Source organism: Gadus macrocephalus, chromosome 2 (assembly GCF_031168955.1).
Source record: "Gadus macrocephalus chromosome 2, ASM3116895v1".
NCBI classification, from domain to species: domain Eukaryota; kingdom Metazoa; phylum Chordata; class Actinopteri; order Gadiformes; family Gadidae; genus Gadus; species Gadus macrocephalus.
In genome coordinates, this window is record NC_082383.1 from 16053923 (window position 1) to 16125235 (window position 71313).

At 46.8% G+C, this 71313-nt stretch overlaps 2 protein-coding genes and 2 long non-coding RNA genes across 9 annotated transcripts; 1 reads left to right on the top strand and 3 right to left on the bottom strand.

Moving 5' to 3' along the window:
• The first annotated feature begins 333 nt into the window (after window positions 1-333).
• LOC132472770 (C-Jun-amino-terminal kinase-interacting protein 4-like) lies at window positions 334-42734 on the top strand. Of its 6 annotated transcripts, none has more exons than XM_060072535.1 (31): window positions 335-904; window positions 2313-2433; window positions 3080-3150; window positions 3251-3339; window positions 4741-4891; window positions 10147-10236; window positions 11880-12006; window positions 18049-18136; window positions 18486-18607; window positions 21882-21893; window positions 22791-22848; window positions 25827-25979; window positions 26420-26474; window positions 27108-27238; window positions 28844-28900; window positions 29678-29851; window positions 30170-30314; window positions 30627-30716; window positions 31349-31453; window positions 31828-32005; window positions 32623-32814; window positions 32952-33198; window positions 34066-34170; window positions 34323-34403; window positions 34697-34764; window positions 35126-35274; window positions 35958-36129; window positions 36390-36503; window positions 36756-37010; window positions 37167-37298; window positions 40764-42734. In XM_060072535.1, exons 1-31 carry the CDS (start codon window positions 590-592, stop codon window positions 40880-40882), a joined length of 3966 nt encoding a protein of 1321 aa, XP_059928518.1. In that variant the 5' UTR covers window positions 335-589; the 3' UTR covers window positions 40883-42734. The 6 variants fall into 6 exon arrangements, with proteins under 6 accessions (XP_059928543.1, XP_059928518.1, XP_059928551.1 ...); XM_060072568.1 differs by having other exon boundaries at window positions 36756-36941; XM_060072552.1 differs by lacking the exon at window positions 21882-21893 and adding an exon at window positions 22306-22320 and having other exon boundaries at window positions 36756-36941.
• On the bottom strand, window positions 6468-8019 carry LOC132473031 (E3 SUMO-protein ligase ZBED1-like). Its single transcript, XM_060072960.1, has 2 exons — window positions 7223-8019; window positions 6468-7004 (listed from the first exon to the last, which is right to left on the bottom strand). The coding sequence occupies exons 1-2, from the start codon at window positions 7916-7918 to the stop codon at window positions 6573-6575; spliced, it is 1128 nt and encodes a 375-aa protein (XP_059928943.1). The 5' UTR covers window positions 7919-8019; the 3' UTR covers window positions 6468-6572.
• LOC132473258 (uncharacterized) lies at window positions 38969-40798 on the bottom strand. Its single transcript, XR_009529298.1, has 2 exons — window positions 40041-40798; window positions 38969-39953 (listed from the first exon to the last, which is right to left on the bottom strand). It is a non-coding gene; the product is annotated as an uncharacterized LOC132473258 (long non-coding RNA).
• A 2887-nt stretch (window positions 42735-45621) lies between the features above and the next one.
• On the bottom strand, window positions 45622-51530 carry LOC132451160 (uncharacterized). Its single transcript, XR_009523983.1, has 2 exons — window positions 50895-51530; window positions 45622-45726 (listed from the first exon to the last, which is right to left on the bottom strand). It is a non-coding gene; the product is annotated as an uncharacterized LOC132451160 (long non-coding RNA).
• Between the last annotated feature and the right edge of the window lie 19783 nt (window positions 51531-71313).

The following is a 71313-nucleotide window of genomic DNA, read 5'->3' on the forward strand; positions in this document are numbered from 1 at the left end:
AAGTGGTATAAATATTGGTGGGACGTTCAGTTATACTATTTAATATATCTTCTCGATTTTCACGGGTGTTAGAGCCTAGAAGTCGTTTAAATTATGCTCACGGCCATCTCGCGGGGGGTCAGACACCAAATGACGTAATCTGACGTAACGAACGAATCAAAACGAACGAATCAAACAAACGAATCGTTAAAGTGAACTGAACTGAAAGAACTAGTTCCCGGAAATGAATCATTTTGCCCATCCCTACACTTTAGAGAACTCCTCCGAAACTGTGGGTTACTGCCCCTTTAAGAGAACTCCACCTGAAACAGTGGGTCGCTGGCCCTTTAAGACAATAGCGCCACGTCGTTGGGTGACGTCATCACGCTGCTCTGGGCGACGGTTCGGCTGCCGAGGAGCTGCTTAGCAGGGCATTATTCATCCGGTTAATGTGGAGCATTTCCCCGACCGCTTCTTCGGGGTCGTGTTCCCGTCTGTAAGCGAGCTGTCCTCGGTGTTCAGGGACCGCGGTGCAGAGCCTCTCTAGTGCGGGGAACGCGGTGCAGAGCCCCGGGCCTGCGGGAGGAATAGGCCATTGGAGCTGGAGACCATGGAGTCGGAGACCATGGACCCGGAGGACGGAGCGGTGTACCAGGACGACCCGGGGAGCTCGGCCGTGATGTCGGAGCGGGTCTCCGGCCTGGCCACCTCCATCTACCGCGAGCTGGAGAGGCTGATCGGGCGGTATGACCGGGACGTGGTGAAGGAACTGATGCCGCTGGTCGTGGCCGTCCTGGAGAACCTGGACTCGGTGTTCGCCGAGAACCAGGAGCAGGAGGTGGAGCTGGAGCTGCTGAAGGAGGACAACGAGCAGCTGGTGACCCAGTACGAGAGGGAGAAGGGGAGGAGGAGAGCGGCCGAGGAGGTGAGGAGGAGGTCACACATACACACAACACAACAACACAACAGTACGACAGGGAGAAGGGAACGAGGAGGGCGGCCGAGGAGGAGGACATACACAGCACACATACACACAACACAACAACACGACAGTACGAGAGGGAGAAGTGGAGGAGGAGGGCGGCCGATGAGATGAGGATGAGGACACACACAGACAAACAACACAACAACACCACACCAGCACCTCTCCCTTAGATCAGCACCTGTCCCTTATCAGCTCCCTGATCAGCACCCCTCTCTCCCTTAGATCAGCACCTGTCCGTCTGAACCTGCTGTCTGGTACGGATGGGTACTGTTTACTACAGTACTATTACTATAGTACTATTACTACAGTCCTATTAGTACTATTACTTTAGTCCTATAGTTCTATTACTACTGTACTACAGTCCTATTACTATAGTCCTATTACTATCATAACAGAGCATGACAATACCATCAAAACAGAGACAATACCATCATAACAGAGACAATACATCATAACAGACGTTACCATCATAACAGACAATAGCATCATATTAAAAAAATCATATAAAACCTATTGGTTACCCAGATGGTCATCTATCGATTGAAGCTCCTCAGGATCTCATAGAGGGGTCATGGCTGTGCCCTATCAGTTGAATCCCTGGTCTATCCATCCTCCAGGGGGTTGGTTTAAACACATCCCCCCAAGGGGTTCACTGAATACAGGCACAGTCCAACATGGCATTTAGAGACACAGAATGGGAGAATAGATATCTCCCATTACAGGTTATATTGTTGTTCTACCTTCAAGGCTTCCTAAAGGTAGCCCAGACTGGACCTTCAAGGGGTAGACCCCAGAACCAGACTGGGGTAGACCCCAGAACCAGACTAGACCTTCAGGGGGTGGACCCCAGTAGACTGGGGTAGAACCCAGAACCAGACTGGGGTAGAACCCACAACCAGCCTGGACCTTTAGGGGTAGAACACAGAACCAGACTGGGGTAGACCCCAGAACCAGACTAGACCTTCAGGGGGTGGACCCCAGTAGACTGGGGTAGAACCCAGAACCAGACTGGGGTAGAACCCACAACCAGCCTGGACCTTTAGGGGTAGAACACAGAACCAGTCTAGGGTAGAACCGAGAACCAGCCTGACTGACTCACTCTGAGCCATAGTGTTCCATCATTGACCCTTTTATCATCGGCAGGAAGTCAGGCAGGAAGTTGAATCACAATAGAGCTTAGCTTCCTTGGACTAAAGGGTTATTAGTAGATGAGTAATTAGTCAATGATTTGGTTGTGTGTGTGTGTGTGTGTGTGTGTGTGTGTGTGTGTGTGTGTGTGTGTGTGTGTGTGTGTGTGTGTGTGTGTGTGTGTGTGTGTGTGTGTGTGTGTGTGTGTGTGTGTGTGTAGCGGTTCATAGAGTTCGAGGACTCCCAGGAGCAGGAGAAAAAGGAGCTCCAGCTCCAGGTCGGCCGCATGGAGTCTGCCTCCCGCCAGCTGGAGCTCAAGATCAAGAACTACGCAGAGCAGAGTGAGAGACACAGACAGACACAGACAGACAGACGGACTGACTGACTGACTAAATCTAGAAAGTTATTTCTTTCAAGATTACTAATTCATATCCTGACATACAATCAATTGTGCTCCTGGTTGTGTAAGATATGTTATTATTATATACATTTTATTAATCTTTGATCTATCCATCTATGATGGTTTTATAATTGCTGTCTTTTGTAAAGTGCTTCAACTTCGATGATTTTCATTGTTTCATACCAAAGATTTTGCTCACCACAACGAACAACGCGCTGTACGCAACGCAGAACACACTGTACGCAACGCACAACACACTCCCTCCCCCAGCCCTCCTCCCCCAGCCCTCCCCCTCTTCCCCAAGCCCTCCTCCCCCTCTTCCCCAAGCCCTCCTCCCCCTTCTCCCCCAGCCCTCCCCCTCCTCCTCCTCCCCCAGCCCTCCTCCCCAAGCCCTCCCCCTCTTCCCCAAGCCCTCCTCCCCAGCCCTCCTCCTCCTCCCCCTCCTCCTCCTCCCCCAGCCCTCCTCCACCTGGTTTCCCCTGGTTTTACCTGTTTTCATCTGGTTTCACCTGGTTTCGCCTGGTTGCACCTGGTTTCATCTGGTTTCATCTGGTTTAACCTCGGTCTGTCTCCCTCTCTTGTCTCAGTTGGCAGGTTGGAGGAACGGGAGTCAGAGCTGAAGAAGGAATTCAGCGCCCTGCACCAGAGACACACGGAGGTAGAGAGAGAGAGAGAGAGAGAGAGAGAGAGAGAGAGAGAGAGAGAGAGAGAGAGAGAGAGAGAGAGAGAGCGCTCTAACAGCTCCTTGGTTCTTCCAGATGATCCATAACTACATGGAGCACGTGGAGAGGATCAAGATTCAGCAGATGAGTGACAGCACCGAGTTGGGACCGCTGGGCCGAGTCAGGTAGGAGGGGGGAGACACGCTTGTGGAGACATGCTGGGGGAGACAGGTAGGAAGAGGGAGAGAGGCTGGGGGAGACGGGTACGAGCGAGGAGACATGCTGGGGGAGACAGGTATGAGGGGGGAGACACGCTGGGGGGAGAAGGTAGGAGGGGGGGAGAGGCTGGTGGGAGACAAGTAGGAGGGGGGAGAGAGGTAGGAGGGGGAGACACGCTGGGGGAGGCAGGTAGGAGGGGGGGAGACACGCTGGGGGAGTCAGGTAGGAGGGTGGGAGACACGCTGGGGGGGATGGGTAGGAGGGGGGAGAGACGCTGGGGGAGATGGGTTGGAGGGGGGAGACACGCTGGGGGGGGACGGGTAGGAGCGGGGAGACACGCTGAGGGAGACAGGTAGGAGGGGGGAGAGAGGCTGGGGAGACAGGTAGGAGGGGGGAGACGAGTACGAGGGGGGAGAAACGCTGGGGCAAACAGGTACGATGGGGGAGAGACAGGTAAGAAGGGGGAGAGACATTGGGGGAGACAGGTAGGAAGGGGGAGAGACTTGGGCTTTGTTTTTTTTCAGACCAAACCCGATCATCCTTTTTAATTTAAAAGAAAATCTATGAATGACAAATTTTCATATTTTTTAAGTTTGGTTAGTTTTAACAATGACAATGATTAACAAAACTAAATAAATAACACACATCTCCCACTCGGCCTTGTGCCTTAGTTTAAGATGTTGGGATTGTGGGGAAGTGTTGTGCTGCTGCTTTTGGCTGCCCTGCCCCAGACCACTTCCACACGACTGAGGAGACCGTGACTTTTCTGGCAACGAAATCCCCACTCTTTTCAGCGCATGCTGCCATGTTGATATTTAAAAAATTCTGAAGAGGAGGAGATGTTACTGGGAGCTACGGGACCTGGGGGGGGAAGGGGTGGCGCTTCCGTTAATACAAGAACTTTTTTATAATCAATTTTCATAAAAAAAAAATCATCCTAAACCATAAATTTGAATTACGATTAAAAATCAATAAATCGCCCAGCTCTAGGAGAGACACTGGGGGATTCGGGTAGGATAGGGGAGAGACGCAGTCTGCAAATCAACTCTGGTTATGCCCCAGAATGCCCATAAGGTTGGAGCCTGGAGGTGTTGGAGCATGGGGGGTGTTGGAGAAGGTTCTCCGGTGGTCTGGAGAGGACTCTCTGGGTGTTGGAGAAGGTTCTCTGGTGGTCTGGAGAGGACCCTCTGGGTGTTGGAGAAGGTTCTCCGGTGGTCTGGAGAGGACCCTCTGGGTGTTGGAGAAGGTTCTCCGGTGGTCTGGAGAGGACTCTCTGGAGGAAACAGAGTTGACGCCATCTGCGTTTTCTATTTCCTCCCCCATCTGAAGCTGTAATTAAGAGGCCTTGTTGTCGTCTCTCCCTGTAGGAAGGAGCGGCCCATGTCTCTCTGCATCTTCCCCTCGGCAGGGGGGGCCTCGGGGGCCCCGACCGACCCTCCAGCTCTGGCAGAGACCCCCAGCACCGCGGGCTGGCCTCTCAAGGACCCTGCGCAGCCCCGCTCCAGCACCAGCCTCAAGGTGTGTGTGTGTGTGTGTGTGTGTGTGTGTGTGTGTGTGTGTGTGTGTGTGTGTGTGTGTGTGTGTGTGTGTGTGTGTGTGTGTGTGTGTGTGTGTGTGTGTGTGTGTGTGTTAAAATTATGTCGTGCGACATCCAACATTCAAAGTAGTGCTGGGAGTGAAGGAGGACCGAGTCAATACAAGGCGACTCTGTCCTCCGCATCTAGGAGTAGGGCTGCTCTTCTCCTGTCTGCTCCCCCCAACCAGCACCCCCTAAACAGGACTTATATTACTGCTAGATTTAGAACGAGTAGCATAATGGCTCCTATAAGCTTTTATTTTTTAACTTCTCTCACACTAAACCTTGGTCAAAATTACAAAGTACAGTTTGACGGATGGTGCGATAATAAGGCAATGTATGCTATATGAAAAGAAGATGAATTGCTGTTGCATTGTGGGTACCAAACCAAGTGATGATCCATTGAAGGATATTTTTGACATGTTTTTGATGTTGGGGGTGAGTTAATATATTCAGCTGCTTCTTCTTTTGGTGGGGGTTGTCAAAACTGGGACATTCCATAAGCATCATGGGATTGATGCCATCACTGCTGCAACTGGCTCTTGGCCAATCACTGAGGGAAGAGGGCCAGCTGGAACGTCATTGGCTCTTACTTAACCTGAGGCACAGAGCAGAGCGGTGTGTCGTCGGGCCGTTGACCGCAGGGTGGATTTATCTGCTGGATGGTCTCCCCTTAATGAGTCCGGGGGCTTCCCGCTCCCCTCCAAAGGCCACGGGGGTCTGGGGGTCCTTGGGGTCTGGGGGTCCTGGGGGTCTGGGGGTCCTGGGGGTCTGGGGGTCTCATGTCCCCGCTCCCTTCCAGAGGCCCAGATGGTTTCTGTCAGGGCTGGGATAGGAAGGATAGATAGGATAGGAAGGATGGGTAGGATGGGATAGTATAGGTGGATAGGTAGGATGCACATCATGGTGCATCCTTCAAAGCCCTTCAAAGTAGTCTGGTTGAGTGACTAAATGATAACGATCATCAGGTATCGGAGCGTAAAGGATTTTTTGGGGGGGGGGTCCTCTTTGTGTGTGTGTGTTAGTGTTTAGATTCTCTGCCCGAGCCCGACCCAACGGTCGGGCCGATATTTCCCACCACTATCCTCTAGGGGTGGGAATTGGCAAAAATTTGACGATTCGATATTATTGCGATATTTGGGCCACAATTCAATATTATTGCGATTCTCAATGTATTGCGATACAGCAAGTATTGCGATTCGATTCTGCGATATATTGCGATTCATGTTCCCCATATTATTCAAAGACATAAAAAAAAAGAGGAAAAAAAGACTGCTCAACTCACTTCAAATGGCACATTTAATTATGTGAACAACAGTGCAAAAACTTAGGAGGGTAGTGCAAAACTTTGTCCTTGAACATTCAGGACACAGGACCGTTGTAATTATTTTTTCGGAATAGGTGACCTCTCACATGAACGCTGAGCTCCCAGCACATGAATTAAAATTATTGAAATACAATAGAGTAACACAAAGCAAACTTAATAGAGTAACTTAAACCTTAGAATACTCATATAAATAAGAGTAACTCAGTGCTTCAATCAACTTGAGAAAAATAAACAAAAATGTGAACTGCTAGAGTCCAGTCTAGTTGGCTGCAAGGTCATGAACCAAAATGTTAAATTCATTTTGGAATGTTGGCATTTTTGCTCAGAAAAAGCAGTTGGTCAACATGCTCAGATGTTAAAGTGCTCCTCTGGGCTGTGACTATATCCCCTGCAGTGGAGAACACCCTTTCAGCAGACACACTTGTGCCTGGAATGCTCAGGTATCTTTTGGCGAGTTTGGCCAGGAAAGGATACATTTTCTCATGAGCTTTCCACCAGTTGAGAGGGTTTTCTTCAAGTGGCAGTGGAGAAGCCTCCTGGTATCTCTTCACTTCCTCTTCAGCTTGGGAAAATGCTGACTTTAGTGGGGCTGTGGTAGAAAATGTTTCTCCCAGTAAATCAGCTAGCCCAGATCTTCTTTTAGGTTGTGGCTCTTCAAGCACCTCAAGATCCTGTCCATCCATTTCTATTCCAGAGGCACTGCTGGTCTCTTCTTGCCTAATAGTGGGCTGTAGAGAAACATTTGATGTTAAAAGAAAAAACATCTCAGGTTTGGAATAGCTGTGGAATGCTCAATGCAATTAAAACAGATGTAAGAAAATAACCCAAAGTAGCCAGATGAACATAGGCTTGGTTTTAATAAATAAATAATAAATCATTTGTAAACTCCTTTATGATATTTTAAAATAATAACTAAATAATAAACTAGTAGTTCATTAAAGCCTACCTGAAGGCTGGCTGCCTCCACAACCAGTTTGGAATATGTGGCACTGATGTCATCTGTGGTCAGGAAAGGCAGTGACTTAAATCGTGGATCCAGGGCCGATGCTGTGTGGAGGGTGTTTTTCTCCTCAACAGTGCTATATCTCTTCTGCAGATCTTGATTTATTGCCTGTTTGATGTCCCTCACAATTGGTTTGTCCCCCATTGCCTGATGTGTGTCATTTAGCAGCTTTGCATGCACTGGAGCAATGATGGACAAAGTGGGATTCTTCTCCTCTGAAACTATTTTCGTGGCTACAAACATCGGTCGAAGTGCCTGCATTATGTCCTCAGCGTCTGTAATGTCATTTTCGTTGAGGGTGCAAATATCACTTCCTGACCGCCTGACGTCAGAGGACAACAGAGCAGCACAGATCGCTGGTTGTTGTTCCAAGAAACGCTGAAGCATTTCGTAGCCACTGTTCCAACGGGTCACAACATCGGTCTTAAGCTTGTGAGTGGGGAGGTCCAGGAGCTTTTGTTTTTGTTCCAACATGGAGTTGGCGATTGTACTGCGGTGGAAAAAAGTGTTTATTTTCCGGACTCTTCCCAGTAACCTAGCGACAGCAGGCAGCTTAAGTGCGCGCTGTGAGGCGAGGTTGAGGGTATGGGCAAAACATTTCACGTGAAGGTAGCCCCCGACCTGCGCAGCCACTACCATGTTGGACGCATTGTCCGTTACCAAAACAATCGGCTTGTTAGAGATGCCCCACTCTTCGGTTGCCGTTTTCAGCACCTCAGCCACATTAGCCCCGGTATAGTCTGGCTGAACGGAAGTGGACAGCGTCGGATTTGGCCGCGACTCCTCCCCTTCCGGTTGCTCCCCCTCAAACTCGGAAACTAGGCAGTATGGCGAGTTTTGAAGAGGACTTTGACGGCGCTGTAAAGTTGGCATGTTTGGCTCTTTCCGTCGAAAATTGCAAAGAACTGCAAAAGATTTGCTTGCAGCATTGGCTGAGGAAGAAAGATGTTCTATTTTGCATGGACACCGTTGCTGCTTCCCGGGCTTAGCCCCGCCCTAGACGATTTTGATTGGTTTAAAGAAATAAAAACAGGCCCGCCCAGTTTCCCCACGGATAGACGGCTCGAGGTAGCGTGGCTCCAGACCATTCTACTTGCTGTAGTTTGGTCTGGCTTTGCGAGACTAGCCCCGGTATGACTCTCATGCATCGCCCTGGTTTGAAGAACATGAGCTAAAAGCTGCCATTCATCCGTGATGTGATGCGCCGTTATGGTCATGTAGGATTCAGTAGCTCTTGATGACCAACCGTCACAAGTTATAGCAACTCCTTCGGCTAAACTTAAAGTTCCATTTACCTCCTCTTTGACTTCGCTGTAGAGTTTGGGGATGGCAGTGTCGGTAAAATATTTACGTGAGGGGATCACATACCTGGGCTCCAGTATGCCTAGCAGATTCTGGAAACCTTCATTCTCCACCACACTGTAAGGCTGTAAGTCTTTGGGGATGAAGTAGGCTATTGCCTCAGTGATTTTCTTTGCCCTTTCGGAGTTTTGAGGTAACTTTATCACTTAGTTTGGTCCAAGGTGCGTTGATTTGCGGGTAGGACAACTTTGGGTCGTTCCTCAGGGGTCGCTATCGCTAACTCTAAATGGTACCTTGTGAGATGCACTCTCAAATTCGTCGTATTCCCACAATACTTAATTTTCATCCGGCACTCTTTGCAGATGGCAAACTGCATGTCAAGGTCTTTACTAGTATTACATTTTCGATAAAAAAAACCCGAAATGTAGCCACACTTTCGACTTAAAAGAAGACGGAGCTTCGTGTACAATCGGTTGAGATGGTGAAGCCATTTTCATTTAAATTTGTTGAATGCAAGGTAACAAAGCACCACCTAATTTGTTGTTTAATGCACGTCATCAAAGCACCGCAACAAGCGCCACCTTGTGGTTGTAATATGGAAATGTAATATTATCAGAGTAAAGTCAGAGAAAACCCGAAAGTAAAACACATAATTATATAATTAAATATCGCAATACTTTGCGCTACTGTATCGATATAATTGCGAACGCAAAATATCGCGATACTGAAGTGAATCGATTTTTCCCCCACCACTACTATCCTCGGGCCGGGCCTTTGATCTAGCGTTTATTTATTTTTTTATCATTGCTTTATTGGCCTAATCTGAGGAGAAATCGATGCCATAAACAGAATTATTATAGGCCTTTATTACACGGGTCTTCTCAATGCTGTGGAACGCTCCGTTCACTTGCATGGGTAGTAGTCGGGTAACTTGTCAACCCCAGCGTCGTTGTGGTGAGCGACAAATTCAGGGCGAAGCAAGGCACCTTCGCTGCGCGTCAGTGTACTGTTCGCCCTGTCGGGGCTTATATTCCCGATAATGACCGGCGTTCTATACATTATCCCTTGCATATATATTTAGCAGAGTAGGCCTAGTAACAAATGTGTACCAAGTTACATATGTGTTTAAAAAATGTCGGGTTGAAATCGGATTCGGGCTCTGGCCAGGCTCGGACAGAACGTGCACGGGGCTCGGGCCAGGTCGGGCGTGATTTTCTGGGCCCGATCTCAGCTCTAGTGTGTGTGTGTGTGTGCGGGGGGCTCCTCTTTGTGGGGGAAGGGGCTCCTCCGTGGTGGGGGGGGTCCTCTTTATGGGTCTCCCATGTGCTCACAGCATGTGGTCCTCAGGCTGAGAGGATGGACATGAGCTCAAAGGCCCCAGATAAAATACTTTAACAGGAAATGAGAAATGAGAAGATGTCCTCATTTCACGTGCAACCAGCCGGTGCACAATCTAGAAGACCTCCCATTGCTCCTCCTTCTACTGCTGATGAAAGCAGTCCAGAGATGTGCATATTGCCCTGTCCCGGACCTCTCTCACCCTCTCCCTCTCCTCCCCCTCTAAGCCCTGTGATTTGGACGAGCCCTCAAAGTCCAGGCAGCTTGAGGGTTCGCAGGACGCTGCTTGGGGAAACTCATTGGCAGACGACTGCAAGGTAGCTGGACTCCGGCCGCTGTGGTAACGCACTGCAGGCCCCCGGCCTGTGTTGTGTGTCTTTGTAGTCCTGTGTTTTGTGTCTTTGTAGTCCTCTGTTGTGTGTCTTCGTAGTCCTGTGTTGTGTGTCTTCGTAGTCCTGTGTTGTGTGTCTTTGAAGTCCTGTGTTGTGTGTGTCTTTGTAGTCCTATGTTGTGTGTCTTTGTAGTCCTGTGTTGTGTGTCTTCGTAGTCCTGTGTAGCGTGTCTTTGTAGTCCTGTGTTGTGTGTCAGCCTTCGTAGTCCTGTGTTGTGTGTTTTTGTAGTCCTGTGTTGTGTCTTTGTAGTCCTGTGTTGTGTGTCTTTGCAGTCCTGTGTAGTGTTTTTCTAGTCCTGTGTTGTGTGTCTTTGTAGTCCCGTGTTGTGTGTCAGCCTTCGTACTCCTGTGTTGGGTGTCTGTGTAGTCCTGTGTTGGGTGTCTTCGTAGTCCTGTGTTATGTGTCTTTGTAGTCCTGTGCTGTTCCACTGTCTGTCCCCCCTCTGGCCTTCAGCCTCTCTCAGCCTATCAGTGTTTACATCTGTTTGTGGCCGATGTCGGTGGAGACGTCGACCGACCGCCGAGCCCCTCGGAGGAGAGGAGCACGGCTCTGTGTGTGTGTGTGTTTCATTTTACTTTAATTTCATTGCATGGTCTGGTGTGTTCCTGGTTTTCTTTCTCTGTGTCGCTGTTTTTTGAACGTTGAAGTTCTAAAGACACCGTTCTAAACCCCCCTTGGACACACAGCCAGTGTGTGCGTTCTGCCAGTGATGTGCACTACCTTCTATTTGGATGTGTTTCGGTGTTTCTCTTGTGTGTGTGTTTCCCAAGTCTTGTGTAGATGTTTGTTGAGCAAAGAATGGTCTTTGTGTTATTGTGTAACTTCTTTAAAGACATGTTTTTCCCTCAGTGTCTGATTGTTGATTGTATTCTCTGCAGGATTTCTCTGTTGTCGTTCTTTCTTAATCTTTTCTTCTTTTCATGACTAGCAGCAAAGCCTTTGCACACCAGATTGTCTTATTGAACATATTCTAACTGAGGGCTGAACCCGTGATGTTCCTGACGAGTCGTTGGAGAGAACTAGAACGTTAAAGAGCCTGAGAGCTACTGAGAGTTGTTGATAATATGGAAAACATCTTGAAGAAATAGATAATGCCTAATCAGATATTATAGAGAATTAATTTTTGATTTCTTTAGTTCAAGAAGGAAAGAAAATGGTACCTACACACACACACATACCGGTACGTACATACATACTGCATACATACATACATGCATGCATACATACATACATACATGCATGCATGCATGCATACATACATACATACATACATACATACATACATACATACATACATACATACATACATACATGCATACATGCATACATGCATACATGCATACATACATGCATAGATCCAGTGTGCAGTGGCTTTATCTTTTTCTGTTTCTCTTGGTGTTTCTCTTTTCACTAGAACCCCCCAATAACCCCTGGCCGAGTTGCCGCCGGTCTGTAAACTATGTGTTTGCGTCTGGCTCTAGCCCTGACGGTCCCATCAGAGCTAGCTCCATGCTAGCTCCATGCAAGCCTCCTGCTGGTTCTGTGCTGATGCTGCGCCTTTGTTTCAGGAGGAGCTGTCCAACCTCAGCGGCTTCAAGCCAGCAGCCCCGAGGACCCCAGCGGACCCAGGCCCCGAGGGGGAGGAGCCGGGGGGCAGGAGGGCCGAGGGGGCAGGGGCAGGGGCCATACCTGAGGGTAGGGGTCCTTAAGTACAGTTCACACAGTGCAGCCACAGGTTAACGTTTCCTCCAACCTGTCCTGTATGAAGAGAAACCATGAGAAAGCAGAGACATTTTAGAAGTGCTGTTCACACAATGCTCCCAAGGACCCTGCTTGAATAGCTTTTGGTTATTTTTTCAAAAACTGAATTTAATGCATTTCCTGAAATGAGATTACGTGCCCACCTCACTTCGGTCCTTGATGACTGAAGTGAGGTGGGCTGTTATGAACTGTAGTGAGCTAGCCTGTAGTGAGCTAGACTGTAGTGAACTGTAGTGAGCTAGCCTGTAGTGTACTGTAGTGAGCTAGACTGTAGTGAACTGTAGTGATCTAGACTGTTGTGAGCTAGCCTGTAGTGAACTGTAGTGATCTATACCAGTGAGCTAGACTGTAGTGAACTTTAGTGAGCTAGACTGTATTGAACTGTAGTGAGCTAGCCTGTAGTGTACTGTAGTGAGCTAGAACGTAGTGAACTGTAGTGATCTAGACTGTAGTGAGCTAGCCTGAAGTGAACTGTAGTGAGCTAGACTGTAGTGATCTAGACTAATGAGCTAGCCTGCAGTGAACTGTAGTGATCTAGACTGAAGTGAGCTAGACTGTAGTGAACTGTAGTGAGCTAGACTGGAGTGAGCTAGACTCATGGATTAAAGTTCTCCGTCGCTACGACGGATTTCCGTCATTTGGAGTTCACAGAGGCCACTTCACATCTCCGATAACGTCGGGACAAATTTACAAACAGGCGTCATTTGGATAAACTAATCGCATATTAAGGATCTAAATAGGTACTTTCTCGCATAAAAAAATATTAAAACTTAAGAAAGTGATGTATTAACAGCACTGAAGCGAGAATTAAAACAGCTTTTAGCAGCTTTACCGCTACCGCTGCCGCGAAATGCATTCTGGGAAACTTGCATACTGTATACTGCGGTGCAGTCGGTCTGCTGTATACTGCATACTGAATCCCACATTCAGTATGCAGTATACAGTACATACTGCGCAGTATGTAGTCGGCAGTACGGTAGTATGCAGTTTCGAACATGGACATAATAGAGGGGACTCTCTAAATCGACGCCACTTCGACCTGGGCGGGACTTTACGTCCTATGTCACTCGCTATGGGTGTGCATGTGTGCGCGTAGCCGTTTGTCTCAGGGATCTGTGCACGAACTCCCTTGCACTACAGGATTACGAGCGTCAGTGTCGTACGCGATGGAGGGTGGGTGACATTCCTACAGTCTGTGATGATAGGCTATATTTCTACAAATGACATGACGAAACAACACAAACTAAGCTAACATTAGACTATAGCCATACCAAATAACACCATACCAGCTAACCCTAACTATTTATATTAAACTCTGAACCACTTTGCACCAGGCAACTGTGTGTTGGTGTGTCTTATTGCTTCCCACGTCTGCGTCTGCATCTTTCCCACTCCTGGCTAATCGTTTCAGCTTTTGTACTGTATATCAGAAATTGTAAAGACAGTGATGTGTGTACATTGTGCGAGTATCCGTCACTCGCGTTGTGTGTGCAGTCCATAATGAAAGAAAAAACCTTGCATCACTAGGGAATCGAACCCCCAATCATCAGTCTTTAAACGTTGGTCGTTGGTAACTAAACACAGAGATCGCATTTTGTTTAACTGCTAACTAACAAACGGGTTTATGCGTTCAATGAACAAAGATTATGGAAATAAAAGACCACTTTTCCATCAGAAAAATCATCAGAACCGTTATTACCAACCCATAGACACTAAAAGCCAAACCCTTTCTCACATGCACACCCATCGCGAGTGACGGCTATGCGCACACATGCACACCCATAGCGAGTGACGTAGGACGTAAAGTCCCGCCCAGGTCGAAGTGGCGTCGATTTAGAGAGTCCCCATAATAGAGTGGCGAAGTCACGCCCCTTCCGGTAGGGCTCATGGGACCTATGAGATCGAAAAATATGAATGGGTGTCAATGGAGAGAAAATAATTATTTTCTGGTCCCGGTCTTTATATGCCCTGGATTACACATATGTTGTTTGTGGATTTAAAGGATAATTTTTCATGCAAAGAGTTCGACCGTTTATTGTGCAATTGTTCAGATAAAGGCTGTAGAGAAAACACAACGAGAAAGACTACACGGCTCGTATGTGACGTCACGCTCCCTGCGACTGGCGTGGAGAAGACCGATAATCTTCCCATCGGCATAACTGAAACTCTGCACGTGCCCCGACTTATAATGGTTTTCACCTCTTTCGATGCTTTTATCCTCCCCTTGGAAAAAGCGGTGAAGTGGGGCAGAGAGATCGCCATCTCTGTGCCGAGTTCCAAGGGCGGGTGTGGTGACGTATATCATATGCGTCGAGAGCAGCGAAGAGCTGTAGTTCACAAAGCGGCCTCACATAAAACCTAAAATTATCAAACTTCTTCACGAACATTTTTAGTTTTCTTTGCATGAGAAATTATCATTTAAATCCACAAACAACATATGTGTAATCCAGGGCATATAAAGACTGGGACCAGAAAATAATTATTTTCTCTCCATTGACACCCATTAATTTTTTTCGATCTCATAGGTCCCATGAGCCCTACCGGGCTATACACGCGTGTATTATGTCGTCATACGTCAACGCCGGTAAAATTGTCAAATTATATAGTGAGTATTTAAAAGGTCTACCGTTAAAATTGACTGAAAACACAAGCATTTTAATGTACATCCCGATTATATATTAAATATATTATATACAAATGTATATATATACACACCATTTTCGCGCCACATCTTACGTCTCTTTGTTGTGTTAGTGTTGAGTGTCAGAGCGAAAGTTAAGCTAGTATGAACTCCCTTATAATGATTGACGGCTCTGATGTATCGGATATTGATAAAACACAAAAAAATAAATGGAGATGGGCATGGCTGACGGAAACGGGGAACGATGGCAAGCCTTACGGTTCATGGTGCAAAAAAATATGAGACAAGCTTTGCAAAAAAAAAATCTTAGAGTCTAATTGAAAAGACAACAAAAAAATTGCAATAGATGCAAAAGAACAGCTGTTTAAAATCCTCCTGTAAAACAGTATTGGTCGAGCATTTAAACGTGATGGCTGCATTTGGTGCTGACGTCTTATACATTTGTATTTCTTAAGCAGGTGTCAAGTAACCTAACCTGGAACATGTTTCACACACTGCACGTGACTTGGCTGTAGCGCGAATACAATTTCAGTCAGAAGATTTTTTTTCACTTTAATCCCTGGCTAGACTGTAATGTACTGTAGTGAGCTAGACTAAAATGATCTAGACTGTACTAAGCTAGACTGTAGTGACTTTAGTGAACAAGACTGTAGTGAGTTAGACTATAGTGAACTGGACTGTATTGAACTAGACTAATGAGCTAGCCTGTAGTGAACTTTAGTGAGCTAGACTGTTTTGAACTGTAGTGAGCTAGCCTGTAGTGTACTGTAGTGAGCTAGAACGTAGTGAACTGTAGTGATCTAGACTGTTGTGAGCTAGCCTGAAGTGAACTGTAGTGAGCTAGACTGTAGTGATCTAGACTAATGAGCTAGCCTGCAGTGAACTGTAGTGATCTAGACTGAAGTGAGCTAGACTGTAGTGAACTGTAGTGAGCTAGACTGGAGTGAGCTAGACTGTAATGTACTGTAGTGAGCTAGACTAAAATGATCTAGACTGTACTGAGCTAGACTGTAGTGACTTTAGTGAACAAGACTGTAGTGAGTTAGACTATAGTGAACTGGACTGTATTGAACTAGACTAATGAGCTAGCCTGTAGTGAACTGTAGTGAGCTAGACTGTAGTGTACTGTATTGAGCTAGACTGAAGTGATCTAGACTGTAGTGAGCTATACTAGTGACTTTAGTGAACTAGACTAGTGAGCTAGACTATATTGAACTGGTCTGTAGTGAACTGTAGTGAGCTAGCCTGTAGTTAGCTAGACTGTAGTGAACTGTAGTGAGCTAGCCTGTAGTGTACTGTAGTGAGCTAGACTGTAGTGAACTGTAGTGGTCTACACTGTTGTGAGCTAGCCTGTAGTGAACTGTAGTGAGTTAGACTGTAGTGATATAGACTAGTGAGCTAGCCTGTAGTGAACTGTAGTGATCCAGACCAGTGAGCTAGACTGTAGTGAACTTTAGTGAGCTAGACTGTAGTAAACTGTAGTGAGCTAGCCTGTAGTGTACTGTAGTGAGCTAGAATGTAGTGAACTGTAGTGATCTAAACTGCAGTGAGCTAGCCTGTAGTGAACTATACTAATGAGCTAGCCTGCAGTGAACTGTAGTGATCTAGACTGTAGTGAGCTATACTAGTGACTTTAGTGAACTAGACTGTAGTGAGCTAGACTATATTGAACTGGTCTGTAGTGAACTGTAGTGAGCTAGCCTGTAGTTAGCTAGCCTGTAGTGAACTGTAGTGAGCTAGCCTGTAGTGAACTGTAGTGAGTTAGACTGTAGTGATATAGACTAGTGAGCTAGCATGTAGTGAGTTGTAGTGATCTAGACCAGTGAGCTAGACTGTAGTGAACTTTAGTGAGCTAGACTGTAGTGAACTTTAGTGAGCTAGACTGTAGTGAACTGTAATGAGCTAGAATGTAGTGAGATAGACTGTAGTGAACTTTAGTGAGCTAGACTGTAGTGTACTGTAGTGAGCTAGCCTGTAGTGAACTGTAGTGAGCTAGACTGTAGTGATCAAGACTAATGAGCTAGCCTGCAGTGAACTGTAGTGAGCTAGACTGTAGTGAGCTAGACTGGAGTGAGCTAGACTGTAATGTACTGTAATGTACTGTAATGAGCTGGACTGAAATTATCTAGACCAGGGATGGGCAACTGGCGGCCCGTGGGCCGCCAGTTGCCTGTATGCGGGCTGTATGCGGCCCCGCGGGCCGCATCCTCACTCAGTGCGGCCCGCATCCTCACTCAGTCAGGCCCGCACATAAAAAAAAAGAAAAGAATAATAATAATTGATCGAGTTACAGAAAACTCGGTCAAGAAAGATGAGAAGAATTCATAGAATTCGAAGGCAAACCCATGCGTCTAGTTTGCTTAGAAGCGATATCAGTCATTAAAGATATCCACTTAAGTCGCCACTACAACTACTACAACTGCTTGTTGGGTTTGAGTTCATTGAGTTGTTGCACTTAATGTTGGGCCACTGTTTTTCAGTTTTTTGACTTCATTGAATGATGATGTATGTGAGCCCTTTGCACTGATAAAAATACTGACCATTCATGTGGCTGTTTGAGCATGGAAAACATGAAATGAATGTATGTTGGTTCAATTAACATACCGTACATAGGTTATGATTCTGGATGATTTTTTAGGTAGTGGCCATCCCCAAAATGGACCAGAATACAGGAAATCATATCTACCAAATTCAAAATTGTGTAGCTTCTCTCAGCTCACGTTTAGTTGAAGTGTGCAGTCATGTGGCCCTCCGATGGTTAAGATGAAAAATGTGGCCCTCTTTATCATGAAAGTTGCCCATCCCTGATCTAGACTGTACTGTGCTAGACTGTAGTGACTTTAGTGAACTACACTGTAGTGAGCTAGACTATAGTGAACTGGACTGTAGTGAACTAGACTAATGAGCTAGCATGCAGTGAACTGTAGTGATCTAAACTGTAGTGAGCTAGACTGTAGTGACCTGTAGTGAGCTAGACTGGAGTGAGCTAGCCTGTAATGTACTGTAGTGAGCTAGACTGAAGTGATCTAGACTGTAGTGAGCTAGACTGTAGTGACTTTAGTGAACTAGACTGTAGTGAGCTAGACTATAGTGAACTGGACTGTAGTGAACTGTAGTGAGCTAGCCTGTAGTGGACTGTAGTGAAGTAAACTATAGTGAGCTAGCCTGTAGTGATCTAGACTGTTATGAACTGGACTGTGGTGAGCTAGACTGTAGTGAACTGTAGTGACTAGACTGAAGTGCAGGTTTGAAGCCCCTCTGCTGTTCTTGTGAATGCTATCCTTGCTGACTCATCACGCCATTGGTTAGTTCTTAGTTCTGTTTCTGGTTTCCAGGGGAGAAAGAAGAGACGTCGGACATGCAGGACCTCATTGAGTCGACCCCCGAGCTGGACATGGACCTCAGCGGCTACAAAGCCTCCAGGTAGGGTTAAAAGATTCACACAGCTAGAGCAATGGACGGGCCACACCCTGAACCTGACCCCTGAACCTAACAGGGTAGGGTTAAAATAACCATACAGCTATAGTGATGGACGGGCCACACCCTGAACCTGACCCCTGAACCTGACCCCCTGAACCTGACAGGGTAGGGTTAAAATATCCATACAGCTAGAGCGATGGACGGGCCACACGCTGAACCTGACCCCGAGCCCTGAAACTGACTCCTGAACCTGACCCCTGAACCTCTGACCCCTGATCCTGACTCCTGATCCTGACTCCTGAACCTGTCCCTAACCCCTGACCCTGACCACCTGTTCTCTTCCTCCTGTCAGCACCCCGACCAAAGGGATTGAGAACATTGCTTTTGACCGCAACACAGAGTCACTGTTTGAGGAGCTGTCCTCCGCAGGCACCGGCATCATCGGAGACGTGGACGAAGGAGCAGACCTCCTGGGTGAGAGATCACTAACCCCCCAAAGTCACATGACCTCCTTGATGAGGATCATTAACCCCTCATAGTCACCTGACCTCCTGGATGAGGATCACTAACCCCTCTGGTCACCTGACCTCCTGGGTGAGGATCACTAACCCCTCATAATCACCTGACCTCCTGGATGAGGATCACTAACCCCTCTGGTCACCCGACCTCCTGGGTGAGGATCACTAACCCCTCATAGTCACCCCCACATGAGCTGACTTACCGGGTGGGAGAGCCTTTAACCCCCTGAGTATTCAGGGTCAGGTAACTAACCCAAGTGAACCCCTAACTAACCCTGACTAACCCTGACCACATGGCCAGACGTCCTGAAATGAGACTGGAAGTCACAGAGACACAGTTCCACAGATCTGTTAGAGCAGGGATGGGCAACTGGCGGCCCACGGGCCGCATGCGGCCCGCATCCTCACTCAGTGCGGCCCGCATCCTCACTCAGTCAGGCCCGCACATAAAAAGAAAAAAAAAAAGAATAATAATAATTGATCGAGTTACAGAAAACTCGGTCAAGAAAGATTAGAATAATTCATAGAATTCGAAGGCAAACCCATGCGTCTAGTTTGCTTAGAAGCGATATCAGTCATTAAAGATATCCACTTAAGTCGCCACTACAACTACTACAATAGTCGGAGGGCCACTCATGTGGCCCACCGATGGTTATGATGAAAAATGTGGCCCTCTTTATCATGAAAGTTGCCCATCCCTGTGTTAGAGCCTCACCTCTGTGATAGAGCCTGACCTCAGTGATAGAGCCTCAGTGATAGAGCCTCAGTGATAGAGCCCTACCTCAGTGATAGTCATAGTGATAGAGCCTCAGTGATAGAGCCTCAGTGATAGAGCCTGACCTCAGCGATAGAGCCTCAGTGATAGAGCCTCACCTCAGTGATAGAGCCTCAGTGATAGGGCCTCAGTGATAGAGCCTCAGTGATAGAGTCTGACCTCAGCGATAGAGCCTCAGTGATAGAGCCTCAGTGATAGAGCCTCACCTCAGTGATAGAGCCTCATTGATAGAGCCTCACCTCAGTGATAGAGCCTCACCTCAGTGATAGGGCCTCAGTGATAGAACCTCAGTCATAGAGCCTAAATGATAGAGCCTCACCTCAGTGATATAGCCTCAGTGGTAGAGCCTCAGTGAGAGACCCTTAGTGGTAGAGCCTCAGTGATAGAGCCTAAGTGATAGAGCCTTAGGGATAGAGCCGCATTAGAGCCTCAGTGGTAGAGCCTCAGGGATAGAGGGGCGGCAGTAGCTCAGGAGGTAGAGCGGGTTTGCTGGTAACCTGAAGGTTGTTGGTTCGATCCCCTGCTCCTCCTAGCTGAGTGTTGAGGTGTCCTTGATCAAGGCACCGAATCCTGACTGTTAGATCCCGACGAGCAGGCTGGCGCCTTGCATGGTTGACTCCGCTGTCAGTGTGTGAATGTGTGCGTGAATGGTGAATGTGAGGCAATATTGTAAAGCGCTTTTGGTGGCCAATGGTTAGAAAAGCGCTATATAAATGCAGTCCATTTACATTTAGAGCCTCAGTGGTAGAACCTCAGTCATAGAGCCTCAGTGATAGAGCCTCAGTGGTAGAACCTCAGTGATAGAGCCTCAGTGATGGAGCCTCAGTGGTAGAGCCTCAGTGGTAGAACCTCAGTGGTAGAGCCTCAGTGATAGAGCATCAGTGATAGAGCCTCAGTGGTAGAGCCTCACCTCAGCGATGGGCGGACCGGTTCTCCTTCCAGCAGATGTTAAACTGCCTGTGGCTGTTTCCCAGTAAAGCTTGTTGTGATGTTTCCTAGTGGAGAAATGTATTTGTATAGAATCGTAGATGAGTATATTTCAAATGTTGCTTCGGAATTTTCATGGATATATATATATATATATATATATATATATATATATATATATATTAGGGCTGTAACGATACACAAATTCACGATTCGGTTTGTATCACGATTTTTGACCCACGGTTCGATACATCCCACGATTCTTTTAAATTTAAAAAGCATTTTATTTAAACAACACTTAAATACCAATTATCTTAATGTAACATTTAATAACAAATAATTTGTAACACTGAACAGATTTGAACCGAAAGAATACTATTAAAGTATAGCTAAATTAATAAAGAAATAACCAAAGATTGCAGTTGGAGGATGCTTTTTGCTGGTAGGCATAATAGGGCCCCTTTAACGGTTTGGTTGGTTTATTCAAATATCCTTATTAGCGCTTCTTATTAGGCTATGTAGCTTAAATAATGACATAATCAGGCCGTATAGAATGCAACATGTTTAATAGCCTAACTTTCAATAGATGAGGAAAAACATGAACGTCGCAATAACGAGGCATAGTGTTACGAGTAGCATATGTGTGTGCGGGAGAATGGCTGTATGCGTGTGTGAGTGACGTCAGCGAGTGAGTGGACGAGCGAGGAGAGCGAGCGGTAGCGCGTGTGTCTAGTGAAGAAGCGAACGAGTCCGGTAGAATAAAGTACCCATCCTGTCAATAATCGGTGGCCGCTTCATTCCGACCTATAAGCAGACAAACTGCCAGTCAAATCACACAAAACAATAGAGACAGGATCACACAGGCAATTTTTTTCGCGCTTGGCCCACTCTGGATAAATGTCGTTCATATCGCATATGAGGACTTCGACGGCTGTGGAGAAATGCAATCCTCCGTAGCCACGGAGAGCTGTGATCACAGAGAGGGCATCTAGTCACATATTTACGGCATCGATAGGAGGGGGCGCTGTCAGCAGACTATTATTTAGACAAATTATTAGCAAATTTCAATCTGACAATTTGACCGAAGAGTTAGAAAGGGCATATCGCGCTTCTGCCTTCTCACACCGCGAGACAGGTTCGTGACTTTGAGTATCGCGATTTTCGGTTTGATACGCGTATCGTTACAGCCTAATATATATATATATATATATGTATATATGTGTATGTGTTATCGTAATATTAACGTTTTCTCAATTCATTCTGTCATATTTTGCCATCTTACATTCTTCAGTTAAAAAAAATCTTCAGTAAATCTGTATTCAAACACATATTTAATTCAATTGAATGACAATCATGTAGCGACACAACCTTTCAGAGAAGACGTTTTGGAGCATCTGACAGCATCCACGTCCAAACGCGCTTCAGTTCCCAGCTGAAGCTTCAGATTGTGTCTGTGATGTAAACTTTGTCCTCATGTTAACCCCACTCTCTCCTGTCCCTCATCCTCCGGCCCTTCCCATAATCCCAGTGGAGTATTCCGGTGTGTACAACCTCAAACCATTCCTCATGTATTTATGTGTATTGTACATATTTCTTCTCCGAAATGTCTCATCTCTCCGCATTTAACATCCAACTGATTATTCTGCTTCTACGTAGTATTCCGCAGTACCACGGTTAGCTAGCTTAATGCTCAGTAGCGTTGCTGACTGCTGTTGGCCTAGCCCCAGGGGGTTATTTACGATTTTTTAATTCCAATGTTCAAACGTGAAGAGTTAGATTAACCTCTGAGAACCTGTCCTCTATATCTCCATCGCTCCTACTCTCTAGAGTTGAATATCTGATCATTTAACATGTATGGCTCCTCCCATCATATCACATCTGTCTCATACTCTCCATCTCTCTGTTTCTCCCGTCTCTCTTTCTGCTTGACTTGGATTGCATGGTTTGCTCAGACCTTAGTTTGCTTGGTAAGATCTTACCGATGTCTCCATCCTCCTCCCCGTGTCATGTGATCCGTGCCCTGTGATCCGTGTCATGTGATCCATGCCCTGTGATCCGTGTCCTGTGATCTGTGTCATGTGATCCGTGTCATGTGATCCGTGTCATGTGATCTTTCATGTGTCATGTAATCTGTCATGTAGCCTGTAGCTGTGTTTAAAGGGCCCTGGTTTTTCTCAGCAGGTGTTAATCAATGGACAGGTGGGCGTGTCCACCCAGTGGACGGTACCAGCTGATAGGCAGGTCCATCCACGCCAACCTGTGATGTTGTAAATGGCAGATTAAAATGGCTAATTGAGGATCACAGCTGTCAGTGAAACGGGGGCCCTTAAAGCGTGGGGTCCTGTCCTCTAGGGTCCTTCTGTGTGTCTTAACAACCCATCATCACATGGAGCTCATGTCCTCCAGCCGGTTCTCAGGTGTTGTGTCTGTGTGGCAGGTATGGGACGCGAGGTGGAGAACCTCATCCTGGAGAACACACAGCTTCTGGAAACCAAGTAAGCCCTCCAGTATGGACCTTATGCTGAAACTGTTACAATCTTACACTGTTACACTGTTACACTGTTACACTGTTACACTATGACACTGTTACACTTGTACACTGCTACACTGTTACACTGTTACACTTGTACACTGTTACACTTGTATATTGTCACACTTTTACACTTTTACCAGGGACTAAAATTAATTTATTTTCACCACCATCCCGGAATGGTCCCGAATCGCCCCAAATTTTTCCCATAAATCTTGTTTACATTTTGAGTTGTTACTTACTGATAATATAATAAAAACGCAATACATTATGTTGATGAAATAATATATTTATTTCCAGATGACAAGCAACACCCTCAGTCGCAGAACTGTGGTCTACATGACCACAGTTTAGGCTCTCGCACTGCTTGCCGCTCGAGACTGCCTAATATGCCATATTCACGCCTTTTTCGCGGCACGGTCCGCGCTTTTACACTGCCCGACGTAAATTGCCTGCTTGAGCTAGAACCCCAATTTAGCCTCCCGGACCACACATTGGTGGTTTATTAGGTTTCATTCTGATGTAAATGCGACGGCTCTGCAACACCTTGGGTAGGCTTGGGTAGAGGTGTTGCGCTGTCTCCAAAGAGACTACGCAGCATATCATAATGAGCAGTTCTAATTTAAAAGAAAGAAATCCGCGAGCTGCTGATCATGTAAGAGAAGGTGATGCAGTCGCATTAAACAAAGACGTTGAAAGATGGTGCGATCTACGAGAGAGAATAGAGGAACTGTCCTTACGAGGCTTTTGTCTGGATAAAAAACAAGTGGGCAGCAAAATAAATAATATGTTGCGTTTTTGCACTTGTAAATATTTAATCGCGCTTGTAGCCTACACTCAGACGTGAACTCATTCTTGCATGCGGGTGTCTTCATTCATAAAAACATTCGGGAGACAGTGTTTCCAATACATAGAACAATGTGCCACAGAATCAACACAGAGCGGCACAAATTGATTTTGAAATATATATATCGTTCCGTTCATTCATCTCCGCGTAGTACTATTTCTCCCTGTCATTCTCGTTCACACACGCACACCGACAAGCGCGCACACAGAGACAAGCGCGCATACATGCCAATGGTGCGCGGGTACACTACCACTTATTGGATAAACCTGCGTATCATACATGCACACGCACTGACAGCGGATTCGCCCGCTCCTCCTCTCAATGCGCCTACAAAGGCAAACCCGAAGCAGTGGGATATGTAAGGGATAATGTATAGAACGCCGGTCATTATCGGGAAAATAGGCTTACTTTAACTTATTTTCGATCATGACCGGCGATGTTCTCAACATTATCCCGCTTATTACACGGCTACTTGCCAAAACGAAAAAATTACTTCACATGGTGTGTCTTTTAATTATTTGATACCAATACCAGCATTCGTAGTGTTTATCAGCAGAGAAATAGTCAGCCGAAGACGATAACGTCACTTAGCAACCGAAGACGCTGGGGTTGACAAGTTACCGGTACATGCAGAGTGATACAAAAGACGCCATTAGAGGCGAAAAAATCCATTGTTTTCCTTGACAGCGGACAATTATACTCATGAGATTATACTTAGCCGCCGGAAGCCCAGGCCGTTCTGCCGGCGATTTTAATTCGCTCTGCAGCAGAGGCTGGAGATCGGGAAGATCGGGAGGTCTCCGGGCCGGTCCACTTTGAAAATTATTCTAAAGAGGTCTAGAGGTCCGTACGCAGCCCCGCCTTCTCCAGTGAACCAAGAAAGCCCGCGCCATGACGAATGGGGGGTTAACCCCTCTGTCTCACTGAACAACACAAACGCGAGCGCGAGAGCGCCAGACAATTGAACGAAGCTCAGTCCTTTTTCCATTAAAAAAGTATTTTTCCACCAACCGCAAACACGTTCTGGTTTGCAGAAAGTGTTGAAAACTTAAACAGAAAAATAAAGTCAGTGCCCACAAAATTCTCTTCGTCCCGAGGTCGACCTGAGAGAGAATAAAAATCCTCCCGATGACAATTAAATACGTCCCCGGGACGACGTTAATTTTAATCCCTGCTTTTACACTCCTACACTCTTAAACTCATGCACTCTTACACTCTTACGCTACGGCCACACCAAACGCGTTACTCGCGTTGGATAACGCCTAACCTGGCGCTTGATCAGTGTGTGGTGGTTCAACGCTTCCAACGCGCCAACGCAGCTAGATGAGTCCATGTCCATGCAAGTGAACGGAGCGTTCCCTCTTCGTCATAACTATCAAACCAAACATCCTTCACATTCACCGAGCGAACATTCTGAAAGTAAAATGCACATTTCTCACTAAAAATGTTTCCATAAACGCATTTAATGGCATAACTATGTTTCTATTTCCACCCAGAATAAAGAAAGATGTCGGCCGTATGCTTCTGTGCAAGCGTCACTACTCTCTGCCAGTGACGTCGGGTCAAGCTCCACGCTGATTGGCTATCGCGGCTGAGCGTCACGCGTTGGAGCGTTGAAAGTTCAATTTTTTGAACTCCGGGCGTTGGTGCGTTGGGCGCGTTACTGCGTTTACGTGCGTAATTACGTGTGTAATTACGTGCAACTGCCGCGTCTAACGCCCCTAACGCGACGCTTCAAAGCGTGTAACGCGTCTACGCGCCTATACCAATGGTTCCCTATGCAAAAATGCCGATTTTCGACGCCCCTAACGCGAGTAACGCGGTTGGTGTGGCCGTACCTTTACACTTGTACACTCTTACATTCTAACACATTTACACTTTTATACTATGCATTGAAGAGTTAGAAAACCCTGTGTGCGAGGATAATCATTAATAACCTATGTCATTAATCACCTGCAATTTCACAAAATGAAATTACCTTTGGTTGGCCCTGACTAATTTTTTCTGATAGTTTACTAGGAGCTGGTTACTAGGTTACTAGGAGCCTGCCACATGAGAAACAATATTAGTTTCATTATATTGACTCCTCCCCCCAGGAACGCGCTGAACGTGGTGAAGAACGACCTGATAGCGCGGGTAGACGAGCTTGGCTGCGAGCGCGAGGTCCTGCAGGGGGAGCTAGAGGCCGTGCTGACGGCCCGCAGCCGCCTGGAGGACCGCAACCGGGAGCTGGAGGACGAGCTGAAGAAGTAAACGTCTAACCCTGTTGGTACCTCAGTGCTCCACCCTGAGGGACGATCAGATAACACCGTTGGTACCTCAGTGTCTCCACACTGAAGAAGGTTCAGATAACACCTTCGGTACCTCAGGGTTCACCACGCTGAGATGATGGGCGTAAGGAGAAAGGCCTCCTGGCGCCCGGCTCAGCATCCGCACACTGGCCTTTAGGTCTGACCTATCAGTTGTTTCCATGGTTACACAAGTAGTTGTATTGGCAGTTCATAGCAAGGATAATAAGCCAAACACTAAAAACGCAAAACTGCCTCCAAAGAGTGTTTTAAGAAGTATACTGTTATCTTTAGAGTGTTTTAATAAGAAGTACACTGTTATCTTTAGAGTAGATTGAAAATAACGATACACAATATACTGTTATGTTATCTTTAGAGGACGTTGTCATTTCTGTTTTCAGAGTGCGCCTGGAGATGGAGGAGATCAGGCAGAAGTCTAAGGATGGAGAGGAAGACGTAAGAGACACACACACTTACACACACACACACACACACACGCAAGTGTCAAAATTAGGAACTGTTTTTACACACACACACACACACACACACACACACACACACACACACACACATATATTAACACAGCAGCTTCAGTTTCAGGTGCGGTTCTATCTATCCTGCTTCTTTTTTTCGTTTACATGATGGCAAGTGATGCTGTTAGGGCCCTTCAGTCTACTGGGAGGGACCTTCTGTCTGCTGTGAGGGACCTTCAGTCTGGTGTGAGGGCCCTTCTGTCTGTTGTTTGAGGGACCTTCTGTCTGGTGTTTGAGGGACCCTCAGTCTGGTGTTTGAGGGACCTTCAGTCTGGTGTGAGGGCACTTCTGTCTGTTGTTTGAGGGACCTTCTGTCTGGTGTTTGAGGGACCTTCAGTCTGGTGTTTGAGGGACCTTCTTTCTGGTGTTTGAAGGACCTTCAGTCTGGTGTGAGGGCCCTTCTGTCTGTTGTTTGAGGGACCTTCTGTCTGGTGTTTGAGGGACCTTCAGTCTGGTGTTTGAGGGACCTTCTTTCTGGTGTTTGAGGGACCTTCAGTCTTGTGTTTGAGGGACCTTCAGTCTGGTGTTTGAGGGACCTCCCGGTGTGTCTCCGCAGAGCGATGTTCCCACGGCCCAGAGGAAGCGCTTCACGCGGGTGGAGATGGCCCGCGTGCTTATGGAGAGGAACCAGTACAAGGAGAGACTGATGGAGCTGCAGGAGGCCGTCAGGTGGACCGAGATGATCAGGTGAGGAGGTTAGGAGGTGGGGGTGGAGGTGCTGGAGGTGGTGGTGGTGGTGGTGGTGGAGGTGGAGGGGGTGGAATAGTGTAAATAAAATAGTGTAAATTAGTGTAAATTAGTCTTTTTTTTAAAAACTCAATAGAAAAGGGTTGGTAATATTTCAAATCTCGTTTTACCACATTTGGTGCTTCTGGTGCTTATTTGATGAGATTCTAGATCAGAGATCAAAGCGGGTCACAGCTAGACCCATTAACCAGTCAGATGTGAACCAGTCAGATGTGATCAGTTAGATGTGAATCAGGCAGAGGTGAATCAGTCAGATGTGAACCAGTCAGATGTGAATCAGGCAGATGTGATCAGTTAGATGTGAATCAGGCAGATGTGAATCAGGCAGATGTGAATCAATCAGATGTGAATCAGGCAGATGTGAATCAGGCAGATGTGAATCAGTCAGATGTAAATCCGTCAGATGTAGGTCAGACGTCGTACCTACATCGGGCGATGCACCTAGCAACAGAGAAAGGAGACATTGAGTATGATCCAGAACTATAAGGGTTTTCTATGTCTATATAGTAGGGGTGTAACGGTACACTGAAGTCACGTTTCGGTTCATACCTCGGTTCAGACATCACGGTTCGGTACGAGTTCGGTACAATGAAGGGAAAAGATAAAACAAAAATGCAGAAGGCAATTATTTTTTACTGTCTCAGGTTGTACCGCCTAGTTTCATACAGTCTCTCCCCTGAGCTAGCTGCAACAGCTTGAACTGTGTAATCTAAGATGTAAACAGGAAACAATAAGTACACATCACCTCCAGACTCCCTCCGTAACTTTTAAACTAAATAAGACTATCGGTTATAAAACTGAAAATTCAGCATGCTTTACAGTATTTATGAAACTGCAAAGTACACAGAATTTGCGCATTTCCACCGGAGGGTGCGGGTCGGTTCGTTGCGGCTTGGTGGAGTAGTGAATGTGCGGTTCGGCGCAGCTCAGTTACGGCTCGCGTTTCCACCGCCGACAGTATCCTTATGGTGGGCGGGGGGGTTTACCCGGATCGCGATAGCCGCGGCAGCTACGTTAGCATTGTGACCTCATAGCAGCCCGACATAGTGTCAGGCTGCTCCTTATAATTCCAAGGAAAAAGAATGCGAACAATGAGCAAAGATCAACCATGTAGGACGTCCAAGAAGGACGGCTAACTTTTGTGCAACATTTTCTTCAATCAACAAAGCTTTCGCCGTTGTCCAGAAATACTTTGCGGATAATGTGTTTATTTATTATCCCCCTGTCTCACTGAAGTACGATTCTGTCATCCAATCAACGGACTGCGTGTGTAGCTCGAACTTGCCAGCACCCTTTCAGGCGTCTCAGTTGTCCCTGGAGATCGTGGATCCAACATTAGTTCGGCATTACATTAATTAATTTGCACGCCAGTTTTCATTAATTTTATACCGTGTATTCTCCGTGTAAATCCATGCACCATACCGTGACGTCCGTTCCGATTCGGTTCAATACGAATACATGTATCGTTACACCCCTTCTCTACACAGTATCTATATATGTATATATAGATATAGTTATATATGTGGTGTTTCTCTGCTCCCCCAGGGCCTCTAGGGAAAACCCAGCGCTGTCGGAGAAGAAGAAATCCAGCATCTGGCAGTTGTGAGTCCTTCTCTGCCCCCTCCCTCCTCTGTGAAACGGGGACAACATCCAGATGTTCTGCTGTCAAACGGTGGCTTCAAACTGCCAACTGTAAACCTGAGTGTCACAACCTTTATCTCTCCTGTATTTTGTTTTCCTTTCACACGGTTGCTTTGAAACGCCAGCGTTAGGTAGACAGCGTGTTTGTTTCAGACCAGCCCTCCTGTCTCTGTTTCTATACACAGAGCTCATACTGCTAGTGAACACAGAGCACATACTGCTAGTGACCACATGGCCCCTCCTGTCCCTGTCTCTAAACACAGAGCTCATACTGCTAGCGACCACATGGCCCCTCCTGTCCCTGTCTCTAAACACAGAGCTCAAACTGCTAGTGACCAAAGAGCTCATACTGCTAGTGACCACATAACTCACCGTTTAGTTACCACAGGACTCATCCTGCTCTCCTCAATGAGACTTTAACTGAACCATCAGGGGGAGGTGGTCTGACCCCCTCCCCCATGGGGAGGTGGTTTGACCCCCCAGGAGGAGAAGTACTTCATATTTATCTTACAATTTGAGACAAACATGTATATGACAGATAAATATTTAGTCTTTTCTCTGATTGGTTAGGTAGTGTTTGGCTCTGTCGAATCAAACCTGATCCCAGCATGTCGTGTCGCTCCATTGGATGAGGCCCTTTGGTGTTGAACCCTCCCACCAATCGTTTCCTCTCTCTGTCCCGCCCACTCCTTCCCGTGCTCCTATTGGCTCTCGTCCCCATTCTGCCCGCCCCTGCAGCTTCAGCAGGCTCTTCAGCTCCGCCCCCGCCCCCGCCAGTGGCTCCGCCCTGAAGAAGGCGGAGCCTCAGCCCAACATGAAGTACAATGCCCCCGGTGGCCTGGTGAAGAGGAGCAGCACCTTCTCCCAGTTCCCCACCGAGAAGTCTAAGACGCTGGACTTCCTGAACGAAGAGTGAGTCAGCCTTAAGCCTTTAGCCTTTAGCCTTAGCCTTTAGCCTTTAACCTTAGCCTTAGCCTTTAGCCTTTAGCCTTAGCTTTTAGTCCAGGGATTTAAAGTGTCTGTTAAAACACACTATATTATTGTATACAGCAGTGTATACAATAAAGTGTTTGTGTGTGTGTGCGTCTGTATGTGTGTCTCTGTGTGTGTGCATGTGTGTGTGTGTGTGTGTGTGTCTGTATGTGTGTCTCTGTGTGTGTGTGAGCGTGTGTGTGTGTGTGTGTGTGTGTGTGTGTGTGTGTGTGCGTGCTTTAACTGTGCTGCCTCCAGGATTGACCCGTGCAGCTCCCCGTCCCGTAAAGAGCAGAAGAGGGCCCAGTACCGGCAGGTCAAGGCCCACATGCAGCGGGAGGAGAGAAGGGGGGAGGACGGCCGCGTCACTGCCCACGGCTGGAGCCTCCCGGGCAAGGCCAAGGTCAGACCCCGGGGGAGGGGGGGGGGGGGGAGACACCCTGGGGAGGGGAGAGTTGAGGGGTGAGACCCCTGGAGAGGGGAGAGGGTGAGAACAGCCTCCCTGGAGAGGATCCTGACCCCCCGGATGGGGGCTAGAGGAGTAGCAGACAGACTGAGGGACTTATGATTTTACATTTATTTATCGTGTGTGATCTATGTTTCCTCATTGTGTGTGTGTGTGTGTGTGTGTGTGTGTGTGTGTGTGTGTGTGTGTGTGTGTGTGTGTGTGTGTGTGTGTGTGTGTGTGTGTGTGTGTGTGTGTGTGTGTCAGCAGGTGTCTGATGGGGGTCAGACGGAGAACAAGATGAATCTCCCAGTGCCCGTCTACCTGAGGCCTCTGGATCAGAAGGATGCTTCTATGAAGGTACGCACTCTTTACATTCTCATCCAGAGCCTTGTATATTGATGAGGCTCATCAGTAAGTTAAGTATAACTGCAGAAGGCAGTTATAGAACCATTGGGGATGATTCAGTGAGGGGAACAGATCTCTCTGTGTCTAGTTGAGCTAGTCAAGAGGCGGCTCAGTTCAGTGTGGGTTAACCTTGGGGGAAGCACCTCCTAAACCCTGGGTGGAGCAGTGGCGCCGCCATCCGTTGAGCATGGCAGTACCCCTCCAGTCGGGTATATTCCCATAGCCGTGATCAGTTACGTTCTTAAAGGTCTTCACACGCCCTCATCGTTAGAGAAGAGCAGAGAGGGGGAGGAACCACACTGGGTGAATAGGTGACTGGGTGAGTGAAGGACCAGACTGGGTGACTGGCTGAGTGATGAAGCAGACTGGGTGACTGGGTGAGTGAAGGAACAGACTGGGTGACTGGCTGAGTGAAGGACCAGACTGGGTGACTTGGTGAGTGAAGGTCCAGAGTGGGTGACTGGGTGAGTGAAGGTCCAGTCTGGGTGAGTGGGTGACTGGGTGAGTGAAGGTCCAGACTGGGTGAGTGGATGACTCGTTGAGTGGGTGAGTGGGAGTCTTACGCTCTGCCGCTTTGTCCCCAGCTGTGGTGCGCCGCGGGGGTCAACCTGTCGGGGGGCCCGACCCCCCCCCTGGTGGAGGGGCCGACCGGCTCCCAGAGCAGCCTGGACCAGCTGGAGCACGACAAGGTGTGCGTGTGTCTGTGTGTGTGTGTGCGTGTGTGTGTGTGCTCGCGTCTGCGTCTGTTGAAGTAATGATGAGAGAGGACTGAAAGCTGGAAGAGATGTCATGGTTTGGCCTCACTCCCTGTCCATGGTCCTTCCATCCTCCTCAAATCTCCTCTCTCTCCCCTCCTCTCCTCCTCTCTCTCCGCCTCTCCTCTCTCCTCCTCTCTCTCCTCCTCTTCAACCTCCTCTCTCTCCTCCCTCTCCTCTCCCTCCTCCTCACTCTCCTCCCCTCCTGCTCCACTCTATTCTCCTCTCTCTCCTCCCTCTCCTCTCCCTCCTCCTCACTCTCCTACTCTCTCTGCTCCTCTCTAACCTCCTCTCTCTCCCGGCTGTAGGAGCAGGAGGGGGGGGAGCCCCAGGAGGAGGTGGGGGTAAGGAGCAGCAGGGTGTGGTTGTGTATCAGCACCCACTCCTCCACCAAGGTGCTGGTGCTGGACGCCTCGCTGCCCTCGGAGCAGCTGGACAGCTTCTACGCCTGCAATACCCACGTGCTCTGCATCGCCAGCGTGCCCGGTCAGCACCCTCATCTGAATATGAAGAGCACATTAATATACTGCAGCCTTGCACACCGTGTGCGGCAACCGCCCTTATAACCTCCCCGCTCCCAGAGGGTTCAGCGCGGCGGTGTGAACGGCCAGGTGTTTTCTAAAGCGGCTGTTGCTGCTGCTGCTGCCAAAAGTTTCAACACGGGGAAAGCTGAGCGGTAGGGCAAAATATGTGCGCGTTCACGTGGACGGCAACCGCTTCCTGGTTTACAGACGCTTTTGTAACCGCCTCCCCTCTGCCGCCCTTCCCTCATTGAAATGAATGGGGGCGGCGAGTTGCTGCGCGGCGGTGTGAAAGCAGCTTTATTGTCTCTTTATACTCTCTATAGAAGGCAGGCACCCATAGATGGGTTGGCAGATGGAGTGAACCGTTCACCTGAACCGTTCAACTGAGCCATTGCTCTTCACCGTGGTGTTGTGGTGAACCATTCTTCTGAACTGTTCCTCTTCACTGTGGTGTTGCGGTGAACCGTTCTTCTGAACCGTTCCTCTGTTCCTCTTCAACAGGTGTTGTGGTGTCCCTGGCTGGAGTCTGACCTTGACCTCTGACCCCCATGCGTTCTGACCTTGACCTCTGACCCCTAGGCGTTCTGGAGACGGACTTCTCTGCGGGCCAGGAGCCCTCCCTGGACCCCGAGGGGGGGGGGGACCAGGCCTCTCTGGCGGGCAGCGTGGGCTCAGCGGGCAGCGACGGGCCCCCGGCCCCCGAGGGCACCACCGCCGTGCCCCAGACCGCCAGCGCCCGCGTCTCCACTGGGGAGCACCCCCCAGACACAGGTAGGCCCCGGGTCCTTGTGTTTATCTAGGGGGTCTTTGGGGGTCTTTGGGTCGGTCTGGGCCTCCGGGGTGGAGGCGGGTGTGTTGACTCTACGGGCCTCCTGTAGGCCGGCCCCTGAACTGTCTCCCCCCAACAGTGCCGCTGTCCAGGGAGGGCAGCCCCCTGGAGGAGGGGCCCCCCGCGGAGGACGAAGCCCCCCAGGAGGACGGGGGGGTCCCCACGGCGGAGGAGGCCACCGAGGCCACCGAGGCCAACGCGGGCGAGGAAGAGGGCCAGGAGGAGGGGGCCCCGGGGCCCGCCCAGAGCCAGACCTACACTGAGCACGTGTTCACCGACCCGCTGGGAGTGGGGCCCGCAGAGGGCCCCAGGGCCCGCACTGAGAGGTGCGGGGGGGGGGGGGGGGGTTGCTGGGTGTGTGTGTTGGGCTGGGTGTTTGTGTTTGGCTGTGAGTGTGTTTGTGTGTAGGGCTGGGTGTGTGTGGGGCTGTGTGTCTGTGTGTGTGAGTGTAGGGCTGGGTGTGTGTGGGGCTGTGTGTGTGTGTGTGTGTGTGTGTGTGTGTGTGTGTGTGTGTGTGTGTAGTGTTGGGTGTGTGTGGTGTGTAGGGCTGTGTGTGTGTTGGGCTGTGTGTGTGTAGGGCTGGGTGTGTGTGGGGCTGTGTGTGTGTGTAGGGCTGGTTGTGTGTGGGGCTTTGTGTGTGTGTGTGTTGGGCTGTGTGTGTGTGTGTAGGGCTGGATGTGTGCGTGTTTGGCTGGGTGTGAGTGGGGCTGTGTGTGTATGTTTTGCTGGGTGTGTGTGTTTGGCTGGGTGTCTGTGTAGGGCTAGATGTGTGTGCGTGTAGGAATCAGAAGCATTTAATGCCATTTATGCTAACATAGGAGGGATTTGTCTCAGCGGTCCAGTGTGTGTGTTTCAACAAATATATTGCAACAGGACAGGACAGTGCTAACAAGACATAACAGGACAATCAATGCAATGGGTGATGAGATACATCCTAGATAATAAAGTGCACGTGGAGAATTAAGTCCAATGTGATTCTTGACAGGTATTACGGGGGAGGCTGGTGTTTGGCTGGTTGTGTGTGTTTGGCTGGGTGTGTGTGTTTGGCTGGGTGTGTGTGTTGGGCTGGGTGTGTGTGTGATGATGGCTTGGTGTGTGTGTGTGTGTGTGTAAGGTTGCGTGTTTGTGTGTTTAGCCGGGCGTGTGTTATGCTCTAACCATGTGTGTGTATGTGTGTGTGTGTTGATCTCCAGGGAGCCGGACGGAGCCACGCCCCAGTCTGAGGACCAATCAGAGGGAGAGGTGCTGCGAATGAGCAGTTCCCTGCCCACCATGTGGCTGGGGGCCCAGAACGGATGGTGAGGCCACTAGGGGGCCCGTAGGGCGCCACTAGGGGCCACTGGGAGGGCACTAGAGGGCCACTAGAGGGGCATCTAGGGGGGTTAGTCCCATTTCTAACCCTAAGGGTTAGGGTTAGACCTGAGTTGACCTGGTGTGTCCTCTCCTCCAGCCTCTACGTCCACTCGGCAGTGGCTCGCTGGAGGAAGTGTCTCCACGCCATCAAGCTGAAGGACTCCATCCTCAACATCGTGTAAGACCCTCACCCTGACACATGAACACAAGAATACACGGACACAGGAATACATGAACACATGAATACACGGACACACGGACAAATGAATACATAAATACACGGACAAATGAATACACAGACACACGGACACATGGATACATGAACACATGAATACACTGTCACACGGAAACATGAATACACAGACACCCTGACACCCGGACACATGAACACATGAATACATGAAAAGACAGACACACAGACACATGTTACCATGAGGTGACCAGCAGAGTGAGGGTGTCTTTCTGTTCCAGCCATGTGAGAGGCAGGGTGCTGGTGGCGCTGGCTGATGGGACGCTGGCCATCTTCCACAGGGGGGCTGGTGAGTGTTAGCTACTAGCCTGTTAGCCTGCTTGCCTATTAGCCTGCTAGCCTGTTAGCTTGCTAGCCTGTTAGCCTGCTAGCCTGTTAGTCTGGCACCCTGTTAGCCTGTTAGCTGCTAGCCTGCTCTGTTGGATCCCAGAGGGGCTGGGGAGTGCTACTGCCTCTAGTCCTCACCCCTGTGTCTCCCCCCCAGATGGGCAGGGGTAACCTAGCCCCCCTCATTCCTCACCCCTGTGTCTCCGCCCCCAAGACGGGCAGTGGGACCCTAGCCCCCCCCGTTCCTCACCCCTGTGTCTCCCCCCAGACGGGCAGTGGGACCCTAGCCCCCCCCGTTCCTCACCCCTGTCTCTCCTCCCCAGACGGGCAGTGGGACTTGACCAATTACCACCTGCTGGACCTGGGCCGGCCGCACCACTCCATCCGCTGCATGGCCGTGGTGCAGGACAAGGTGTGGTGCGGCTACCGCAACAAGATCTACGTCATCCAGCCCAACGCCATGAAGATAGAGGTAGGCCCCCAGATCACATGACCCAGGCCCCCCGTCACATGACCCGGGGACCCCAGTCACATCACCCGGGGGACCCCAGGTCCCATGACCAAGGCTCCCAGTCACATGACCCGGGCCCACAGTCACATGACCCGGGCCCCCAGTCCCATGACCCAGCCCCCAGTCAAATGACCCGGGGGACACTAGGTCACATGACCCGGACCCTCAGTCACATGACCCGGGCCCCAAGTAATATGACCTGGGCCCCCAGTCACATGACCCGAGACCCCAGGTCCCATGACCCGGGCCCCCAGTCACATTACCCGGGACCGCAGGTCACAGGACCCCAAGTCACATGACCTGGGACCCCAGGTCACATGACCCGGGAGACACGAGGTCACATGACCCGGGGGACCCCAGGTCACATGACCCGGGACACCAGGTCACATGACCTGGGACTCCAGGTCACGCCGTTGTTCGGCGTGAGTCAGTGTGAGGGTGAATATGCGGTGGTGAGTCAGTGTGAGGGTGAATATGCGGTGGTGAGTCAGTGTGAGGGTGAATATGCGGTGGTGAGTCAGTGTGAGGGTGAATATGCGGTGGTGAGTCAGTGTGAGGGTGATGAGCCGTCGTGCAGTGGTGAGTCAGTGTGAGGGTGATGAGCCATCGTGCGGTGGTGTATGTGTGTGTCTCTCCGGGAGCAGAAGGTTCTGGACGCCCACCCCCGTAAGGAGAGCCAGGTGCGGCAGCTGGCCTGGCTGGGCGACGGGGTCTGGGTCTCCATCCGCCTGGACTCCACCCTGCGGCTCTTCCACGCCCTGACCCACCAGCACCTCCAGGACGTGGACATAGAGCCCTACGTCAGCAAGATGCTGGGTAACAAAAGCCCAGGGTCAATACTCACACTCTGATCAATGAAATCCAGCTCAGTGAACAATCCTAAACCTAAGATATAAATGTAATATCAGACAGTCTTCTGTTCCAGTATCAGGTGTAGGTGGATATTGTCTTGGATTCTCTCTTCTTTGGGGTCTAAACTTGTGTGTGTGTGTGTGTGTGTGTGTGTGTGTGTGTGTGCGTGCGTGCTCGTGCATGTGCGTGTGTTTGCGTACCTGTGTGTGTGTGTGTGTGTGTAGGGACCGGTAAGCTGGGCTTCTCCTTCGTGAGGATCACGGCCCTCATGGTCTCCTGCGGCCGGCTGTGGGTCGGCACTGGGAACGGGGTCATCGTCTCCATCCCCCTGTCGGAGGGTAATACACACACACAGGCACACACACACACGCAGGCACACACTCACGCATGCACAGGCACACACACACACACACAGACACACAGGCACACACACACAGACACAGACACACACACACACACACACAACCCTCACTTCCTGTACATCCAAACATCATACACTCACTTTAAATGCAGCCATCAGACATGTCCTTTATATGCTAACTCCCAGCCATCACCCTCCATGCCATGACCTCATGTGTTTCTGTGTTCAGCCGGTCAGACAGCGGGCCTGGGGGCCCAGCGGCCTGGGGGGGCCCATCGGCCCGGGGGGGCGGTGCGCATGCTGGGGGATGAGGGGGGGGAGGGCGGGCCGGCCGTCCCGTACTGCTCCATGGCCCACGCCCAGCTCTGTTTCCACGGACACCGCGACGCTGTCAAGTTCTTCGTCTCCGTGCCCGGTACCGATTCATGTCTTCATCTGTTCCGGTGGTCTACGTCTGTGTGTTCTGTGGGGGATCTGTCTCCAGGTGTGTGTGTGTGTGTGTGTGTGTGTGTTCTGTCTCCAGATGTGTGTGTGTGTTCTGTCTCCAGATGTATGTGTGTGTGTGTGTGTGTGTGTGTTTTCTGTCTCCAGGTGTATGTGTGTGTGTGTGTGTGCTCTCTAACCCGCTGTGCCCCCCCAGGCCAGGCCGTGCCCCCTCAGGGCGGGGCCGACTCGGGCTCTGACGACCCCCCCTCCGAGTCGTCAGATGCCCCCGAGCCGCGAAGCTTCCTGGTGATGAGCGGGGGGGAGGGCTACATCGACTTCAGGATGGGTGAGCCCTACCCCTAGTTATCTGGTTAACTCTTCATTAGTCAACAGCCTGTACTAACACTAGTTACCTGGTTCATTCTTCATTACTGTGCGTTCACACCAAACGCGACGGGGTGACAAGATCCCATACAAAGTGAACGTGGAGACTCGTATCGGGCGAATTACTCCATGATTGGCTGCTACGTAACAGCCTTCAGCTTCAACAGCTTTCAGCTTTCAACCGGCAAACTCAGTGCAGTGCAGTCTGGGGTGAACTGCAGCATGGAGGAGAAAGTGATTGTTGCCGTTTGCGACTCCCGGAGCTCTATATACAATAGTATATAATATAATATAATTTAATAGATAATATCACGGCCAAAAGCTCTGTCTGCCTCCGGATGGCCGTAGCGCGGGGGGCTCTCATAGGGATTGGGCTTTTCGCGGTTTGTTTACCAGCGTTGCTATGGTTTCCGGTCTTGTGTGTTCCAACGGTTTATTAGGTAGGCCTATCTAATAAATCTCTGTCTAATCAATACTTCAATCACTGCCTCTTCCGTGGTCATTACAATATTATGAATAGACTGCGTCGGGTTCTCCGACGTCTCTCCCTCTTCCACAGAAGGTAAAGACATGCAATGGTGGTTTTCTCGGCCGTGGTTGAGAATGAATTGGCATGAAGCACCGTTGGCGGCCAAAAGTTGTGGCGCGACAAATTCACCTGACAAAACTTGCAAATATGATTTGTGGCGCAACAAAACTTCGGCAACAACGCGAACGGGCGACAAATGTCACGTTTGGTGTGAACGCACAGTAAGTCAACAGCCCCAACTAGCACTAGTTACCTGGTTAACTCTGCATTAGTCATCAGCCCTAACTTACACTAGTTACGTGGTTCACTCTTCATTAGTCCACAGACCTAACTAACACTAGTTACCTAGTTAACTATTCATTAGTCAACAGCCCCAACTACACTAGTTACCTGGTTGACTCTCCATTAGTCAACATGCTGGACAGAGAAGCGAGTTAAGGAGCTGTAGGTACGATTTAAGAGCTTTCATTAGAGTATAATTAGTTAAAATGCCATCGCAGTCCATCAGTTATGAGAGAGCGAATTAAGCTGTAAGAATGTTCTGAGTAGAGGCTCCTCCCTCTTTGAAACACTCCACTCCTGGCTTGTTTCTGGCACATCAGGGCATCTCTTTCCTGATTGGTTCAGTTAATACATCTTGCCTGTCAATCACATACATGCAACAACCAATGGCAGAGAACCATAGGAAGAAGATCAGAGAGGCAAGGGACCTCCTTTAGTTTGTTTAGTTCAGTACTAGTACTCTCTCTCTCTTTGCCTTCTCAACTCTTGCCCCATGACGTTTAAATGTCATTAGCTATTTAAGAAAAGGGTAACTAATTAAAACGAGTTCCTCATAGCAAGGAGTTACCCACTGAGTGACTAGTTAGTCAGCTCTATGAGAGAAGCTACAGTGGTTAGCTGAGGCTCTTGGTTCTAGGTTCCACTAGAGCTCGTCTGAGGCCGGTTCTAGGTTCCACTAGAGTCCATCTGAGGCTGGTTCTAGATTCCACTAGAGCAGGGGTCTTCAATTAAAATTGAACAAGGTCCAGTTACTAAAAATTCCTTCCAAGAAAGGTCCGAACCTACCACGTCCTAATAGCCTTCTTTTGTCAAATACAATCAACACGGCATATTACCATATAATTTCAGATGTATTTATTTTCAATTTCCAAATAGCTTACTTTTAACCATGAAAAACTTGTAAGACAAAGTAACGCATATTAACATTTCAAGTAAACAAAACAGGTACATTAGGCCTGCAATTCAAGTAAACATTAAAAGTGCATAAGGCCTTCATGTGAACTAAGCAGAACAGGAACACTAGGCCTACACTACAAATATACACAAAGTGCATTAGGCCTACATTTCAAGTAAGCAAAACAGGTACACCAGACCTACATTTCAAATAAACACAAAAAGAGCACTAGGCCTTCATTTCAAGTAAGCAAAACAGTGTCTCAAGTGGTGTTAGACCCAACAGGTCCTCACAGATCTCTTTCTTGTCTTGATGAAACAATCGCACATAAACCAAAAGCTGGGCATTATCCGTTACATCTGAAGACTCATCAATGGCTATGGATGGGGCACTCTGAACAGCCGTATGAAGCTGTGACACTGCGTCATCTGATGACATTTCAGATTTTCTGGTTGTCGTTGCACCTCACATTGGGATTTGCTTTATTTTTTCACACAATTCATCCCTTTGTTTACCTTCAAGTAACGTCTCGACAGCGGCGTTCAAGCACTCATTCACAACAGTCGTGTCACTGAGGTTTTTTTTATGTTGCCCCAAAATCCATCCAATCTTAAGTGAGCATTCATTTGCACGTTGCTGGCCTGTAAATGAGTGTGTGAAGACACGCGTAGACCTCTCATACTGAGCTCTCAGCTCGGATATTTTCCACGCTCTTACTTCTGACTTCTGGGGATACTTTTCCTCGAAGGATCTGTGTTTGGATTCGTAACGCCGCTTAATATTCCCCCTTTTTATCAGCGCCACGGTTTCAACACATGAAAGACACAACAAAGGTTTTGTACCGCCTTGCGGGAGAATGAACAAGTATTGGTCAGTCCATTCATCTTTAAAATGTCTGTTTTCGGGGTCAACTTTCCTTATTTTGAGCAAGCCATTTTCTCATTCCAAATCGCTCTTCCGGTAAACAAAAAATTTGATTGGCTATTTTTCTGAGTGACGCTATCACGCACTTGCCGTGACAGACGGAGGGAGGGGGGGAGTTCAGTGAGTGCATGATCTTCGCTCTGTGAAGATCATTGCTTTTTGCTGTTTTTATGCTGCACTACAGACTATTCTGCCTTTCAATTTGTATTTCAGTGAGAAATTATTTTACTAACGTAATCATGCTTTGTATAGTGAAATCATAAAAATCGTATTATTTTAAATTGGTCATGGGTCCGGATAGGAACGTCACTTGGTCCAGACCCGAACCGCGGTCCGCCGTTTGGAGATGCCTGCACTAGAGCCTGTCTGAGGCCGGTTCTAGGTTCCACCAGAGCTTGTCTGAGGCCAGTTCTAGGTTCCACTAGAGCAGGGGTCACCAACCTTTTTGAACCTGAGAGCTACTTCATGGGTACTGAGTCATACTAAGGGCACCCAGTTCTATACACTCTTCTGAAATAACAAATTTGCTCAGTTTGCCTTTAGTTATATATTACTATCAATGATACTCATCTATGTGAAGACATGTTGATTAATGAAGTCATGTTAATGATTTCTCACAATAATTATCAACAATGACTTAAAAAAGGTGGGAAAGAGTTGTTCAAGAATGAGTAGTGCTATTTTTAGAACAGGCCTGCGGGCGCCTCATGTGGTCCTTGCGGGCGCCGTGGTGCCCGCGGGCATTGTGTTGGTGACCCCTGTACTAGAGCCTGTCTGAGGCCAATTCTGCTCCTCAGGGGACGAGGGCAGCGAGCTGGACGGCCTGCTTGAACCAGCGGACGGACAGACGGCCAGCGCCCCCAAGACAGAGCGGAGCCACCTCATCGTGTGGCAGGTCGCGGCCGGCCGGGACTGAGGGTCCGGGACTGAGGGTCGTCACTGCGTCAGACCCTCCTCATCTGCTCATTCTGTTCCATGGTTATCCCAGAGTAGACCAGTACTTTTATACAAACGTGCTTTCTACGGGTGGTGTTGTGTCAGGACCCCAGTCTGACGTCGGGGGGGATCCGTCCAGGGGATCCGTCAAGGGGGATCATGTTTTAAGCTTCTTGTTTACTGTCGTATGCTACAGCAGCCAGTCGTCTGACAAAGAGATCAAATGAAGATTCAGGTTTTCTCTTTCTTCTGAAATGTTTCCTCATCATGGATTATTTTTATGCATTAGGGAAGTGTGTGTGTCCTACAGTTAGTGTTTGAATGTCTTTTTAAAGGTGTCTATGTGTGCATGAACGAGCTACCTTCTTTCCTTTTATGTTGCCATGAAACTCCATGCCTAAACTAATCTAAATCCTGGGGTTGAGGATCGGGTTGCTCCAGAATGATCTGGCATGATCCAAAAAAGGAAGCGGATTAAAGGAACGTCCTGATTAGTCTGTTTGTCGAACCGCTGGAATGCATGAGGAACCTTCTGAAACCCATCTCCGTCCAACCCCCCTGCTCGTTCTGACCCTCACTCCCCTCACTCCCACCCCTCCCTCCCTCTCCTCCTCTCCTCCCCTCCCTCCTCCTCTCCCCTCCTCCTCCCTCCCCCCCAGTCAGTCTTCCGTTCTGCTCACCGTCTGCACTTTAACTGTAGCTGTAGTGGCCTGAGGCTCAGAGTCCTGTGCTATTAGAAACCTGTACTAACGAGTGATACTGAGGAATACTGTGTGAGGAAACAGACCTCAGATTTGTTTAAGAGTCATCCGCCCACTGGACAAAAGGAGAAGGAGGAATTGTCAGTAGAAGATCCTTTTGGCTTTACATTTTCTAAATCTTGTTTATGACGATTTGAAGGATGCTTATTTTTGTCATCAACATGGAAGATTAGCAGGGAACTTTATTTACATTTTTTGTGTCTGGCACTTTTAAATAGTTTCAATGTTAATGTTGGAGAAAGAGTCTCTCCTTTTACTGAATCCTGCTTCTATTCTTTGATTGCCTTTTTCTCCCGTTTGCCATTTAATGCGTCTGTCCTGTCTGGGGGGCTTTAATGTCCTCAGTATTTCAACAGTGTCTGTAGTTACTTTAGCAGGACCACCTACTTTGAGTTCGCCGTTTTGTTTGCCATTTCATTCCAATTTTAATGACACAAATATCATGTTTCCATTCCAGTATTTATTTTTGGTATTTTTGGTTTGTTTATTGAGCCTGTTGCTGGTTCAGAATGTAACTTTCTACATTGAGACTCTAAAAGTTGGTTATGGTTTGTTCCAAAAAGGTTTACATGATTGTAAATAATGGTTAAAAACGAATTTTAAGCAAACCATAAATTCATACGAAACGTTTATTTGGACGATTTCTTTTTCTAACGAAACATTCATTGTATAAAGCTATGCATGTTTTTTAAGAGACCATCGCTTACTCTCACCTGCATTTACCGCCGCTCTCCTGGGGGGCGCTGCGGAGTGCCGCAATACCGCCCTTCTCCTGGGGGGCGCTGTGGAGCAGTACCGCTGCTCTCCCGGAGGGCGACGCAGAGTGGTGCAGTACCGCCGCTCTCCTGGGGGGCGCTGCGGCGCGGTTTGTGTAGGTGGGCGCTGACACACTCGCCCTGTAGTGCATCAGACGTGCGGTGTGTGCGTCGTGTGCTTGATGTGTGTTTCTGTACAGCACAAAGAACACGTTTTGTGTAGGGACTCCATTTCAACACGAGTGTGGTGTTAAAGGGTTAAACCGCGTCATAGTCTTATTTTTAACAATGTATTAAAACTCTTATCTCATGGAAACGGAGTCACGACTCGTGTTTACTGGAGAGAATCCCTTATTATTTTATCTGTTGGTGCACCAATGTGAACATTGTAATGTAAATATATGACATTAACCCAAATATATGACAGTATGGAAGAAAATAACCCTACATTTTATGGTAAACTATGATTAATATTAGGCCTATAAAACAGAAACTTTAGTGGTGGAAGGTAGCTGATCACCTCTCCCCTATAAGTTAGGTTTGACATGGCGCCAGGGAGCAAGTACACTCTGTTCCTATCTTGTGTGTTTTCTCAAGGGTAAAGCTCACATACACACCATCGTTCCTTATGCATAATGGTTGATGTATGTTCGAGGGTAAAGCTGTGACCTGGAAAAATATGCTATGTAGATCAACATTTGTGGTTAATGAGTGGTCAAGGGCAAAGCTGTGAGATGGAAAATGTGCTATGCAAATCAGCATTTTATGCAAGTCTGACCTCATAATATGTAAGGATTGGGTATATAAGGAGAAGGACGAGAATCATTCTGGATTGTCTTTGCAAACCTCACTCGGCTTTATCGTTGCCTGCTCACGGGTAGCAATAAAGTCTCTGTCAATACTTGATCCGGACTCCCCGATTCCTCATGTTTTTAGTTAGTTGAAGTGAATTAGATAAGTCGTTAATAGATTCCACGACACTGGTGCTATATCATATTTAGTGGTATAACATTATATATCATATATTATAGATACATATAGCAAGATACAGCATTTCACATAATCTTATGCGGTCTGATTTTGTCTTCTCTTCCCTGTAAAATAACTTAATTATTCAATATTCTACTCTTGAGTTGTTCAGGGGTCAACCTGACAGTTTGTGAACCGCCGTCATGTTGTTTGTGTCTCAGCCTTACATTTTGATGAAGTCCTGGCCTGGGGCCCTGAACCGTTCCTGGGCCCCTGAACCGTTCATGGGAACCTGAACCGTTCCTGGCCCCTGAACCGATCGTGGCCCCTAAACCATTCCTGAACCTTTCCTGGTTCTCTGCTTCTGTCCGCTGCCTGAAATGCAGGTTGAACTGAGTGTACTTTTCAGCAGTATAATGATCCTATTGATAAGGGATTATCAGAGCATGCGCTGTAGTCAAGGTGACACACAATTATAACAAAACAGCGTTTGTAAATATATTAGAGCTGTCAGTTAAACGCGTTATTAACGGCGTTAACGCAAACCAATTTTAACGGCGTTAAAAAAATTAACGCGCGATTAACGCAAATATTTTATTTTATCGTCCTGTTTTGATCAGTATATGCCAATGTTGTTATCAATAAAAAATCATTTACACAAGACAAGCCAATGCACTTCACCATGTTGATAAGAGAATTAAAATGAGAAGAATTATGGGACAAAAAAATCAAGGGATATTTAGCATAGAAAAATAATTTGCGATTAATCGCGAGTTAACTATGACATTAATGCGATTAATCACGATTTAAATATTTTAATCGCTTGACAGCTCTAAAATATATACATTTATTTAATCGATTCTTTAACAATTGACCATGGTCCAAGTTGTCTCTATATGTAATCAACCAAAATTGTCTTTCCTGCGCCTCACCGCTAGGTCCTCCGCCTCACCACTAGGAGACGGTTCTCTTCCTCACCGCCAGGGGTCGTGGTTGGTCCTACCGAGCTGCGGGGCGCACGGAGCTCTCAGCACACACACCCACCGAACTAGTCCATGGAATGACATCACGAGGTGACGCCTCCTCCCTCTGTAGAAGGAGGAGGAGATGCAGAGCCCACACACTATTAGGGCAGCCGACGTGCGCAGGCTGCTTACGTCAGAGGCGCGATAATTAAAAAAATTATCGCGCGATTAACGCAAATATTTTATTTTATCGTCCTGTTTTGATCAGTATATGCCAATGTTGTTATCAATAAAAAATCATTTGCACAAGACAAGCCAATGCACTTCACCATGTTGATAAGAGAATTAAAATGAGAAGAATTATGGGACAAAAAAATCAAGGGATATTTAGCATAGAAAAATAATTTGCGATTAATCGCGAGTTAACTATGACATTAATGCGATTAATCACGATTAAATATTTTAATCGCTTGACAGCTCTAAAATATATACATTTATTTAATCGATTCTTTAACAATTGACCATGGTCCAAGTTGTCTCTATATGTAATCAACCAAAATTGTCTTTCCTGCGCCTCACCGCTAGGTCCTCCGCCTCACCACTAGGAGACGGTTCTCTTCCTCACCGCCAGGGGTCGTGGTTGGTCCTACCGAGCTGCGGGGCGCACGGAGCTCTCAGCACACACACCCACCGAACTAGTCCATGGAATGACATCACGAGGTGACGCCTCCTCCCTCTGTAGAAGGAGGAGGAGATGCAGAGCCCACACACTATTAGGGCAGCCGACGTGCGCAGGCTGCTTACGTCAGAGGCGGGAGAGGGGATCCTAGGCTCCGCCTACAGACCCTCTGAAGGTCTCTCCTCGACGCAGAAAGAAACCGCTACAGCGACATCGTCTCCCTCCTCGTCTATCGTTGCTTCAGTGCCCAGTCCTCCCAGTCTGTCCCCTGGACCTATTATAGAATGGACAGCGGATTCCAAAATGGTGCTAATTTATCCCTATGAAAACTGCTCAATAGCTCTGTTCGACATCGTTCCCTATTCACTCAATCACTATTCCCTATATAGTGTTCATGATATAGTCAGGGATTAAAGTGAAAAAAAATCTTCTGACTGAAATTGTATTCGCGCTACAGCCAAGTCACGTGCAGTGTGTGAAACATGTTCCAGGTTAGGTTACTTGACACCTGCTTAAGAAATACAAATGTATAAGACGTCAGCACCAAATGCAGCCATCACGTTTAAATGCTCGACCAATACTGTTTTACAGGAGGAGGATTTTAAACAGCTGTTCTTTTGCATCTATTGCAATTTTTTTGTTGTCTTTTCAATTAGACTAAGATTTTTTTTTTGCAAAGCTTGTCTCATATTTTACTCTCTAAAAAAATCAAGCATCTACAAAACTTTTCATTACATGTTTTATTTCAAGTAAACCTTTTATATATAAGAAAATAGAAATAAAAAAATACAACAAACAGCACCAGGATTTATCTTATTAAAACAATGAACAACAAACAGAACAAGCATCAAACAAACAACACCAGAATTAAATAACAATTGCAACAACAAGTGCAACTTTGCAAAAAGGCTCATTTTTTTTGCTTTTTGGCAACAAAACCATATGCTTGAAGCTTGGTTACACCGAATGCACGTTTTAGTGGTAGTAGTGCAGTGGCTCTGGGTCCAGGAGTGATGAGGGAGGAGGAGGCTGTGGCTGCAGTGGCTCTGGGTCCAGGAGTAGTGAGGGAGGAGGAGGAGGCTGTGGGTGCAGTGGCTCTGGGTCCAGGAGTGATGAGGGAGGAGGAGGCTGTGGCTGCAGTGGCTCTGAGTCCAGGAGTAGTGAGGGAGGAGGAGGAGGCTGTGGGTGCAGTGGCTCTGGGTCCAGGAGTGGTGAGGGAGGAGGAGGAGGCTGTGGCTGCAGTGGCTCTGGGTCCAGGAGTAGTGAGGGAGGAGGAGGAGGAGGCTGTGGGTGCAGTGGCTCTGGGTCCAGGAGTGGTGAGGGAGGAGGAGGAGGCAGTGGCTCTGGGTCCAGGAGTAGTGAGGGAGGAGGAGGAGGAGGAGGCTGTGGGTGCAGTGGCTCTGGGTCCAGGAGTGGTGAGGGAGGAGGAGGAGGCTGTGGCTGCAGTGGCTCTGCGTCCAGGAGTGGTGAGGGAGGAGGAGGCTGTGGCTGCAGTGGCTCTGGGTCCAGGAGTGGTGAGGGAGGAGGAGGAGGCTGTGGCTGCAGTGGCTCTGGGTCCAGGAGTGGTGAGGGAGGAGGAGGAGGCTGTGGCTGCAGTGGCTCTGCGTCCAGGAGTGGTGAGGGAGGAGGAGGCTGTGGCTGCAGTGGCTCTGGGTCCAGGAGTGGTGAGGGAGGAGGAGGCTGTGGCTGCAGTGGCTCTGGGTCCAGGAGTGGTGAGGGAGGAGGAGGAGGCGGCTGTGGCTCTGGGTCCAGGAGTGGTGAGGGAGGAGGAGGCTGTGGCTGCAGTGGCTCTGCGTCCAGGAGTGGTGAGGGAGGAGGAGGCTGTGGCTGCAGTGGCTCTGGGTCCAGGAGTGGTGAGGGAGGAGGAGGAGGAGGAGGAGGCTGTGGCCCTGGGTCCAGGAGTGGTGAGGGAGGAGGAGGAGGCTGTGGCTGCAGTGGCTCTGCGTCCAGGAGTGGTGAGGGAGGAGGAGGCTGTGGCTGCAGTGGCTCTGGGTCCAGGAGTGGTGAGGGAGGAGGAGGAGGAGGAGGCTGTGGCTCTGGGTCCAGGGGTGGAGGAGGAGGCTCTAGCAGCAGCAGAAGAGGTGGAACCTTTCTTTACTTTTCTTATTCTAACTGCTGAAAGGACCTTCACAGCTTCTCTCAGTTTCCTTTCCTTTTGTTTGTTAATGATCTCCTTCTTCTTCTGCAAATGGTTCTGGTATCGCTCATAAGAGGACAGGCAAGAACTCCTCAGTGCAGGGCTAATTTCCATTTTGGATGCTGTTGTCCCTGTTGCCTTCATGTGGGACTTGATGATGGCTAAGCCTTCATATGTCTCAATGTTCAACCTGACCCTATCATTCTCAATGATGTCATCCATGATGTTAAATGATCCTTCAATAAGAGGGCCAGTGAACAATGACAGAACAGCCTTTACCAACTTCCCCAAGACAGGGAATCTCAACCCTCCTCCTGGTGTCTTGCTTGCAAGTATTTTACTCCAAAAATCAATTTGTGAAGTATTTTCTTCATAGCACTTGGCCTGTGCCCCAAGATCTGAGTCAATCTGGTAGGCTCGCACCTCATCATCCAGTTGACCAAGCTCCTCTGATTTAACCACATTTGGCAAAGCTTTGGCTAGGGTGTTGAATGCTCCTTGGACAGATTCCTCGAGAATCATTGATGGTGCCAGCGCAGACAAAGAGGTGATGGTGTGATTCCTCAGTGGAAGGTTTTTCAGGAGGAATGTTGCTGCCTTGATGTAGCCTACTCTGAGAGAGCTGTAGATGTTCTGAACCCAGATCTTCTTCTCCACTCTAGCCTTGTTCAGGGCAAAGAAGCTGTATCTCCCCACAGACAACTTTTTGTCAGGGTACTGCAGCTCTCTGTTCTGGACATCAAGCTTCAGCAAATCATTCACCCTCATGGAGATGGCTTCAGGCTTCATGAATTTAGAGAGGAGTTCCCTGACCAGCAACACCATCTCAGCATGCAACACATGGAGCATGGGTTTCTCATGTTGCAACTTCTTCAGGAACACCTGGTATGTTGGAAGCACACCTGAAAATCAGATTAGAACCTGATTAGAAAAGTGGGTGAATGATCACAGGAGCTAAATACTTTCATACTTTCAAAAAACAACACTGAAAAGTATTTTACCCCTTTCCTGTTTTGATAACATAACAGTTATAAGCTATTTAGGGTGGTATATGTGGTATAAGACAAAGTTGCATGAGCTACTACATAATTTAATCTAGGAACAGGACTCTGACCAGGCCACTCAAAAAAGAAAAGTGACTCAACATACCTCTGTAAAGATCTATCAAGACTGTGAGCTTGTCGAACTCTGAGAAGAGCTGCACACAGATGTGTCTCTTCCGGTTTTGGTTGAACACTGTTCCAGTCCTTGCAGATTTTGCCATTTGCTGTCGGAGAAGAATGATCCTGGCCCTCTCATCGGGTGTCACTTGATGCTTGTCAAGAACCTGATTCAGGAGCCATCTGCATCATAAAAGGCATTCTACACATTAGATTAGGGCAGACAACACACCTGAAAAAGCTATATATTTGTTCTGACTTATTTCAAGAGTTTGCATAATATCATGATATAACATAAACGTTATAATACATAAATATAGTATATGTGGGCCTAAAAATAAGTTCAGTGTTAAAAGAACAAAATGTATTTCATCCCTATTAAACTTTGGTGACTGGCTCTAAATCACATCCGCCCACACCCACATGTAGGTTATTAAGAAATGTCACTTAGGCTTGGCTGTGATGCAAATTGGGCCTACTAGTAAAGACAAATTGTAGTATAAAGTTGGGGATAATAATTGAATAAGAATATATGAATGGATAATGCAGAAGATGAGGGACGGGCAGTGTCGCTGTCACAAAATGTCCTGTAGGTTTGCTTACTCTCGCCACTAGGTGGCGTCTCATACAGATTGAGTCAGTTGTGGGGAGACGGGGGTAATTTGTTTTACATTTACATAGGAACGAATGACCCACTGTACCTACAAATCATACTTATATATTTATATAGTTAAAAATGCAAAATGTTGAATCCATTTCTCTCAATACTGAAGAGGCTGTATATAATTTATACATAACGTACATAAATCTTTTTGTCCACATTGCCACGTCCTGAAATATATAACATGTACGTACATATCAAATACGAATAAATCCACTGGAAGTAGACTACTTTAATTAAGTAATACATCTGAATTTACAATTTCAGCTTTCTTGAATATTCTGTTTGTTACGGAGCTGTTAGACCACCTCGTTAATACAGGTGTACCTCGTTTGTGCGCAGCACGTCGGAGATCAAGCAGTTCAGTGAGCGCAGAGAAAATATTTTTAGAGACTAAAGGTGGACTATTACGGACTGAGGAGGAATATTTCGTTAGATAAAAACATGTTGTTAATTTTGGAAATTATTCCATTGATCTTTGTTCAATACATTTTGACTTTTGGACATTACAACTCTGTGGAGTTACTGGAAATGTTTGGATCATCCTCCATCAGCTGTGAAATAAGGAGGCGAATCTGTCCATGGAAAAATATGTTTTTCAGCAGATATCTTAGTCACTACAAGACTGAACTAACAAAGCAGTTTAGTGCTTATATGTGCAGTATTTATTCAGTTTGGGAAACTCCACGATCTCCATAAGCTTTGATGGGACTGGAAAACGTCTCCGTTGCTAGGTCATCGCTGCTGTGCCTGCTTCATTGCACAGTTTGTATACAGTTCACATGAACAGTTTCGCCTGTATCTAGTCATTTCTTACGCGTATTCCTGAATTATTTGTGAATACACGGAGCCGCTAAACCGGAGTAAAATTAATTATAGCCCATGTTTAAATCTACATGGCAGATGAAGATTACATCCCTAATATAAAAAAGAATGAATCTCACCTGTGTTTGTGTTGCTCCTGAGGGGACAGGAAACCGTAGAAATGCACAATCAATGGGTCCATAATCTCCCGCACCCTGTTGCACACTTCCAGCATTTGCAGGAACCTGTTGCTGATAGGACGTATCAGGCTCTTGTTTTCCAAATGCAGTAAGGACTGAAACTCGGAAAAAATTTCCTTCTGTTTGGGGAATTTTTGGATATCATAGTAGACATCAGAGCAGAATTCTTACACAAATCCTTGGAAAGGATCCAAAAGGGCCTTGGCTGCATTTGAGACCATGTGAACGGTATCTCCGCTGATGTCCAGGAGTGATGGGTTTTCTCTTCTGGCTTGTGTCTCTACGCCAGACTTTTTCCCCCTCATAACATTGCAAATAACAGACCAACAACCTGATCCCAGTTCAGGCTGTAGGACTGAAGAATATCAGTCAGTTCTTGTGTGAGGGTTGAGGCATCTGCAATGTTGACTTTTCTTGAGGCCAGGTGCTGAGTTAAAACCTTCCCCATGTCTTCATCAAAGTAGCGAACAAGAACATTTAATATCTTTTCAGTATATGTGCTATTTTCGCTTTCTGATGAGCGGCAACACCGTGTGTGCACATATAGAACGCATGGGAGTTGGACATTGACAGTCTCGACAGTGCGCGCCGGTCTTCTGCACACGACTTTATGAGGTCGACTAGTGGTTGGGCGATGGTCAGTGACAGGTCATGTTCCGCAATAAACGAACATATGCGTACTTTCTGGTTGCACGCACGATCGGCCATGGATTGTTGCGCCTCCGATGTCGTTGTTGTGGCACCAGGCAGTGAGGATGTGTTTTGGAGACCGCGAAGGGCAGCCTTGTGAGAAGCGTCAGCCTGATGGCGAATTAGCACTTTTTTGCCATTATTGCCATACAGAATTTTTTTGTAGCATATCACACAAAAACACGCACCTGGTTGTTGAATTTTTTTGCACCATGAACCGTAAGGCTTGCCATCGTTCCCCGTTTCCGTCAGCCATGCCCATCTCCATTTATTTTTTTGTGTTTTATCAATATCCGATACATCAGAGCCGTCAATCATTATAAGGGAGTTCATACTAGCTTAACTTTCGCTCTGACACTCAACACTAACACAACAAAGAGACGTAAGATGTGGCGCGAAAATGGTGTGTATATATATACATTTGTATATAATATATTTAAGATATATTTAATATATAATCGGGATGTACATTAAAATGCTTGTGTTTTCAGTCAATTTTAACGGTAGACCTTTTAAATACTCACTATATAATTTGACAATTTTACCGGCGTTGACGTATGACGACATAATACACGCGTGTATTATGTCCATGTTCGAAACTGCATACTACCGTACTGCCGACTACATACTGCGCAGTATGTACTGTATACTGCATACTGAATGTGGGATTCAGTATGCAGTATACAGCAGACCGACTGCACCGCAGTATACAGTATGCAAGTTTCCCAGAATGCATTTCGCGGCAGCGGTAGCGGTAAAGCTGCTAAAAGCTGTTTTAATTCTCGCTTCAGTGCTGTTAATACATCACTTTCTTAAGTTTTAATATTTTTTTATGCGAGAAAGTACCTATTACCCCCCCCCCCCCCCCCCCCCCCAAAAAAAACCTCCTCGGATCTACATTGATCTCACAAGTGGCCTCTGTGAACTCCAAATGACGGAAATCCGTCGTAGCGACGGAGAACTTTAATCCATGTATAGTGCACTATAGGGAACGAACAAACGAGAATTTGGACAATACGCTGAACATTTCTAAACGTCATTTGCGTCAGTAAATGCGCCGGGTATTGTGTGACTCAGACACGGGCTGTTTCCCAATGTCAAGGAAGCATGCTCAACGGCCGCCCTTTTAAGGACGATACGTCATAGAACGCCGACATGCACTGTTCCAGGGCCCTATCTTGCATCCGGCGCAAGTGACTTAGTCACTGGCGCATGTGTCGTTGCTAGTTTACAACTGGCGCAGAGCGTTCTTTTCCCACCAGCGCCACTCGCCGGTAAATTAGGGATTGATCATGCGCCCCAAGGGGCGGTTCGGCGGAAGGAGGAGGCGTGTTCTGGCGCAAACGCTATTTTGCCGTTGCTGAATACCATTGCGCTACTGACCAGGAAATAACTGGTTAAAAGTCAGTGGCGCGTTGTTCAGATGCTATTTTAAGGGCGGATGCATAGCCTACATGCGCATGCGATGCATACGGATTGCTTGTGCACCTCGCGCATACACTTTGCTTCTCTCATCTACCTAGCCGCACATTCTTGGTAAATTATTTGGGAAAGAACAGCTGATGCAGCGGTAATAAGTTGTACTTTTAAATCAATGCATCTGCAAACACCGTACAGCAAACACATATTTTCTTGACACAGACATCGTATAGGCCTACATGCCCATAACTTTTAGGATTGATGAGTATTTGATCGTGAAAAACATTGTTTTACCGCGAGTGAGTGTTAAAAAGAATGAATGAATGCGGGCGCGCGTGTGTGCTCTGTTTAAACACACGCAAACTAAACACGTAACGCATAATACAATCAATGGCAATGTCTATTACCGCGGAGACACATGCATATTAGGATAGCATACAATACTGATAAGAAACAATGTTTATAATGTATTGCGTATTTCATTAAATAGATCAGTTACCGCATATCATATGTTATATTATTTACGTTTTCTTTGGCGAAATTTATTTGAGGACTCAGTATTTCTGAAGTTGTGGAAGAAAACCCCTTATTCCATGTGTGAATTAGGCCATATTATTTGGCAATAAACTGAGCCATTTGCAGTTTGAAATTCATGTGCATCTGTCTCATCGGAGACTGCAGACGCGCTGTCAAAATATCAACTCGTCCGATTCAAATGCGCTCATGGCTCTTAAAGGGGATGGGAGCTGGCACTCTCATTGGTTTGTTGGACGTTACACCCAAACCACACCTACGGGTAATTACGACGCAAGTGTCATTTATCCGCCTGTAAAATAGCGATAGCGCCGTAGAACCGCCCACAAAGCTACTTGCGCTTTGCGCTTTCCACTTGCGTTTCAGACCGTTAAAATAGGGCCCCCAAGACGAGCCAAAACTACCCACAATCCCCTGTGTTCACTGGGCGGGTTCTTGAAAATGGCAGAGCAGTACACGTTCAAATGAAGTTATATTAGTTTTCAGAAATATTTTGTGCCGTATTGCTTTTTATAGATTCATCATGTTAATGCAAATAATCAAGCCTAAAGACCTGTGCCACTTTTCAAACGTTTTTGCAACTTAATGATACGTTGCTATATTTTGCATGGACGTAGCTGGTGTTAAACACCACTGTCACTGTAACCAATAAACAGAATTTACTCGGGTTGTGATAGCAGTTTACTATCGATCCAGTTTTATTTAACATTCGCTGAACTGAAATGCATCTTACTTGATCACAATGTAGGTCAGGAACAACATAAAACAGTAAACCTTAAATGACATGGAAATGTGATTATATTTTTTGGTAACCCTCAATTAGAATAAGAAAAAAAATAGAAAAATATATATTTCCCCTTTTTAGGCAGTTAACCAAATACTTAAATGTCTGAACAACACCCTGTTATTCAGTACAAAAATACCTGAAGGAATGTTACTCATCTCATCTAATCTCCTTCCGCTTATCCGGGGTCGGGTCGCGGGGGGAGCAGCTCAAGCAGGGGGCCCCAGACTTCCCTTTGTTACTCGTCCTCTTTAATTAAATGTCTCTTTCTCAGTCCATGAAAACAAAATGGATACCGAACGGTCTTCTTATAGAACATAGAACAAATCTTGAAGTGTCCTTATATTGTCGTTAGCAACAAAAAAAAAAGACAAAATAAAGTAAAGTGCTGGCCAGCAATAATATTATAGAGCTCTATATGTGTGTGGTGGTTTAGTAGTTTTGCCTGCAATCCTCAGGATATTCAGAAGATGACGACGGCTCCTCACGACCCACAGGAAAGCACTCAGGAAACAGCGGCAGCGTCTCGTCAATGTTCATTCACTCGGCGGAGTTCCTTGCAAACGGTCTTCTTGTGGATAAACGTTGCCGACGGACTTCCGGATATTATCCAAAGAAAACCGAGTACTTTGTACGGTAAATATTTCACTTAAAAATACTTTTAACAAGTTAAACTCCAAAATTAAACAGCAGGAGAATCACAGCTTGACCACACGTGGCTTGCAGGCATTGAAGAAGAGATCTACCCGCGAAAACTTCGTCTCCAAGGTAACAATAACACACCGTAAAACAGCAGTCGTAAAGCTGCCGCAACATAAAGTGGTGGTAACCCTTAAAGGCACCCAGTGCAACTTTCGAGGCTTAAAAATAAACATTCAATTTCTAGTCTTTTTTACACGTAGTAAGTTTCAATAACTCCATACCATTACATACCGACATTTAAGCAGCAAAGATGAGATGTCGTTGTGTGGTGAGAACTGATACAAAATCGATAACAACAACAATGCCGCCATTTTCTTTATTTTTTGTAACCTACAATAAATAAAGCAGGCTTCCAGTCAATGGAAAAATGGCTTCTCCCCACCGGCGATTGTTGTTGTTTACGATTTTCTATCAGAGGGGTGTTCCACGAACGGAGGTTTAACAAACACTGAGTTAACGCTGAACTCTAGGTTGATTGACCCTGTGCCGACCAACCCAGAGTTTTGGGTTCCACAGCAGCGGTTATGCATTAGTTCAATCAACTCGGGGTTGGTTAACACAGGGTTGTGCGCGTCCACGCCAAACCTAAAAAGACGTGATGTATGGATCATGGAAACCCTGATCGATATGGCGAAACGGGCCGCTTATTTCAATGAAATGGAACTCCAGGTTCTCCTGGAGAGCTATGACGAGGAGAATGACATTATCACAAGAAAAGGGAACGCTAAAGCCTCTGCAACCCGGAGAACCAAAGCCTGGCCGCGGATCGCTGACCGCGTAAATGCGTTAGTTACACGTCAAAAGCATGATCCTTAATATTTGAGCCATGAATATATAAATATCCCAGTTAAGCATTCTTAAAGATCCTACCACATAACCCCTTTCTTCTAAAAAAATATGTACTCCGATTGCTTCCAAGCGGTCGGAGGATCAAGTATAAAAATGAAGTATAAAAAACACACAAACTGGTAAGCTTTTCCCACCATCGTATTGGTATAAATTTAAATAAGCCATTTTTTTAAGCCAATCGTGAAAAGGCCGACAGTCGGCAGACTGGATCTGGCCCTCAAATTGTCTTGACCCCGGTGGAGGAGCTGTTAATAAACATAAATTCAGGGCGCCCTGGCATGGAGGGGGTACCTGGAGGTACCTACCACCTCAGAAAGTCAGGGGCCGGCCCATACCCCACTGGTTGAATGTAGGTTTTTGTGTTTTCTTGTATTTCCGATTTTTTTTGCCTTCGAAGTAGGCTAACACATGCAAACCGTGTGCTTGCCACAGCGCATACTATTCCAAAGGTTTATTTTTTGGGTAACTGGGTAGAAAACCTAAAAGTGACAATTCATCAACTTCACAGATCAAGTGGGTGCTACATATTGGTGGTGGTTAGTGAGGTCCCCCCTTCACTTTAGGCGTCTTTGAGTGTTATTAATTATTATTATTCTTCATGTTTAACCTCTGTTTTCCTTTTATTCCTAGTCTGTTTTACATAGTTTTGAATGATGACTATATGCTCTGTAAGGTGACCTTGGGTGTCTTGAAAGGCGCCTCTAAATTAAATGTATTATTATTATTATTAAGATGGATTATTGCTTGTAATGAAGCCGCCGGCTACGATCGAACATTCTCCGCAAGTCCGTTAGGACTATTTTATACTTTATGTTAATGCCTCTCGGCATTGTACTCAGACAATATTGCTCTTTGTATGATAGGAGGCCGATACAAATCTTGGATGGGTAATTTGAAACGACTGAGATGTGCTCAGCATCTCCAAAATTATAGCCTAGATAAAACTACCATTTGAAAAAAACGGAGGGCTACGCAAATAGTCTGGAGTGAACTGAGGCCAGGTCCTCGATTGGTAGTGTTGGCTATGTTAGGCTATTTAAATATATTAAAGATTTGCGCGAGAATCTATATCTCTCCACTCCAGCAAAAAGTCATCCGATATGCCAAGATGTCGAGCCGTGGTCTTATCAATCGCTCCCGGTGGATGGCACGTATAATTTGCGCTCCGATATCAGCAGTTCTCTCATCAAAAGGGCATACCATTGTGAACACATGAAATCTGCGGTGAACGCCGGTTGAAATACCCAAAACCGGGTTATGTTTCAAACTTAACCTGCGCAAAACCTGGTCCGACCAGGTTTGATTCAGAGCATATGTTTCTATAGCAACTAACATACCGTGATCCTTTTGGAACGGAAAACCTAGGGTTACCGCAAACCCTGGGTTAACTTACCCGGTTATGTGATAAAACCGGCTTTGTGGAATACCCCTCAGTTCTCACCACACAACGACGTCTCATCTTTGCTCCTTGAATGTCGATATGTAATGGTATGGAGTTATTGAAACTTACTACGTGTAAAAAAGACTAGAAATTGAATGTTTATTTTTCATTGAATGTTTACATAAAGTTGCACTGGGTGCCTTTAAAGAGACACACACCAAAAACAGTGATAATACAGAAAAGCATTAGCTGACTGAAAATATATCTGGGTTACATCACCAATGTCAATTTACTCGCTCACAAGATTACATTATTTATGTATACCTATTTATGTTTGTGTTGAATCGTTTTTTTTAGGGTCAGCCCAGCAAACGGAGGCTTTTGTGCGCCGGGTGGCACGCAAACAATTGTTTACCGGTGGAAGGGATAGTGCCACTATCCAATGTTGTAAAATTAATGCACAACCGATCATTTGCAATGTTTGTAATTTTTAATGAACGTATATAATTGTATTTTATATGATATACTTATGTGTTCAAACCACTGGTAGATTGTAGGCATATATGAATGAATTAATCAGATCAGTTAAATAATGTATCCAAATAAATACATGTTTATCATCTCTTTCTTTGTCTTTTCCCCCCTGCATAATAGTAATCAACCGTACTGTAAATGTGATGCATGAAATAAGTTCTCAGACAATTTCACTTCGTTTTATAAAAATGTAATGGATTTTCCTTTTAATAAAGACGATTCTATCAACCGCAACAAAGCTTTTGTGACTTCCCCAAAGAGGCTCCATGCAAAGGAGACATGACCGCATTCATAACAGACAAAAGTCAAATAAATATCGATCAGCTTGATTGCTGCCATGTTTTATTCATAAGCGCACATGTGTTTACAAGCGGACACGCAGTATTAAAAAGCGGAAGCGCTTCCACACTACCAAGTCATTCCAAAGTCTGAACGTTACAAACGCTAGAAAGCACTCGAGCTAGCACTCTAGTCTCATATCCATAGGACGCGACTAGCAAGGACGCGTCCTAGCAAGGCTGAAACCTTCACTTTGGGAAACAGCCAGATCATGGACATATTATAGAATCGACACCTGATTCCAAAATGGCGCCCATTCATTCCTATGTAAACTGCTCAATGACGCAGGGAACATCAAGGAGAGATATGCTTCCGCCTAACGGGAGCCTAGCCACGCCCTAGTTCATGACGTACCGGATGCAGAAATATTCTCGTTTTTTAGCATTGTTTGCATTGTAGCATCATAAGCAAGAGGTCTGAGCGATCGCAGTCGCATTGTTTACCGACCATGGAAGTATAAGTTAACTGCATAAATATAAAAGAATGCTCCATATAACATATAATACCAACAACATAGTAAATGTATGTTGGCCTAGAAAACAATACTTCAATGTGTTTGCTTAAGAAACAGATTCCATCCAAATATTTACGAAAAATGCTATCAATAATTATATGCAAATAAATGGTTGCATATCGATCAGCAACGAGGTTGGAGTAGCCTACCCACATAAATATTTGTAATAGGCCTACACCAACATTGTTAACTTGTACATAGCTAAACAAGCAAATGAAAAATTAAATACTAACACAACTGAAATGTTTATTATGCTATTAACAATATTATAAAAATGATACCGTAATGCACCCGTTCTTTGTCTTTGGATCTTTTGAATAAATGGATCAATAAATGGTGAATCGCAATGATGGCAAGCAGAGGAACGTGAGAGTCATTGAGCAGCAGCTGAACCAGTCTAAAAATCTGTTTATCACTAAAACACTTTTAGTGATAAAAAGTCACCACAGTGCCTAAAAAAACATCAACGTCATTCATGTTAAGTAAAAGGAAATACCTCGGACACGAGAAGTTATCGGCGCCGTGCACTAGGCCCTCTCGAATGCCCGGCCGAAACAACATTTGTTTCACGACGACTCCTTTCAGCTTTTTTTATCAAAAAACAAATATTTTTTTAGTACAAGGTATAAAGATAATTATAAGCCTTTGATTGATATCCAGTCATTTTTTGCGGAGACACAATCCTGCTCCCTATTCAGTCCCTCCAGAAAAATGCGGCGTTTTTTTGTGATTTATGCGGCCAAAAATCCTTGATTATGCGGCACCTTTTCTTAAAAAATGCGATGAATGTGAATGTGAATGTGATTGTGGGAACTCGTGAAAAAATGCGGGAACGTGTGAAAATTGGGGTTTGAAAAAGTGATTCCCCCAACACCCTGTTCTCACTAGGCTATTACCTTAATGTAAAGAGTAATTTCTTATTACTTTCTATGAAGAGTGAATGAATCTATGAATAGTGCCAAAACTAAATTCGCACGCGAGAGCAGAACATCATTCGCGAGAGGCTGAGGCTGTTATGTGCGACCGAAGTTATTTCCCGCTCTCGCTTGCAACGAGGTAATGCTCTCGAGGAGCTGTTTTCCTCGCTCGGGGAGCAGCGCTCTGAGTGCGCGCGCGCGCAGAGATAATTTGCGCGCTCGCAATTAATATCTTACAAAAAGTTATGAGAGAAATACACATTAACTTTTTCTTATCTCAAAAGCGGCGTGGTGCCGGCTCCTCTTGACCTTTTGACCCCAGACTTCAAAAATGTGGCCACAGGCCAGCTGTGTCTACACACCTTAAGCCACAAATGTACACCTCCAGCCCACAAAAAATGGGGACTAGAAACTAACCGCTGTCTTACGTACATTTACTGTACTGTTGGAGGTCACGCCCCTTTTCCGGCCTTTTCGAGATAGCTAGGGATGCTAAAATGTTTACACACATTTCCCGGGGCCCCGAGAACGACATATCCGAGATTTGGAGTTCTAGCACTTAGAGAAAAAAAGTTTTCCCAAATGGACTGTCATTTGGACAAAGCCCCTCAGAAGTGTTGCCTGCACGACCTAATGGTTCAGAATGTGCTGGAAAAACAGTTTTTGAGATAGGAAGGTCCTACCTCCCTAAAATCTGAATACCTTATTCTAGGGCCTAACTGGGACCCCTGCACCGAAACTTGGCCCGGTCGGACCCCGAAGGCCGGAAGGTGGGGGCCTGCCCTCGGGGTCTGACCGGGCCAAGTTTCGACCCCTCGGGGTCCTTCCGCTTCGTCGCAACGCGGCCCCACATTATCTCCTGGCCCACTATCAAGCAGCTATAGGGCCCTATCTTGCATCCGGCGCAAGTGACTTAGTCACTGGCGCATGTGTCGTTGCTAGTTTACAACTGGCGCAGAGCGTTCTTTTCCCACCAGCGCCACTCGCCGGTAAATTAGGGATTGATCATGCGCCCCAAGGGGCGGTTCGGCGGAAGGAGGAGGCGTGTTCTGGCGCAAACGCTATTTTGCCGTTGCTGAATACCATTGCGCTACTGACCAGGAAATACCTGGTTTAAAGTCAGCGGCTCGTTGTTCAGATGCTATTTTAAGGGCGGATGCATAGCCTACATGCGCATGCGATGCATACGGATTGCTTGTGCACCTCGCGCATACACTTTGCTTCTCTCATCTACCTAGCTGCACATTCTTGGTAAATTATTTGGGAAAGAACAGCTGATGCAGCGGTAATAAGTTTTACTTTTAAATCAATGCATCTGCAAACACCGTACAGCAAACACATATTTTCTTGACACAGACATCGTATAGGCCTACATGCCCATAACTTTTAGGATAGATGAGTATTTGATCGTGAAAAACATTGTTTTACCGCGAGTGAGTGTTAAAAATAATGAATGAATGCGGGTGCGCGTGTGTGCTCTGTTTAAACACACGCAAACTAAACACGTAACGCATAATACAATCAATGGCAATGTCTATTACCGCGGAGACACATGCATATTAGGATAGCATACAATACTGATAAGAATCAATGTTTATAATGTATTGCGTATTTCATTAAATAGATCAGTTACCGCATATCATATATTATTTACGTTTTCTTTGCCGAAATTTAATTGACTCAGTATTTCTGAAGTTGTGGAAGAAAACCCCTTATTCCATGTGTGAATTAGGCCATATTATTTGGCAATAAACTGAGCCATTTGCAGTTTGAAATTCATGTGCATCTGTCTCATCGGAGACTGCAGACGCGCTGTCAAAATATCAACTCGTCCGATTCAAATGCGCTCATGGCTCTTAAAGGGGATGGGAGCTGGCACTCTCATTGGTTTGTTGGACGTTACGCCCAAACCACACCTACGGGTAATTAGGCTGCTTCAGACCAACCCTTTTGACACTTGCGCCGCGACGCAAGTGTCATTTATCCGCCTGTAAAATAGCGATAGCGCCGTAGAACCGCCCACAAAGCTACTTGCGCTTTGCGCTTTCCACTTGCGTTTCAGACCGTTAAAATAGGGCCCATAATGTTAAAAGCTTCAAATTAGCCATTTGTCTCTAAATCCCTATTCATGCTGTATAATAGGGAACGAATCAGTATTTATACCAGATATGAGTGTCTATACTACAGTCATGGTTGCCCTTAATATTTACATCGGTCTACATTATTTGTAGCCTTATTCAATCAGATGTTTAAAAAGTGCATTGTTTGAAATTGAAATACAACAAATCTGCCTGTATTTTTAATTTTATTATTGGTTTACAAAAGTTATATGAAGCAATGACTTCTGGGAATTTCAAAACCGAATCAGACCGCGTCTGCGTATAGGGGGTTGTTGGAAGTTGAAAGTTGGAAGATACCAGAGTCTGCTGAGGTTACTATGAGTATGAACTATGAATCGAGGAATTAAGCGACAGAAGGGAGGAGCGGAGAAAAAGAGAGCGAAATCCAGGAAATGACTGTGAAAAATGCGCAAAACTGACCGATTTGTTTTTTAAGCCGCCAAGTGCAGCTTCAGCTCGTAGCACCGGGGCCTGCCCGTAATTCCGACGCCTCATTGTTCCGACGTCTCAATGTTCCGAAATATTTCCCATTAGATCGACATGCCACTATTCCGACGGTTCAATGTTCCGAAAACGGAACCCATTGGTCCGAAGGTCCGTTAGTCCGACTTTTCAAAAAGGAGGCGCATTAGGCTTACGGTTCAATATGCCAAATAGGAAAAATAGTTGTATACCTCGCTCGCTCCCTCTCTCTCTCACTCTCACTCTCACTCTCTCTCTCCAAAATACAACCTAGGCCTACCTATCACGTTCACGATGAATTTTGGAGGGCAAAAAGACAACGCTTCACTTCATTTCGACACGGTGTTGCAGCACCATGGACAGAGAGCGGAGGTCTAATTCTCAACACGGGCACGAACACACACACGCACGCACACACACACACACACACACACACACACACACACACACACACACACACACACACACACACACACACACACACACACACACACACACACACACACACACACACTTGACTAAGTACACGGTATGAGGTATAAGTTTGACAAAATCAATGCCAGCGAAATTATTTGGGCTAAAAGCCGCACTGCAAACACAGTAAACAACACATATAGCCCCACACACAGCTACTAAAGACAAAAATGTTATTTGTTTTTCACTCACCATTTGACTTCTTTAATGCCGCATTTCCACTGCAGGGTGCGGAACGGATCGGATCGCAAAGGTGCGGTAGGGAGGGGGCGGTATAGCCCAGCTCAGTTCCGAGGTCGCGTTTCCACTGCCGACAGTACCCTTTGTGGTAGGCCGGATGTCGATCGCCGCGGCAGCTACGTAAACATCGTAAAAAACGTCTTCCTCCCCAAGAATGCAGACGAACGTCTCCACCTCCTTGTTCGCCCAAGCAAGCGTTTTACGCGACAAGTTAATTGTAAAGAATAATACCTCGAGGCTACTGTTCGTTTGTTTTTATCCCCGCGTCACCCGGAAGTGACGATTCTGTCGACCAATCAACGGAGGGGGGGTGTAGCTAGAATTTCACGGGACCCTTTCAGGCGTCTCGTCTCGTTTGCGGTACCCCAACGGAGGAGTCCCGAGAATGGGGCCGGAACGGGTACGGCAAAGTCCGGGTCACGCCCACTTTTGGCGGTGGAAACGCGACCCGACCCGCACCTTTGCGATCCAATCCGTTCCGCACCCTGCAGTGGAAACGCGCCATAAGGGAAAAGTATTAGTCCTTGTATAACGTGCGCTTCATAAATGCACCTCTTGTGACAGTTCAAGCCCACAGCCAGGGGCGGACTGGCCATCGGGAGGTTCGGGAGATTTCCCGAACGGCCGGACGATTTCAGGCCGAGCCGGCCGGCCGTAATTCTTTTAGATTTTTTTTATTATTATTATTATTATTATTTTTTTTTTTATTATATATTTATGTATTTTTATGTTGTAAAACATGTAAAAAAAAATGAAAAAGTTAAGTAAGCCGTGATTTGGGTAGGCCTGCTGCCGGATATTTGCTTACAGCGCGAAACTGAGCCGTTGCCTGACGGTGAAACGAGGCCGATGTATTACTGTCAATTTAGAGGGCGGAGCACCCCCACAGTGTATGGGGGCAAAGCGAGCGGCCGAACGGCCCCTCCCAACTTGGACTGCTCCGCGGTCTGTCATTTCTGATCAGCCTGACACACGGCCGGGTCACTTACTTCTCGTTGATCTCACTGAAGTTACACAGAATACGAAAATGTCAATAAGGAAAATAGGTGGGTGGAGAGGAAAAAGAATTGGGTGGCGCTTAGCAGTTGAGGTTGAAAAGGAAAAAAATGTTAGAGCAAGACGCAGCCAAATGTGCTAAATTAACCGACCTTTTCCGTGGAAAAGCCAAGGTTGACGGCGACGCCCCTGTCAGCGAGACCAATGGTTAGGCGGGAACAGGACAGCATAGCTATGACAGGTGCACTAGCGAGCTAGCCTGGTTCTGCCAGACTCTCGTACTTCACTTCATTTCATTTCATTTGTACAGAGAGTCTGGACCTAATCAATTGACAAACGTTAACTCACTTGAAGGCGGGTGTCTGTTGAAGTTTAAAATGATTGGATCTGCCCAGTGCCACTCTGGATCTGCCATAACCAATCGCTAACGTTTGGTTGTGACGTATGTCATGCGCCGGGAATCACGCGCAGGTTGTACACAAACCAAACACCTTGCGCGTCTGCACGAAAATGTCCGTCAACGACAGCTGCAGGTTTTGTTCGTCGAATTTAATTTATCAGGGAAAAATTGCACATTGTAAATCAACTACCGACCTACAACAACAACTCAAACTGGCGTACGACTTTATCGTCATTGTTCTCAGACACGCCCTCTGTTCGCTGATTGGCGGCCGCTGTGGCGGCACCAGAAAACCAAATTACATACAGCAGGTCCAGACCTAGTACTGAAGGGAAATTCAAATTGAGCGGAAGTACTTAGGCGGGCGGAGCCAGGCTACTAGCGAGCATGTTTGGCAATATAATAATGACTTATACTAATTATGGAAGTACCAGAGACGTCGGAGAACTATTCATAATATTGTAATGCCCACGGAAGAGGCAGTGAATGAAGTAATGATTAGAGAGCGATTTATTAGATACCACCGCTAATAAACCATTGGAACACTTCAACACCGGTAACCACAGCAACGCACAACAAACCCCGGCCCGCCCCCATCTCCCAAACTCTCTGTATGTGTACGATTTTTTTTTTTCACTAAAATAATTGTACCTTGCACTATTTAGATCATTTTCAGCCTTGATATACCTTTCTAGGCACATGCAATTTCTAATATTTTGTACATGGACAAGATTGCTTATAAAATATTTCCCAGTGATCTTCACAATATTCTAAACACATGCACATCCCAACATTGACATGCAGTTGCAATGCACATATCCACGGATAAGGACTAGTTTTTATTATTTTACACCGTGGCAAAATTCTACGCGCGCTATTCCCGCAGACTCATAAAAGGCCTCTCCATCCCAAAGTCCCGGGCCAAATTTTTGGGCCAGTCCATCCCTGGACTACATCGTCTTTTATTTTTGGTTTCATAATCCCACATGTGTTTCATTCTCCGTTTGGTTGGGTTGGTCTCTCGGAGTTTCGTGACTCCAGTTATGCTTTATGAGGAAGGCCGGGGCGAGATGCGTGACGGCAAATGCAACATTCAACTGCTCCTCGGAAAATCTTAAATGTAAATTTCAGGGATGCAAACAGGTGAAGGGTCAAAAAAGTGAGTACATCGCGGCGACTTGTTGGGTGCGCGCGCCGATCCCACATGAGACCATGGAAGGGGCGCAATGATGAAAAGGGCCAAAGATTTCTACTCCATTCTTTATTGAATTGTAAACATATTAGCAATAGCTAGAGTAACGGATTAATACAACAAACAAAACAACATTTTCATTGTCATTTTGACAGAATTACTTCTTTTTTTTTGCCACCAGGATCTCGAGTGCCCGACGCCTTTGTTTGGCCGCATGCTTCATTCTTGCCCTCTTTTCGGCTTCGAGTGCAGCCCTTTTACTGTCCTCTCCATTGCTGAAATCCGGTTCTTTTGGCATCTAGCCGCATCCCTTACCCCAGCAGACTTGATGTTTTGACACAGCCTTTGATCTAATTTCCCATATTTGGGATCGTCCGTCTTAAAAATTTGAGTGGCGGACATGTTGCCTGATTTTAGTGTGTATTTAACAGTTTGGAATGCATTAAATGTAGGGATAGCCATGTTGCTGCTCTTTGGGTCAATAATGTCCCCCATAAGGTTGAAGGAGGCCTCCACCAATGGGCCATGAAAGATGGAGAGGGCGGCTTTCACGACTTTGCTCAATGCAGGGAACTTTTGAGAATTGAAGACCTTGGCCAACCAAGTGACCATGTCCTCTCCCTCACTGAATGAGGCCAAATCTGGAGACACACTGTACCCCATTATTTCGAGGTGGACATCACTTTCAGGGTCTGTGAAGTGTTGAAGGTTGGTGGCCAGCTTCTTCAAATGGATCACAGCTTGCGGGTGACCTCTGAGGATGGGGTCTACAGCAGAGAGGGATTGTAGGATGGGGTTCTCCAAAGGTAGTTTCTTTGGTAGATATAGGCCAGGTCTGATGTGGGCCTAGTCCATGGTGAACCAAATTGCAAATTTTAAGTCCTAGTTAATTTCATTCAACATTTACTACCTGAATGTTTTTTACTTTACCTCCCTACATTAGATAGAATCTGACTAAAAGAGTCACTAAACAATAAAGCTTAATGCACAACAGTTTCGACCGCCTGTTTCATTCATCATGTAACACACAAGACCGGAAACCATAGCAACGCCGGTAAACAAACCCCGAGAAGCCCAATCCCTGTGAGCTCCCCGCGCTACGGCAATCCGGAGGCGCACAGAGCTTTTGGCTGTGATATTATATATAATTATATACTATTATATATAGAGCTCCGGGAGTCGCAAACGGCAACAATCACTTTCTCCTCCATGCTGCAGTTCACCCCGGACTGCACTGCACTGAGTTTGACGGTTGAACGCTGATTGGCTGTTACGTTACACATGTCACTCAGTGGCCACGCTGTTGAACGCTGATTGGCTGTCATCACACGAAAGTCGCGTCAAAGTTTAAATATTTCAAGTCGAGCGAATTTGTCGCGCCACAAATCCTCATGAACGCGCTCGCCTGTGCACGGCGAAAGTATGGTGTGACAAATCAAAACTTATCGCCGGTTTTCCCTCGCAAAAAAATTGCCCGATACGCCTCACTTTGTATGGGATACTGTCGCCCCGTCGCGTTTGGTGCGAACGCACACATCGCAAGCTTTCACGTTCCCTAGGCCTAGATTACCTACGCCACACTTAATTGGGAACAGTGTTATCTCTAACTATGCAGGTCTATACGCTAGCTAACATCAGCTCAAGGTAACTGATATCATGGATGAAAATGACCAGTCGTCCGATGTTCAATACCAGGACATAATTCCCAAAAAGGCGGAGAGAAACGGGGAGATTTCCTGTGTGGCCATCAGTTTGATTGATATCGGCCTTCCTTAATTTTTTATCTTAAAAAAAACGGGGACAGAGTTTTATTTTTATTTTCCGGGGATAGACAACCAAAAGCTGCGACTGTCCCCTGAAACCGGGAACGTCTGGTCACTCCATCATGGATACTTCCAAGACAAATAATATTCATGTTAAACTTTCAGCAAAAGACTGCAACCTTACCTTAAGCTCTCATTCTTTACTTTCAGAAACCGGTCGAAAATTTAGAAATTCCCCAACCATTCAGGAGTTACGGTACATAGAAGCTCACGTTACAAATACTTCAGGTGCTGGTGAATCTTGTCTCTGTGATTTGACGGCAGTTCTGCGGAAGTGGTGTGGGCTACCGTAATGATTAATATACGGGCGCAAGCTCTATTTCTCCGCTTGATAGTTTTTGAAAGATCTAGATAGCAGAAACGGTTAGTTACGGGAACGAGGAGTGCGCATGCGCACAAAAGTTCTGGCGCAAATTAGACCCCCCCCCCAAACAAAAACTCCTCTGATCTGCATGAACCACACAAGTGACCCATTTGGCCGTCAAAAAAGTGAGTCTCACTTAAAGGGGACTTATTATACCACCAGGTGTGAGTGTGATTAGCCTTACAAGCCGTTTCGAAAATCTGCCTAATATGACACCACTAGTGGGTGTGTCCACCTAGATCTGTGCTTGATAGATCTATCTACCAGCCTACCCAGTGGACTGAAGTAAACATTGCTCATCTATCCAGCACAGATCTAGGTGGACACACCCACTAGTGATGTCATATTAGGCCGATTTTCGAAACGGCTTGTAAGGCTAATCACACTCACACCTGGTGGTATAATAAGTCCCCTTTAAAAAGTGAGCTGTTTGCATCCCTGAAATTTCCGATTGAGAAATCAGTCAGGCTTTGACATTCATGAACTGTTAAAGAGCAACTTTCAAATTGATTGTATAACTTACAATTAACTTGATTCCATTACGAAGAGATGATGTTTACCTGTTGTTGCGTCACTTCCGGTCACGGTCCGGTTTTACTCACTATTTCTTTCAATAACATTCTAAATGCACAACTTTAAAGCAACATATTTTTAGCGCATTATTGAATTAGCTATGCAAATATTTACTCCTGAAGGCCTATATTCCCAATGAAACCTGAAGGGGCTGAACCGGAACTTACCACAAATGCAAAGAAGCGTTAACCTTGAAATATAACTTCAGTACAGTTCAGTCGAAAGGCCTAATGGCATCCATACAGCCAGGAAATCGGGGAGGGAAGATTTTAGTTCATGAGGGTTTCCGTTACCAAAAGAACAAAGCAAATCAACACAGAATCTACTGGCGTTGTTGGAGAAAAACCTGTAATGCCTTCATCCAAACTGAACCATTTGACATTGATGAAGCAAATGTACGTATCAACATCATACACATGTCAAATCACAACCACCCAAATGACACAAATCTATTGAGACCACTGCACTGACTCAAACAATGATTGAGGAAATTGAGACTGACCCTTCCAAACCAATAAAAAGGATATGAGGTTGTGAGAAATTCCCAGCAGGATGACTATGTCCCTGAATTCAGCTTGGTTCGTTCAAGACTCAACCGGAAACGTGCCTCACTTGTACCTCCAATACCAGATAATGTGTACGAGGTGCTAATTGAGGATGAGTGGGCTGAAACATGGCGTGGAGCCAATTTTCTGTGTCATCAAGACAATGACTGGGGAGTGCTGATGTTTGGCACGGATGAAAATTTTGCAAAGCTCAGCAGGTGCCAAGATGTGTACATTGATGGCACATTCAAAAGTTCACCAAGGCCCTACAAACAATTTGTCACAGTACATGCCAGTGGTGCCATTAGTAATTTGCTTGTCTACTGGCAAAACGGTCGGCCAGTACAGACAGATACTGACTCACGTCAAGCGCAAGGTGCGGCGTGTGACTGGACACAGGTGGAGACTGCAGCGCATAATAACGGATTTCGAGAGTTCGCTGCTGCTTGCAATTCAGGCGGAACTACCCAACAGTCAGTCACAAGGCTGTTATTTTCACTTTTGTCAGAGCTTACGGAGGCGAGTCCAGGAACATACCAGAGGCATGGCAGTCTACAGAAATGTATTCAGAAATTCATGGCGATGGGATACCTGCCGGTCGCTTTAGTTAGGCAAAATTACAGGATTCTGTCAACGGAAATAGCTACAGTTCGCCTTATACAGCGCTTCCCTATGCTGGCTAATTTCATCCAGTATCTTGAGCGGAACTACATTGTTGATGGTTGTCAGTTTACACCACAACTGTGGAACGTGTTCGGCAGGACGTCAGACAACCGGACCAAGAACTTTGTTGAAGACTTTTTTTTCTGCGATTCACCATGTGAAAATATGTTACAAAGGCTGAGTGTATGTAACTGTATGTAAACCTACAGTTCTATTTAGTAGCAATATTATAAGCTACATGCCATCAAAGGCTTATCAGATTCTCAATAAAAATTTATGAAGATGATAACATGGCTTTTAGTGGAGGCAGGACCCTACATTCCCCCCCTTTTATTCAGGGAGGGTCAGGTAAAAATATTCGTAGCAACAGGGAGCCCACATAAGTAGCAAACAGTGTGGTTATCTGACGATCTTGGCATTATTCGTTTAAGGTTTTCACCAACGATGGAATGCTGCACTGCAGAGGAGACACCCATCACTATGGATTTTACTGCGGCAGCTGAAGGATGAACAGCGTCTGGTGGAAACCACAACTGCAGCTGCTGAACGTGGAGAACCTCGGCCACTACCAAAGAGAAAGTGGAGGCGCCTAGAAGAAAGAATTGTGCATCTGAAGCGAGAATATAACCAAGGCGTTCGCACACTGGACGAATTCTGGAATGCTGTGCAGCATTCAGTGCACAATTTTGTGTGAGTTTCCAATATCTGTAGGCCTATTTGCTCAGTGGCGGACTCAGACTGTTTGAAGGGCAGGGGCGAAAAAATAAAAAGGGCACATTCTGGACAACATGGGGCCCCACCAGCGGACACAGTGGCTTTTCTAACTTGATGGTGTTTTGTTCCCCCAACGGAGCCTTAAAGGCAGCGCTGCCTGGAAGGTCCTATCCCCTAACCTTAGCAAGCGCTGCCTTGAAGGTCCCATTCGGGGCACTTGTTACATCTCCATGTAGCACTTAAAAGAATAGTTGGTCTCATAAGTTAAAGGGGGGGTCTGGGGGTCCTCCCCCAGAAAATAATTTGCTTCAAAGACACTGTTTCCCCTTATTCTAGCGACTTTATAAACACCAAAATGAGTTGTTCACATCATTGTGCACTTTCACATTTTAGCCAAAGAAAGGAGGATGCCTTACTGCTTTCACCTTTACAAACATTTAAGTAAAAATTAGACTGGAGAAAATTCAATGTGCCGCTACCATACAGTCTTTGACCGCTGACAGCCAGCTACGGTAACATTTAAGGAAGTTTTCCTTCAGGTTGAGGTGATAGCTGACCATTATCGTCTCTCTTGCATGAAATGACCTACACTTGAATGATCTTGAACACTCAAAAAATGTATATACATTTTAAACGGATTATGCAAACTGAAAATATTACGTTTTTCTAACTTGGCATCTAATTGCGCTTTTCCACTATGGGTAATGACATACTCTTAATCCACTTTTTGCTTCGTTATCCAGTGGAGATTTAAGTACCACTCGATGTAGCTGTTTGTCATAGCGACGCCACATGAAAGCAACGCCTCACATTCCCCGTTCGTCAGCTACCAAAGAGAGGAACGTCTGCACCTCAATAGCTAACCACAACATGTTTTTCTTGCTCCAGAGGGCACATCATCATCATCAAGGGCAACCTATAGGGCACTCATACATTTTTGTTCACGTGTAAAGGGCAGCCAATAAGGCACTTTCTCTAATTTTCACCAGCATAGAGGGCACTTTAGCACACTTTTTCAACCATGGGGGCAGAAGGGCACTAGAAGGGCACCAGACGGGCAGAAGAGCACTAGAAGGGCACTATAAGGACCAGACGAGCAGAAGGGCACTATAAGGACCAGACGAGCAGAAGGGCACTATCAGGGCACTAGAAGGGCACTGGAAGGGGGAAGGGCACTAGAAGGACCAGACGGGCAGAAGGGCACTATCAGGGTACTAGAAGGGCACCAGTTGGGCAGAAGGGCACTTGAAGGACCAGAAGGGCACTACCAGGGTACTAGAAGGGCACTGGAAGGGCACTAGAAGGACCAGACGGGGAGAAGGGCACTAGCAGGGTACTAGAAGGGCACCAGATGGGCAGAAGGGCACTTGAAGGACCAGACGGGCAGAAGGGGACTATCAGGGCACTAGAAGGACCAGACGGGCAGAAGGGGACTATAAGGGCACTAGAAGGGCACCAGACGGGCAGAAGGGCACTATCAGGGTACTAAACTATCTACCGCTGGCTTCTTCCGACTTCACAACCTGTGGATTTTTAACCTGTTCCTCTGGATTGCGCTATGTTTGACTCTCACGTAACGAGCGCATCTCTGCCGCTCCGTTACTCGGTAACGGAGATGTTACGTCTACGGATCTTCTCAAGGACCCTCCCACCTCAGCTTGCATCCCACCACGACATTCTCAAACGACCAAAATACATCCACCGAGGCTCTGGACGGAATTTTCAGTACACTCACACCAGCAACAAAAACATCCGCTCCTTCTGGTCCACTGGGCCCCGCCCCCCTCCTCGCACAGCCCGTACGGTCAGTCCCGTCAATCACAGTGTACTGTCCCCTCTGCTCAAAGCAACCTGCTACACTCCACTCACCTGTCTGAAACTCTGTCTGCTGAACACCAGATCCCTCAGTAATAAGGCCCTTTTGATAAATGACTTTATTGTTGACCAGAGCCTAGACATTCTCTGCCTCACTGAGACCTGGCAACAACCAAATGACTTCTCCCATCTAAATGAGGCTGTCCCACCAGGTTTTTCTTTTATTAGTAAACCCCGGGTTAATGGGAGGGGGGGTGGCCTCGCTCTCCTCCATCG

What these genes read in the sequence shown, in the direction of transcription:
- LOC132472770 (XM_060072535.1), top strand. Translation starts at nt 590, where the DNA reads ATGGAGTCGGAGACCATGGACCCGGAGGACGGAGCGGTGTACCAGGAC. An exon ending in CTGGACTTCCTGAACGAAGA is followed by an intron (nt 29,852 to 30,169) that starts GTGAGTCAGCCT and finishes TGCTGCCTCCAG; the next exon opens with GATTGACCCGTGCAGCTCCC. An exon ending in CTACGTCAGCAAGATGCTGG is followed by an intron (nt 36,130 to 36,389) that starts GTAACAAAAGCC and finishes GTGTGTGTGTAG; the next exon opens with GGACCGGTAAGCTGGGCTTC.
- LOC132473031 (XM_060072960.1), bottom strand. Translation starts at nt 7,918, where the DNA reads ATGGTAGTGGCTGCGCAGGTCGGGGGCTACCTTCACGTGAAATGTTTT. An exon ending in TGGAGGCAGCCAGCCTTCAG is followed by an intron (nt 7,005 to 7,222) that starts GTAGGCTTTAAT and finishes GTTTCTCTACAG; the next exon opens with CCCACTATTAGGCAAGAAGA.